Source organism: Dioscorea cayenensis, chromosome 13 (genome assembly GCF_009730915.1).
Source record: "Dioscorea cayenensis subsp. rotundata cultivar TDr96_F1 chromosome 13, TDr96_F1_v2_PseudoChromosome.rev07_lg8_w22 25.fasta, whole genome shotgun sequence".
NCBI classification, from domain to species: domain Eukaryota; kingdom Viridiplantae; phylum Streptophyta; class Magnoliopsida; order Dioscoreales; family Dioscoreaceae; genus Dioscorea; species Dioscorea cayenensis.
The window spans coordinates 6,142,807-6,214,228 of record NC_052483.1 but is presented as its reverse complement, the minus strand read 5'-3'; the positions used below and the strand labels follow the sequence as shown (position 1 = coordinate 6,214,228).

General features: G+C 36.0%; 5 protein-coding genes and 2 long non-coding RNA genes across 19 annotated transcripts; 5 read left to right on the top strand and 2 right to left on the bottom strand.

Annotated features, from left to right (window-relative positions):
* Window positions 1-13,061: 13,061 nt before the first annotated feature.
* On the top strand, window positions 13,062-18,670 carry LOC120274516. The gene is made up of 2 exons (XM_039281062.1): window positions 13,062-15,206; window positions 18,593-18,670. Exon 1 carries the CDS (start codon window positions 13,137-13,139, stop codon window positions 14,841-14,843), a length of 1,707 nt encoding a protein of 568 aa, XP_039136996.1. The 5' UTR covers window positions 13,062-13,136; the 3' UTR covers window positions 14,844-15,206; window positions 18,593-18,670.
* On the top strand, window positions 15,016-17,491 carry LOC120274643. Its single transcript, XM_039281180.1, has 3 exons — window positions 15,016-16,315; window positions 16,424-16,514; window positions 16,849-17,491. Exons 1-3 carry the CDS (start codon window positions 15,016-15,018, stop codon window positions 17,489-17,491), a joined length of 2,034 nt encoding a protein of 677 aa, XP_039137114.1.
* Window positions 18,671-20,629: 1,959 nt separating the features above from the next.
* LOC120274642 (probable disease resistance protein At1g61300) lies at window positions 20,630-24,581 on the top strand. Its single transcript, XM_039281178.1, has 3 exons — window positions 20,630-20,842; window positions 21,323-23,986; window positions 24,540-24,581. The coding sequence occupies exons 1-3, from the start codon at window positions 20,630-20,632 to the stop codon at window positions 24,579-24,581; spliced, it is 2,919 nt and encodes a 972-aa protein (XP_039137112.1).
* Window positions 24,582-26,493: 1,912 nt separating this feature from the next.
* Window positions 26,494-34,079, bottom strand: LOC120274993. 11 transcript variants are annotated; one of them, XM_039281519.1, is made up of 9 exons: window positions 33,993-34,079; window positions 33,445-33,622; window positions 33,049-33,203; window positions 31,206-31,275; window positions 30,704-30,747; window positions 30,557-30,616; window positions 27,878-27,921; window positions 27,724-27,773; window positions 26,801-27,166 (listed from the first exon to the last, which is right to left on the bottom strand). In XM_039281519.1, the coding sequence occupies exons 5-9, from the start codon at window positions 30,729-30,731 to the stop codon at window positions 27,043-27,045; spliced, it is 306 nt and encodes a 101-aa protein (XP_039137453.1). In that variant the 5' UTR covers window positions 30,732-30,747; window positions 31,206-31,275; window positions 33,049-33,203; window positions 33,445-33,622; window positions 33,993-34,079; the 3' UTR covers window positions 26,801-27,042. The 11 variants fall into 11 exon arrangements, 4 of the variants coding, with proteins under 4 accessions (XP_039137453.1, XP_039137454.1, XP_039137452.1 ...); XR_005541025.1 differs by lacking the exon at window positions 33,993-34,079 and having other exon boundaries at window positions 26,494-26,852; window positions 27,023-27,166; window positions 27,878-29,063; window positions 30,704-31,275; window positions 33,445-33,849; XR_005541021.1 differs by lacking the exon at window positions 33,993-34,079 and adding an exon at window positions 28,865-29,063 and having other exon boundaries at window positions 27,878-27,981; window positions 30,704-31,275; window positions 33,445-33,849.
* Window positions 34,080-46,608: 12,529 nt separating this feature from the next.
* On the top strand, window positions 46,609-48,795 carry LOC120274995. The gene is made up of 4 exons (XR_005541026.1): window positions 46,609-46,784; window positions 47,048-47,220; window positions 48,228-48,424; window positions 48,722-48,795. It is a non-coding gene; the product is annotated as an uncharacterized LOC120274995 (long non-coding RNA).
* Window positions 48,796-55,203: 6,408 nt separating this feature from the next.
* On the top strand, window positions 55,204-60,897 carry LOC120274641 (disease resistance protein SUMM2-like). Its single transcript, XM_039281177.1, has 5 exons — window positions 55,204-55,434; window positions 56,231-57,424; window positions 58,109-59,479; window positions 60,458-60,517; window positions 60,589-60,897. Exons 1-5 carry the CDS (start codon window positions 55,207-55,209, stop codon window positions 60,613-60,615), a joined length of 2,880 nt encoding a protein of 959 aa, XP_039137111.1. The 5' UTR covers window positions 55,204-55,206; the 3' UTR covers window positions 60,616-60,897.
* Window positions 60,898-64,291: 3,394 nt separating this feature from the next.
* Window positions 64,292-70,263, bottom strand: LOC120274996. Of its 3 annotated transcripts, XR_005541029.1 has the most exons (7): window positions 70,160-70,263; window positions 69,521-69,619; window positions 69,176-69,409; window positions 65,735-65,804; window positions 65,472-65,630; window positions 65,172-65,319; window positions 64,292-64,543 (listed from the first exon to the last, which is right to left on the bottom strand). It is a non-coding gene; the product is annotated as an uncharacterized LOC120274996 (long non-coding RNA). The 3 variants fall into 3 exon arrangements; XR_005541027.1 differs by having other exon boundaries at window positions 64,292-65,319; XR_005541028.1 differs by having other exon boundaries at window positions 64,292-65,319; window positions 65,581-65,630.
* Window positions 70,264-71,422: the final 1,159 nt, after the last annotated feature.

The window sequence follows — 71,422 nt, the reverse complement described above, 5'->3', positions numbered from 1 at the left end:
TAAACTTGAATGAAATTAGTTGTTGTATTCCTAGATATTAAAACATGGCTTCACGGGGTGGATCCTCTCGAGGAAAAAGCGTTGTTGGATTGGCTTCCACTCCCACACCACCTACTCAAGAAAGCAATCCATTTCAAGATTTTGAGAGCCCAATAGAACAATCGGCACCGGTTGATGTACCCTCACAAACCCGGACAAGCAACCAATTCCACGTAAATTACCCTCAAATCTAACATTTTTAAAACTCATTTTACAAAATTGTATAATAATGATGGCATTATAACACATGGTAAATGTAATTATTGTGGTTCCGAATTTAAACATTGTAAGGGTGGAGGGTATGGCACATTCAACAGACACTTGGAGAAGAAGCACTCGGACAAAGCTTGGACATGCCCGATCACGACCACAAATTTGATTCATCTGTGGATGAAGGTACGAGGTTCTCGATCATCTCTATTTACATTTTCGCAAGCAAAAATACGTGGGATAAAATTGCGGAGACAATTTCCGTCGAGCGCTTGCCGCTCAACTTCACGAACGGTGTCAAGTTCAAGAATGCATCAATGACACACTACAACCGGCATGCAAGAAGGTTTCACGAAGGACAATTCAAAGAACAATATTCAAACAATACAAGTTTGGTAGAGAACAACTTTGTGAGTATTTTCGTACTTTCAACTCTTCGGTTTCTTTATGTTCCGATGTTTGGACCGATGTTTTTCATGAAAATTATTTTATGGGTATTACTGCACATTGGGTTGATGACAAGTGGAACATCCTAAAGCGTGTTCTCGCTTTTAGGGTGTTCAACGAGTCTCATAGTGCCGATAATATTTATAGACTTATACGTGGAGTTAAAGAAGAATTTTGTTTAATGTTTAAAATTTTTTCAATTTCTTTTGATAATGCCTCCGCTAATACGGCCTCAATTACACCTCTAGAAGATTTTTTGAGGCCTTCATGTGGTGGCAAATATTTTCATATAAGATGTGTTTGTCATGTTTTAAACTTATGTGTGCAAAGTGGTTTGGAAGAGCTTAAAGAATTTGTACTCCCCGTTAGGGAGGTCGTAGCTTATATGGGAAAAAGCATGACTCTCATGAAACAATGGGCTCGCTATTGTAAAGCACATAACATGAGAGTAAAAAAATTCCCTAAAGATGTCAAAACAAGATGGAACTCAACTTATCGGCTTCTTAGTGCAACATTTCCCTATAGGACATTGTTGACTAAGTTTGTTAATGATTCCTTAGTTGGTTTTCGTTTATATGAGTATAACTGGGTAATTATCGCTCGTATTATTGATTTCCTTGCGGTTTTTAACACATGTACTAATTTATTTTCGCAAGTTTATTTTCCTACTTCACATTTATTTTTATATGGTGCTGTTGACGTGGTTGAACAATTTTGGAAGTTTAGATTAGATCCACAATTGTTTAGTGCGTTAATCACTATGAAAATTAAATGGTTGTCTTATTATAAAAATATACCTCCTATTGCTTTAGTTGCATTTGTTCTTGATCCAAGACAGAAGCTAGAAGGTTTGCAGGAATATTTGGACGCATATTACAAATTCTTAGGATTCAATGGAGGACAAGATTCCCAACCGGTTCCCATGAGCTTGCCCATGAGCGACGTGGATACTCAAGAATCGAACCCGGACTCCGGCGAAAGATTGTGGATGTCAATGAAATTGTTGTTGATACTAGGAGTCAACTTGTTGAATTATATGATAGGTATTGTATTAGATATAGTCATATAGTTCCACGGGTTAGTGCAGGAGGCGATGAGGGACAATCTAGCGAGTGGTGGAGGAGAATCATTCCGCAGAGGCAAGCAAAGAAGAAACCAAGGGGATCACAATATACGAGCTCGACTTGTACTTAAACACAACTTTCCGGTTCTCGAAGAAATCAACACGTATACTGACTTTCAACGTCCTCAATCGGTGGGAAGGTAATGAAAAATCGGTACCCCATTCTTTCACTAATGGTAAAGGATATTTTTTGCGTGTCCTATGTCTACGAGAGCTTGTGAGCGGACTTTTTAGCGCAGTGGAAACATGTCGATCTCGACACGCTCGCAATCGACCCCACAAAATATTGAAATTCAAGTTTGCACGGATGATCGAAACGTGCTCAAGTTCGAGCAACAAGAAGCGTAAGAAGGAAGTCCAGATGCTAGTGATTTCTTCTACATGATAACATGATGAGCACACTGCTCGACAGTCATCGAGTCCCGACCAAGACCTAGATGGTACCGATTAAGTAAGTGCGTGATCGATTATAATGTGTAATAGAACTACGTGGGCTTTGATTCCTCTTACACCCGTGAGGATACGTAGGCAACTTAATTCGGCATGTAAACGAATTAAGTCCAAGCCATTTATTTCCAAATTTAGTATAATTTCAATTTTTAGTGAAATTTAGTGTAATACGTGGACATCTCTTATTACTTTGAAACTCGTAGTCTTCATTTTTGGGGTCTTAATTAATTCATTTTTCTATGAAATTTTTTCTGAATTTTTTCTTGAATTTTCACAAATTTTCTCAATTTTTTTGAATTTTTTCTGAATTTTCTGTAATTTTTTTAAATTTTTAAAAAAAATTTTTGAGGTGGGCCACGACCCGGCCCGCCGGGCCCAAGCTGAGGGCCCAACCCGGCGGGTTGGCCTAGCCCGCCGGGCCAACTTGGGAGCCGGGCCGGTTCCGGGCCCGGCTTCATGTGACCCGGACCCGCCGGGTTCTAGACCCAACCGGGCCGAGTCCGGGTCAAGGTCGGTGATCGAACCCGGCAGGGTCGAGCCCGCACGGGCCCAGATTTACCCTGCCCGTGCCCACCTCTAGTTGGAGGGATTTATAAATTTGAATTTGGAAAACTTGTTTGATGCAATAATTAATACAAATTATAAAATATACCGTTTATTTTATATAAATATGAATTCAAATTTCAAATATTATGAGTAATTAATATAATTAATATATAGTTAATTTATTATAATAAAATATAATATATTAATTATTTATTAAATAATTAATATAATATAATATATCAATTATATACTGTATTACCAATATTAATTACACTATAATTATATTTTTATTTAATATTTTATAAAATATAATTATAGTCTAGTCAATATTATGAGTAATTAATATCATTAATATATACTTAACTTATCATAATAAAATATCATATATTAATTATTTATTAAAATAATTAATATAATATGTGTATTAAATTAATATATATAACTACCAAAAATATCATTTGTCAAATTAATTAATTAATTATTTATTTAATTTTATTTGTTTATAATCTAACTAAATTCTAGTTTTTTTAAAAAAAATAATTTTAATTAGAATTTCAAATATTGGATATGGAACTACATCCAATTTGGGTGTGGTTCCAAATCCACAAAAATTCAGCTCAAAAGGATTTGCAATTCCAGTTGCTTTTTTAAATCCACCTAGCCAAACAACTTACTTCAAGGAATCTTGTAATTCCAACTACAATGAGTTTTAAACACTATCAAACAAACACCCCTAAAACATGAATCTTTTTTGGGGGAAAGAGTTCAGAGAGAGCTAATTTTATTAAAATCAAGAAAAGGTTTACAAGAGTTTGGAAACTTACAAGTAAGAGAGGAAGGAGAAAGTTAAACAAGATACAAAAAATAATAAAGAACTAGTAGAAAATAGAAAGCAAGAAACTAAAAACAATCTAGAAAGTAAAACCAAAATCCAGGAATGTCTTCATCAACCATCTCAGAGATCCGGCTGAGCAGGAAGAGATTTAAGGTGTAATTGAAAGTGCTACGCCTAACGAGCAAGAGAGGAGGTCCATTCCAGCGACTAGGAATGACCACCAGAGAGGGATTACCAGCAACTTGGAGAAGGTGAGAAGTGTCCATAATAGCAGGAGCAGCTCGCCAGGTAACAGGGTTACTGGCATCTGATAAAAGTTGAGAAATGTCAGGGTTGCAGTGGAGAATGAGACGAATATTCAACTAACGATCAATGGTTGATCTAACGGCAATCGCCAAAGCCAAAATCCCAGCTTCACTGCATGTCGCAGCAGTAAACATACAGCAACCTGCATAAATCACAGCATTAGTATGGTTTGTGACAAAGAAGCCCAATTTACCTGTCTTAGTAAGGTCGTTCCAGTAATGAGCATAAAATAGAAAGATGCCATCTGCAATAGAGAAGTTATTCAGAAGTAAACGCTGGCCCAGGAGACCAGAATTCTCCTGAATAAAATCCTTAACATGGGCAACAGCTCGAAGAGCAATGTTAGAAAAGTTTGGTGCAATATTGTAAAAGATAGCATCACATCGAGCCTTCCAAATGTACCACACAGTAGCTGCAATAACAGCTCGAAAAGCAATGCTAGAAAAGTTTGGTGCAATATTGTAAAAGATAGCATCACATCGAGCCTTCCAAATGTACCACACAGTAGCTGCAATAACAGAGATTGTATGCATAGAGTAATTGTACTCAGTAATCCAAAAGCCAGCAGAAATGAAATCAGGAAAAGATACATTGATGTTAAGGATACGGTTTATGGAACTCCAGCACATATGGGCATAGCAACAATCCTTGAATAAATGCTCAATAGATTCAGAGTCAATACTGCAGAAAACACACAAAGTTCTAGGACCAAGATTAATGCTGCTGAGAAAATCAGTAGTAGAAATTCTGCCATGTAACATAAGCCAAATGAAATGCTTAACACGAGGGGCAACCTGAAGTTTCCACAGCTTAATCCAACCATCCCAAACTAAGTTCGGATCAGAATTGTGATTAAGATGGTTATATATAGCTGAAAAGATCTTTAAGTTAGAAGACTGAGGATGCTAGACCCAGTAATTACAATCAACAAAGTCAAAAGTACAGAAATTGGGGATTAGAGAGCTTAAGTAATCACCAAACAAAAGTAAAAGCAGCTCATGATTCCAATGACCATCAGCATAAAGATCCGAAAGATAGACCTCATGAAACTCAGCATCAACATTAAAAAAAGTTGGCTTGAAAGCAATAGGAACTTCAAAAAGCCAAGGGTCCGTCAAGAAAGAAGTTCTTAAAGGGTTAACAATTTTAATCCAAAGATTTGGTTTTAAAATACCCGCAGCACGGCAAATACCTCAAAAAATCCAGGAACATTTAGAAGGTATAGAATTAGTCCAGAAATTAATGCAACCATACTTGAGTCGAGCAATATCAACCCAGTAAACGTGATCAGAATTTAGATATTTAAAGACATTTTTGGTCATCAGGGAGTACTTGGAATGAAGGAGGTTCCGAAGCCCCAAGCCTCCCTCAGATTTTTTATCAGTAACACTGCTCCAATTAACTGCATGGATGCCCTTTCCATTGCCGCCTTTAAACCAAAAGAAATCCCTGACAATACGGGTTATATCGTTAACAACAGAGTCAGGAACAGGGTAGGCTGAGAGGTAATAAGTTGGAATAGAAAGGAGGGAAGAGTTGATAATAGTAGCTTTGGTTGCAGAAGAGAGCTTATAGGTTTTCCATCGGGCACATACGTAAATCTAATCTTATCAATCATAGGCTTTGAAAGAATGAACACTAATTTGTTTTAGGAGAAATGAGGATACCCAAATAAGTCGTGAAAGGTAGCAGATTGAAGCCCAAAAATATGGCTAATGCTATCGGGCAACTCTACTATTAAACCAGAAGGAAGGAAGATTTGAGATTTGGCATGATTAGGATCACGCCGCTTAAGCGGGAATAAATATTCAAACAGAGGTTGATATTTCGCGTCATCGATCGGTGGCACGAGTAATCAAAATGATATCGTCAGCAAACATTAGATGATTGAAATTCAAGTGAAGATTGTGATCAAAACCAGGAATCATGCCCAACATCATAGCGCGATTCAAAATAGCAGAAAGATTGTGAGCAACAAGAATGAACAAATACGAGGATAAAGGATCGCCCTGATGGATACCTCTAGAGGAGGAAAACCAGGGGGAAGGAACACCATTAATAAGGATAGAGAAAGAGGAAGCCGATAGACTGGCCCGAATCCAAGAAACCCAAGTGTCAGGGAAGTTCATTTTGGTCAAGGTTGCAAGAATTGCAGTCCAACTGAGCGTATCATAAGCCTTCTCAATGTCTAATTTAATCATTATCCTAGGGGGGCAGATACGATCAAATTCGAGAGAGTGAGCCACCTCCTGAACTGTTATAGCATTATCAAAAGCTCCCCTATCCGAAATAAACCCCGCTTGCTCTCTACCTACCAACGTAGGGAGAACAGGCTTGAGTCTATTCGAGAGGATTTTTAAAATGATTTTATAACAGACATTGCACAGAGAAATAGGGCGAAAAATCCGAGACCAGCCGGGGATTAGTCTTTTTAGGGATCAAAGTAATAAAGGTTCTACCCCAAGAGGTGGGAAGGTGAGACGTGTGAAAAAAATAATTAATAGCATCAACAATACGGTCACCGATATCATTCCAAAAAAAGCGATAAAATTCAACGTTAAAGCTATCCGGGCCAGGGGATTTACCAGTGGGGAGATCAAGGAGAGCAGAGTAGATCTCCTCCCTAGTAACCTCACGAATGAGATTCTGACCGGAATCAAAAGAAAGTCTGGGAAGATCGTTAGGCAAAGCATAAATAAAATCATTGAGGTCAATAAGACCAGAGTCGCAGGAACCAGACCAAAGATTAGAATAAAAATTCATAAAGGCATGTTCAATGCTAGAATGGTCAGAATAGGTGTTACCCGTGGCATCCAAGATGAAAGAGATATGGTTATGGTGAGCTCGAATGCGGGCCGAGGTATGAAAGAAACTGGTATTCTTGTCACCATCACAAACCCAGAGAAGCTTAGCCCGTTGAGCCCATTTTATAGAAATTTGTCTTTGAATTGCAGCAAGCTTGGCATATTTGACAGTAAGGCCCATCTGCGAATCAAAAGACTCATCCAAACTTTCAAGATTAAGGATATCAGCTTCAGTACGAATAAGAGCAGAATCTAATGAAGAGATACCATTAGACTTCCAATTAGCGAGCTTAAATCTGATACGAGATAGTAGATGAGTGAGAATATGAAGAGGATTACCATGAGAAGGGGAGCGCAAAGCTTCTCTAACAGTGTCATGACAACTTGTGAAATCTAGCCAAAAATTATCAAATTTAAAAATATAACGATTAATGCTAATGTGGTCGGAGATAGATAAAATGAGGGGAGAATGGTCCGAAAAATTGCGAGAAAGATGTTTGAGAGAAAAATTTCGAAAACAGGAAATCTAATTTAAATTAACAATACAGCGATCCAAACAGGCCAAGCGGCGAGAAAGCCCGCGCTGGTTGTTGCACCAAGTGAAGGGAGAGCCCGAAAAATTAAGATCGAAAAGATTATTAGAATCGACGAAATTCCGAAAAAAATACGCTTTGCGAGAATAGTAGTAATAACGACCACCTTTATGTTCATTTCTGAACAAAATGGAGTTGAAATCACCGATAATAAGCCAAGGGATAGGAATAGACGAGATTTTGGAAAGCTCATGCCAAACCGCACATTGAGAAGAGAAGCGATTGGAATTATAAATGACAGAGATGATGGCTTCGTTAAAGTAACAGGAAGAGATCACAAGATGGAGAACTCGGCGAGAAGAGGCGATGGGGCTTACTTGGCCAATACCTTTTTTCCAGAAGACAAGAATACCGCCAAAGAAACCCTCAGCAAGAATGGACGCCCAATCCCAAAGCCTGGAAAGTTTAGAGCAAAACTTACCAATCCGATCAGAGTTAGCTCTCGTTTCAACAAGACAGAAGATGGAGAGGTTATTCTGGCAAATAAGTCAAAAGATGCGAGCAAGGGTATTCCGGGAGGAAAGGCCCCTGCAATTCCAGCAACCTATAGTTTTAGCACTCATCATAAGACAAAGTGAGAAGGTAATAGTGACTCCCTGCTAAGAGGAAGCAGGAAAAGAAACAAAGACAGGAGTGGCTGGCCTCTCCCACTTCTAATCTTCCCTTTTTCTGGGTTTCGACATCTAAGATAGATCCCTTCCGAATTAGCGCAACTCACCGTGCTTCTTCTTGATATTGATCTAACGTCATGAGGTCATCCGGTTCATCTTCTTCTTCAGACATTTGGTCATCCGAATCCTCAGAAGCAGAACCATCTGGGTCACTATCCTCATCCATAGAGCCCTCTTCCAGAACACCAGATACTTGACCCACAAGCTTCAGATGATCCGAGATAGGGTTTGCAGGATTGAGAGATGGGTTTTCTCCAATAGAAGACAAAAGGACAGGAGGAGGGGAGCTGTTCCGAGAAATCAACGGTCCATTTTTCTCGGGATAAGGAGGATGGAGTTGAGTGGGAGACGGGTTAGCGCCCAACAAGACGTTTGAAGTGACAGGAAATGGGGTGTCAGAAGAAACAGTGGAGTCCCTATGCTCATTGGGAGGGCGCGAACCAGAGTCCCAAGAGACATTTACCAGAGTAACGGGTGGGGCAATAGGTACAGAACCAACAGTAGGAACACTGATGTCAGGGCACGGGGAGTCGTGCGAGGAGACGTGAGAGCCGTGCCGCCGCCCACTAGCCCCTCCTCGCAGACCGCCACATGTACTGTAGACAGAGGGACCCCTAGCCACTTGGCTCTCGTTCTGCGGTACGGCTGCCGATCCCTCAGCCGCAGTGGGTGCACGGGCACTGCCACCGCGGGAACGGGAAGGGCCTCGCCGGCGGGAGACGAGAAGCCAAGGCCCGAAATCCTGGTCTAGCTCAACGGACGAAGGCTCCAAAGGGTCAGTGCTTGCAAGAACAGGGGGAAAAAAATAGTACCTGCATCAAGCCCAACCACCGAGGGAGAAGGCTCCTATCTGACCTCCTTCCCTCGCGGAGGACGAGGGGGCTGCGAGACAGTAGCCTTCCCGGTTGCTTGAACCCGCTACAGGAATTAGAGCCGTGACCAATTACCCCACATGAGTAGCAGAAAGTCGGAAGTCGCTCATAGAGGACAACAGTGAAGATCCGATGAGAATCATCGCCGAGCCAGAAACCCTTACACAGAGATTTGGATAGATCAAGTTCAATACAAACTCTAGCATATTTAGTACGAGATAGTGAAAGAGTAAGCTCATCAATTTTCAAAAGCTTGCCCAGGTGGTTTGTAATGGTTTCAAGAGTGTCACCACTCCAGAACTCGATCGGAAGGTTGTGGAGTTGAATCCAAATTGCTGCGGTGGTGAGTTTAGTAAAACTTGGTTCAAAGTATGGTTTCCAAGGAGACAACTGGAGGATGATGCCATTAATGGTCCATGGACCATCAGATAGCAAGCATTGCAAGATGGTTTGAGAAGAGCAACGGATGAGGAGAAAGCCGTTAGGAAAATCCGAAATAAGAATTTCTCCAAAGTTTTCCCACTTTTTCAAAAGGATCAGTTTCACTTGCTCGAAAGAGAGAGGCTTACCAACCCGAAGAGAGAGTGCTGAAAACGCATGCGTGCCCGGTTCAGAGTGTCTGCATCAAGTTTAATGAAATTAGAAGTAGTTTCCTTAAGCTTATTGAGGACTGAGGGATTATGGAGTGGAGAGAGTTCTTGGGTTGAAGTGAATTTGGAGGCAATCTAGGCCCAAGTGGATGTGGGAGAGCGCTGGGAAGTTGCGGTGGGAGCTTGTCCCCCACTTGCCATGGCAAGAGGGGGAGAGGGACGGAGAGAGGAGAAGAGGTTCAGGTTCACGGAGAAGAGTTATGCTTTAATTGATGAGCATCCAAATGTTGAGCATCATTTGATCTTTATAATTGTCTGTTCTAAAACATGAATCTTGCTCTCTCAACCATCTAGGGCTTTCCAAACCACAGTGAAATAAGGAGAGAGAAACTAAGTGAATGTCATGCCCGGCCAAAGAAGAAGCCAACCAATCCATGCCAATGGAATTAAAACAAATATAGCCCATGCGAAGAGCAATTGGTGGAGTTCAGTAATTAATTGACGAGTTTGCCATGAAAGCACTACCTATCCATCAATAACCTTCTGGAGATCATGACAACTGATAAAAAAACACTAATAATTTTATATACTATCACTATTCTTCCAAAGATGTCTACACATTCATAGCCAACTCTAGTTTCCACCGGAGAATCATTAAAAGTTGATTAGGAAAATATTAAGTGGGTACAAATTAAAAAAAAAAAACTTATTTAAAGTTGAATTCTTTGATAGGTAATTCATGAACCTTAGATTAAATTAATAATAAATGTCGGCACTAACTAACACAAATCAAAATTTCAAATATTTTATTAGTTTTCCTTGGATCACAAGCAAAGTTAAAAAAAAAAAAAAATTGATAAGTCACAAATTAAAGAGTAAAATTATTTAAATAAAAAACTCAAATAAAATAGTCCTTTGATGTGGACAAGTCACGCATTAATTAGGAGTAAAACACTCATTAATTAGGAGTAAAATTATTTTAAAACAACTAGCAAAGTCTTTCATGGTGTATGTGTTTTTTAAGGTATGCTCTTGTTGGGTTTCAGCCCATTTGGTGGGCTACCAACAAAGAAAAATAAATCTTGAACTTGGTCTAAATTAAAAATGAAAAAAAAAAATGAAGCTATGTCAATAATGAAGAAGTGAAGGGCTAAGATAATTTCGCACACTAAAAATCTCTCATTGATTGTGAATGAGAAAGAGTCCTTCTTGGGGGAGTGTGTGGGGGGTGACTGTGCAACATGTGAGAGAGAAAGAAGAGAGAGAAAGAGCTACCACCAAGAACCAAAAAGAGGAGAGAAAGGGAAGAGAGTTAGGGCAAGGAGATAGGACTGTCAAACATCGTCGGATCTCACTCAAACTCTGGGAAAAGATTCCTTGCAAGAAACCCTACCTATTGATTAGGTTTGATCTTTCCTTTACCTCTATTTGTTGTTTGTTATCCATCCTTGGCGATGATAATGGTGGTAATGTCATAAAAAACCCTCTCTTATGAATGTTATTGCTCTCATGCATGTAACCTCTAGTTAGCTAGAGAGGAACCATTGTAACCCATTGTTGACATAGTGGATGCATGTTTAAGAGGCTCTAAGGAGTTCCGTGATTTTTCCGTCGATTCGAAGGGTTTTTCACGCTAAAATTGTGCTCTTGCATTGTTGTATGTTTGTTCATCTCATTCTAACAAGAATTGAGGAATTTGGTAGTGTTTTATGCTTGGTTTGAAGCAATGATACATTGTAGAAGCTTTGAGAATACCTTTGAAGCCTCAAGGAAGCTTCACAAGGTTGTTTGCAGCTTATGCGGGGCAGCATACGGGCTGCACAAGATTGGCAGTGAAGTTCACGAGTGATTTGCGGCGGCATGAGCTTCGCACATGAACAGTGATTTGCTACATTGCAATGAGTAGTATTCCTCATGCAGTAACTTTGCTACAGTAGTGGTAGATAGAAAGGCTCACAGATAAGCTTGCGCCTGCATAAAGTAGACAGAGGTTTACGGTCAAGCTTGCGCCCCGTATAAAGGCCACATGTGAACATTGAAATTGCTACAGTGACTTCCGTAGTCTTTTTCACTGTTACATTATCGGCAAACCCCCAACAGTTCTTTCAGAAGATGTCTCACCATTCTATTATTAAAAAATAATTAATTAGGTAATTAATTTAACTATTCAACTATATATATATTATTTCTTGAAAAGTTATATTATTATTATTATTATTATTATTATTATTATGAAAAACAAGCCCACCTCAATGAGACCCAGAACATACCTCATCACAAGCCAAGTATTGCTTGGAGTTAAACTCTTGACCTAAGCCTTTTGTCTCATTTGAAGTGAGTGCCTCTCACCAATAATCCGCAGATCAATTGGTGAGAGGCCCTTTTTTGTAAGATATCGGCCCACCTTAGTGAGACACATAACAAAACTCTGTATAAGTCAGTTATTGTTTTGCTTAGTCGGGTATTTCACACTCCCTCAAAGTCTAACTCGTGACCTAAACATTTTGTCTCACTTGAAGTAAGCGCCTTTCACCATTGATTAGCGGTTCCAAACCGAGCAGGGCATAAAGTCGGCCCATTCCCCACTCTAGTTTCACCCTCCGAGGTTGTAGAGTGGGAAAATTATTTTAGAAGGTCTATAAGTTACCGTAACTGGTGCATGTCCATATCTATTTGTCCATTTGATAATTTTTTTAAATGGAAAGTACTTGTCACCTATAGTTAAAAAATTAATTAAAAGAAAAACTCAAAATCTTCATATGATGTGGACGAGTAAAGTTTTCGATGGTATATGTTTTTTTTTTACGGTAGGTTCTTTTAGCAGATGCGTCTCACGTCTTTATTATTAAAAAATAATTAATTAGGTAATTATTTCAACTATACCCATTCTTCTTTGAATTGTTCTTTTAAGTTATCCTTTTATCATCATTAATTAGCTAACTAATTCAACTATATATATATATATATATATAATTTTTTGAAATGGTTATATAATTATTATTATTATGTTGAAACATGACCAATCATTGATCATGTTGTATTACAACATGACTATTTACTTTGAACGTTTATTTAGATGTGATGGCGATTAATTATTTGGTAATAAATGTATTATGTACCCAATGTATATCTTAATAATGCATATTACTTAGTATCAAGTCAAACATCATTGATTATGGAAATTTTAATAATAAATGAAATAAACTTAAGTTTATGTCTGCTTTCCCAAAAGACATAAAATTCAGTTTTATAAAATATTCTGTTACTATAAATTATATTTAATTAACAAAAAATTGAAAGGGATATATATATATATATATATAAGCTACATATCCTGATCAAAACAAGAATCCATGAAAAATGAAAACTAACCACTCCAATTTGATTTGTTGTAAATGATTGACTAACTTCATGAAATAAAAATCACCAATTTGATGCCAATCTTCTAATTTATTAGTATTTTAAAAAAAAATATGTTCCTTTAAATGTTGAAACAACATTAGTATCCACTGATAAATAATAATATATGTCACTACGTTTAGTTCATTTTCATCTTTGCTAAAAATCCAATTCTATAAACAGTGACCCTCGTTTCTTCTCCCCTCTGATTTTCCCCCTCCTGAGAGTCTCGTTTCTTCTCCCCTCTTGCCATGGCAAGCGGGGGACCAAATTCCTCTTCTCCCCCTTCTTGGGCGGAGATAGTTGCTGCTGTTAAGAACCGTCCAAATCAAACTCCTTCTCCGTTGGTGGAAGGACCAGTGCTGAGAAAACTCAAGGCTTCAACATCTGAATTTATCCGCCTAGATGGGGATGCTATGGCCAGAGCTCGTCTTCGCATTCAACATTCTTTGCTTGGCAAATTCTTTGGCAAGCCACCCCCGTTCGATCAAGTTAAATCTATCCTTCAGTCCAAGTGGAATGATATTGGTGAAATCAGTATTTCTGATCTACCGAATGGTTATCTTTTGTTTAGATGTGAATCTTTTGAAATTTCTCAAAAAATTCTGTTTGATGGTCCATGGGCTGTCAATGGAGCTATTCTTCAACTTGCGCCATGGAAGCCTTTCTTTGAACCAGCTTTCACCAAACTTTCCTCTGCGGTCATTTGGGTTCAATTACATAATTTACCAGTGGAATTCTGGGATGGGGAGACCCTTGAAACCATTTCCTCCTCTTTAGGGCGTTTGTTGAAGATAGACGAGTTCACTCTTTCCATGTCCAGGTCAAGATATGCCCGCGTTTGCTTGGAGATAGATCTTTCCAAGCCTTTGAAGCAAGGTTTTTGGCTTGGGGATGACGAGAACAGGGTGTTCGTGGTTGTTCTGTACGAAAAGCTCCCTACTTTCTGCTACCATTGTGGTATGGTTGGTCATGGCTCGAATCTCTGCAGCCGCCGAAGTTCTAGGAATCTAAATCGTCCCTTGTCACCCCCGTCTCATGTTCAAGGCGAACCCAACGGGATGGAGATAAGGGAGGATTCTGTATCCCAGAACAATGGCATGGAGGCAAGGGACGGTGCTATGCCTCCACTCCATGATGATAGTCTGTCTGAGAGTGCTGATACTGATTTCGGTCCTTGGATGTTAGTTTCTCGACGAAGAGGGAGAGGTGGTGGCCGCGGTGGCGCCGGTGGTGGTGCTGGGAACCCAGCATCACGTGAGGCGCATGTGAGACCCACTGTCGATGATCCCAAAGTTTGGCCTCGTTTTGGGAACTCTCGCTCGCCACGTGGAGGATTTTCCTCTCGCGGCAGAGGTGGCTTTTCTGGAGAACGATCCAATGCTTTTACTCACATCCCTGTTCAGGAGGCGGGCATTACTGCTGACTTGACTCCTGTTCCTGTTCTCGATATGGACTTGTCCATGGCTCTAGTTCCAACTGAAAAAAGAGACGTTGGTTCTCTAAACAATCCTGACCCAGTGCCTTGTCCCAATCCCTCTGTGAGTTCCAAGAAGAAAATGAAGCAGCCTTGTCAGACCCACTCTCTTCCTCCTATCCTTCGGACTTCAGATGACCCACCAGCTAGGTCCAACCTTGCCCCTCCCCCTCCTTCTCATGCTTTAGCCATTGTGCAAGTCACTGGAGCTTTGAATCCCTCTCCTTTGCTAGAAAACTCTGATCTCTCTATGAGTGATTCTGGGGAAGAAGAGACTGATGAAGATGATAGTGACTGTGCCATGTCAGAATATGATGATCCTGAAGAACCAGATGACTCTATGACATTGGTTCAGTATACGAATGGTCTACGAAAAGAAGCTCTAGATCGACATGATCCGCAATCTTCCTCTTCTCTGCACAAGAAGGGAAGACTTGATATTGATGGTGCGGCTACTCAGGGGCAGGGCCCTTCTCTTTAAGGGAAGTCCTTTGTTGATTGAAGTCTATCCTTTTTCGGCTCTGATTGAATTTCTTTCTACTTTTACTCTACTAATACCATTGTTTCCCATGATAGACAAAATCACTAAACTTGTGTGTTGGAATTGTAGGGGAGTCTCTGGCCGGGATACCTCTGCTCGTATTAAACATATGATGAAAAGTATCAATCCTATTTTCTTTTGTATTGTGGAAACTCGTGCGAACTCCGCTCGGCTTGATTCTTTCAGTGCTAAATTAGATCGCAACTGGGCCTGGGCTGCTATTGAGGCCGATGGATACTCTGGTGGAATCATCGTCACTTGGCAAAGGGATATCGGTATGGTTACCCCGATTGTTAAATCCAGGTATGCCTTGCACCTAGTGATTACTAATTCTAAAAACGAGTCTTGGATTCTTTCTACAATCTATAACCCTTCTCGTATCCAAAACCAGTACTCCGTTTGGCAAGAGCTCTCTGATTTAGCTTCTATTAATCTTCCCTGGATTCTGATAGGGGATTTTAATTCTATTGTTTCTTTAAATGAATTACGGGGTGGCTCTCATCTCTATTACCGCCGTAAAGCTCGTGTTTTCTCGGATTTTATTATTGCTAATAACCTTCTTGAGGTTAATTTTTCTGGTAGTAAATTTACCTGGTGTAATAACCAAGCTGGTACTGCCAGGAAATGGGCTCTCTTAGACAGGTGTTTGCTTAATCCTTGCTGCTCTGCCTTGTTTGAAACATATTTCATAAAACATCTTCCCCGCCTCTTTTCTGACCATGCCCCTCTCCTTCTCACCCTCTCTCCCCGTATTTTTAACCGTAAGAAAATTTTCAGATTTGACAACTTCTGGTTAGATTATATTGATTGCCACTCTGCGGTCCGACATGCTTGGAACTTTCTTCCTCACTCCAACCCTATGCATGCTTTTTCGCATCTTATTTCTCGTACCAGAGCCAAGCTTATTTCTTGGAAGAAAATTGGTCTGTGTCCTATTGATGCCTCTATCAACAATCTTGAATTGGAGATTTTGGAGGCTGAGGCCCGGGATCAGTTAAATGGTAGCATTGATAATTCGTCTGATAATCTTTATTCTCTTTATAACAAACTCGCTGCTCTTCATCGGCAAAATTACTCCAAATGGGCCCAAAGAGCTCGGTTGCTTTGGGTACATTGTGGTGATTTAAATACCAATTTTTTTCATAATTCCATCAGGATTCGTAATCATCATAATTCTATTTCCCTTATCAATGATCCCAATGGTGTTTGTTTCACTGATCGTATGGACATTGATAAGATTTTCTGTGATTTTTTCTCTAATCTTTGGACTGATTCTTCGAACAATACTATTGTAGATATTTTTCATGCTTTACCCAATGATCTCCCTTTGGTTTCGTCTGTTGAATGTGAGTCTTTGATTAAGGAAGTTACCAAGGTGGAAGTCCTCCATGCTCTCCAATCCCTCCCGTCTGGTAAGAGTCCCGGTCCCGATGGCTTTAATACTGAGTTTTATTGCTTCTTCTGGGATGTGATTGGGGATTCTTTATTTGAAGCTGTTAGTCACTTTTTTAAAAATTCAGTTATTCCAAATGCTTGGGGCCGCACGTTTATTGCTCTTATTCCTAAAGTGCCTACTCCTAAATTGGTTACTGATTTCCGTCCTATCTCCTTGTGTAATGTTTGTTATAAAATTGTTTCTAAAATTTTAGCTAATCGTCTCAAAATGATTCTTCCGCGTATTATTGGTCGTGAATAATGTGGCTTTATAGCTAATCGCAGTCCTTCGGACAACATTATTGCCTTACAAGAAGTGGTTCACACAATGGATAGAGATTCTTTGAACCCCCCCGAGGATGATTGTTAAGATAGACATTGAAAAAGCCTATGATACCATGAGTTGGAATGCTATTCTTGCCACCTTATACCGGATGAATTTTCCTAGCAAATGGATCTCGTGGATTAGGGTCTGTATTAGTTCTGCTTCTTATTCATTATTAATTAATAGACAACCATCCTCATGGATAAAGCCTTCTAGGGGTCTTCGTCAGGGAGATCCTTTGTCACCTTATCTTTTTATCCTTGTTGCCCAGAACTTGTCAGCTATTTTAAATTTTGCAATGCATAACCAAATGATTCCTGGTTTCAATCCTTCTCTCAGAAACAATTTCAACCATCTTATGTATGCTGACGATCTTATTCTTATCACTCAGGCGACCAGGAAATCTGCTCGTAACATTAATTTATGCTTTTCCATATATGAGAGTTTAACTGGTCAGCGTGCGAATAAATCCAAATCTAGCATATATTTTCCTTCTCATTTCAATAGAAGACTCAATAACAGTATATGTAGCATTCTTGGTTTTAACGCTGGTTCATTCCCGTTTACCTATCTGGGGATGATTATCTCTCCTAGACGCTTAGCTATGTCCTTGTTTTCCAACTTGATTGCTAAAACTGAGAAATCTGTGTCTTGTTGGAAACACTCTAAAATCTCTATGGCTGGGAAAAAAATTCTAATTAATTCTGTCCTTATGTCTTTCCCTGTTTACTATCTCTCAGTCTATCCTGTCCCTGACACTATCTTGGATGGCATCTCTAAATTGCTAGGACATTTTTCTGGTCTAAAGATGGCAATAGAAAAGGCATGAACTCAGTTAAATGGACAGATATTACACTTGCTCAATCTGAGGGGGGTCTCTCTATTCGAAATTTGCGTGTAACCAAAACTTCTATTATGGCTAAAAATGTGTTTAGTTACCTTAATCACCAAAATTCCATTTGGGTTGACATCTTACTTGACAAGTATGGTTCTGTCAATTTCTGGTCTGACTCCATTCCTGCAAATTGTTCGTGGTTCTTCCGAGGTCTGTGGCTAAATGCAAATATTATCAAGCCCAATTTGTGGTTGCAACATTTTCACCCTGTTCAAACTGATTTTTTGAAGGACCCTTGGTATTTTGAAATTCCGCTGGCTTTTAAACCTACATATTTCAATATGGATTTCAATTATCAACTGATTAGCTTGTCGGATCTTTATGTTAATGGTTGCTGGAACCTGTCCTTGTTACATGAGGTGTTTGGTGAATTTTTGAATTTGGAATATCTGGGTAACAATCGTATCAGTTCTTCTTTTGTAAATAAATGGGTATGGTATCCTAAATCAAAGCAAAACAAGCTCACTGCTATGGTGTATTCTCATTTCAACAAATCTGTTGATAGCCGGGACAATTGGGATGGTTGGGAAAATGTTTGGCGTCTCAAAATAGCTCCCAGACCCAAACATTTTCTTTGGTTGTTGTTTCATAATGGCATTAAAACCTATGATTACCTCTATAGACTGAATCTTGGCCCTCAAACTATGTGTGGGTTTTGCAGTTTGGATTTTGAAACCACTGAACATTTGTTCAATTCTTGTCCTAAAGCTCAATTTATCTGGAGGTCTATTAGTTCAGCCATTGGTAAACATGTTCGCTTTAATTATGGTTTCACTGATGGTTCTTGGATCTGCCCGTCCAATCCTGATCTTGATATATATGCCCAATCGGTCATTGCTGTTGCTGTTTGGTTACTTTGGAAAGCAAGGTGTGATTTAGTGTTTAGAAATAAAGTTCCAGATTTCCCCTCTATACCATGCCGCGCTATACATCATGTCAGGGAATACTCTTCTTCTCAAACCTATCTGTCTGGAAAAAAGTTAATCATCAATAATTTTTCAGTATTTAACAGCCCTTTCCTTTTTGTATCTGCAGTTTGTAATTGTGAGTCTTTGAATGCTGGTGCCGGTTTTTACATCGCTGACTCTTCTTCAAAATTTATCAGTGCGGGCTGGTGTAACAATTCTGCAGATTCAGCATTAGAAGCTGAGGCTCTTGCTTTGATTGCTGCTTTGGGGAGCATATTGGATTCAAATATTCACATTCGAACTATTTTCATTGCAAACAGCGATCTTCACAGAGCTATTTTGTCTGAAAATGCCTTCATTTCTTGGCGCATTCAACCACTGATATCCAACATCTCTGATTTTCTCTCTTGTTTTGGAAATCCTCAGATTCACATAGTGCCTAGATCTTGGTTGAATGTTGCCGATATTTTGGCCTATCGTGGGCTAAATTCTCATGCTCTAACTCTCTTTCATCATGGCAGGGAGCTCCCATTTTGGTTGATGAAGCATCTTAATAGAAGTGGAATTTTCATGTAGCTTCTTCTTTGTAATCTGTATTTGTCTTGTTTGTTCCTTTGTGTTCTCTTTTCAGCTTTGTAGGTTTTTGCTAGTGTGTTTAGTTTCTCTTGCTATGTTTTTTTCTTTTGTGTATATTTGGTCCTTTGTTTTTTGAATAAATAGCTGAATCAGCTCTTCTTCCCCAAAAAAAAAAAAAATCCAATTCTATAGGAAAAAGATTTCATCCATAGAAAAGAACCCTCACTCAACCGATCTTGACATTTAAAAAGGTAAATGTCTGTCCTTTGCTGTTGATATATCATATAACGCACCAATCAATATTATATTATATTATATTATATTATACATCTAAATGATGAATAATAACAATAATCAATGGTTATATGTATTTTAAATATAGCCGGAGAAGCAGTTGTTGTTTCTTAAATATTAAACGGTCTGCGCTAACCCATCTTTTTCATTAACTCATAGCATCATCTTGTGTTTAATTAGAGTCTCTACCAGCGACATGTTTGATCTAATGAAGCTATGTGTTTTATACCAAAGAGAAACTTGATAGATTAGAAAGTGCCATGAAAGATCTCATGGCCAAGAAGCATGGTATTGAGAGAGACAGAGAGCTTAATATTCCTCAAAACAGAGGAAAACAACCCACTGATTAGCTTCAGAATTGGGTTCATAAGGTAAAGCTATGAATAATTAAAAATGCACATGACATGTATATGAATAATTAAAAATGTACGTTTGCACATCCAACTTGTTGTTTGTTCTCATCAAAAGAAGAATCCATATAAAATGGAAGCTAACTTCTTTGATTTAATTTGTTATGAATGATTGACTAATTTTATGAACTAAACATTTATCAATTTGAGGACAATCCTTTCTTTAAAAAACATTTTTCTCTTGAATCCAGTATTCTGTGTACTTCAGTTTTTACCATTCCGGTTAAGTCTTCCTCCACGTCTGCTGTATATTTTCATTTGTCTTGAGAATTTGTGATTGATTAACATTGTTTTTTTTTTTAGTTTTTAGAAATGTGAAAAACTGTTCAGAGGGAAAAGAGACTCAAACTTTGAACTGCTGATGAGAGGAAGCATCAGCTTGCTGCTTGCCATGTTTTGTAATTAATTAAGTGAATTAACAGTGATATATTCAAAATTATTTAAAAATATATTTGATTTATTGTAAACTGTTGCATTAAAAAAGACATCAAGAGTACTAAAATGAATCCCAAGCATCTTGACATTGTTGCATGAAGCTGCACGTCCATGTTGACCTTGCAGGATGCCAGGAACATGTCATTAATTAGCTGTGATTTAATTCATTGTTTATCGGTAAGACAACCAACGAGTGTCATATTTTAAAGTGATATAAGAGCGGAGCAAGCACGTGAGTATACTATTTTATAATTTTAAAATGATGAGACTGAAGGAACTGTTAATTACCTAAGTTACTTTAGTTTTAAATTGCAAGGACATGTCTGAATCTCATTTAAAAGGAAATCTCAGAAACCATAACAGTGCCTTGTGAGAGAGCTTGAATCTGTATATTTCGTTTGAGAGAGCTTGAATCTGTGTTTTCAATCTTTGCATTAATTTTGAGATACATGGATCTGGTGAAGGGCTGCCTTTCTTGCTTGCAAAGCCCTGCTGTGCTTCAGCACATGAGCTTTGTGTTCCACCCCAAAGAGAAAGTTGATGATTTGAACAACGCCATGAAAGATCTCATGGCCAAGAAGAGGGATATTCAGAGAGAGCTTGATAATCCTCAAAACAGGGGGAAACTATGTAGCAATCAACTTGAACGCTGGCTTCTCAAGGTAAAAGCTTCTACTACCATCCTGAGACAATTTTTTTTTTCTTATCTTTTTTTTTTTGCTAAATAAAGATATATATGTATTTGTATATGCATATGCATATATTAATTACGAGAGATGATCCCACGGAATCGGTTCCGTGATAGTTATTATACAACCGAGATGTGGCTTGACCTCAGCCATTAGATTGCCTCGATTTAATAACTTCTAAAGTAAAAAAAAACATGGATTCTAAAAAGTAATTACCAATTTATCCTTAAATTATATAATAAAAAACAATAAAATTTATAAACACATGGCTAAGAATGAACCACGCCTTGGTTTCATGGTAGTTACCACGGAACCGAGTCTACCGGATCAAAATTCATTAATTACATCATAGAATTTATGCTTTGGTTAGTAATTTGAATTTGTTATAATATAGAAAAGTAAGTTATGTTCTCACAAAGATTTTTGACCATTATATGAATCGGTTTTGATCAGGCTGGTAAAACGGAAGAAAAGGTAAATCAATTATTGGAGGAATATAGCAAAGGTAATTGTGATACAGGCTCTTGGTTTCAAAATTGTTATTCAAGGTATAACATTGGCAGTGAAGCTTTCAAATTAAAAGAGGAGATAACTCAGTTGACAGAAGATCAGCCAGAAATCAAATTTACCGACATACCACAGCCTGAACCAGTCTCTGAATCAAATAAAATAGTGGGGGAAAAAATCGTCTCCAACCTTAATGTTGCTTGCAGTTACCTGGCAGAGAAAACAAACGATATAATTGGCATATGGGGCATGGGGGGTGTGGGCAAGACCACACTCTTGAAAAAAATCAATCAATCATTGTCAGATGATGATGCAAACATGGGATTTGATCATGTGCTATTTATCCAAGCTTCACAAAATGCTCAGTTGAAAGAACTTCGGGAAGAGATTGCTAAAAAGTTGCATTTGCCCTCTTCTGCTGGTCAACAAGACATCTTCAATGCCCTGAAAACTAAGAAAATTGTATTGCTCTTGGATAATATATGGGAGCCAGTAGACCTTGTTGGTCTTGGAATTATCAATCCTTATGTGTGCAATAATGGTTCTAGCAAAGCATACAAATATAAAGTGATGTTCACTACTCGATCAGAAGATGTGTGTGCCCGGATGGAGGCAAGCAAAAGAATTAAAGTGGAATGCATGGAACCAGATGAAGCATGGGCTCTTTTCAAGCACAATGTTAATCAAGAAGTTATTGAGTCAGATGAAAAGTTGAAAGAAAAAGCTTGGCAAGTGATGAACAAGTGTGGTGGTTTGCCACTTGCTCTGCAAGTGGTCGGTAAGGCCATGTCTAACAGAAATACTGTCCAAGAGTGGGATGATATTTTGAGCTCGCTAAAAATTTCAGGTATTGAAGGTGGGCAGAAATCAGTACTTCCGATTTTGAAATTAAGTTATGATAATCTACCTAGAGATATTCAGGAGTGTTTCTTGTGTGCGTCCATTTTGCGATTGTCATTATCTACAGATGGTTTGTTGAGATTATGGATGGGTTTAGACCTGATCGGTGATTTTGACAATTTACAACAAGCTTATGGCAAAGCAAGACATATCTTTAAGAAGCTAGAGGAATCATGTTTATTGTGTTCTTCTGATGGTGATTCTGTGAGCTTACATGATGTAATTTATGAGATGGCAGTGTGGATAGCATCAGACTGTGGGATGAACATGAATAAATGGATAGTTAAAATTGATGGGGGGATGAACATGTATAAATGGATATTTAAAAATGATGGGCCCATCGTTGAAATATCATCAATCAATGCAGAGAACTGGAGTTTCGCAAACCGAGTGTTTATAAGTGGGGAGGTGGAGCATTTGCCAATTTTGTCTCATCTGTGTTCTGATTTGTTGTGTTTAATAATACGATTTAATTTTTGTTTCAAAAATATTCCTGAAGGATTTTTCAAACAGATGCCAAATTTGACATATTTGAATCTTCAAGACACTGGTATCAAAGAGCTTCCAAAGGACATCAAATGTTTAGTTAATTTACAGTACCTAAACATTTCAGGCACAGAGATCTCATCACTTCCAAATGAGTTGGTATATTTGAAGAAATTGCAATATCTGATATGCACATATTTGGAAGGGCTTGGCAACGTAAAGGAAAATCTCATATCAAGATTACAGAAGTTGAAGGTCATTGATGTATTTCCATCAGGGTGGGTAGACTTGGAACAGTTACAGAAATTGAAGAAACATGTCAAAGCCATAGGAATGCGAGTAGTATCACAAGAGGTTTTCCAACAACTCTCATGTTTGCCAATTACTAAGCTTTGTCTATACAATTTGGATATCATCTCTCTTTCATTTGACACTTTAAGTTGCAAAAATCATGGATTCTTGCAGAAACTAAAAATTGAATCATGCCCACAGCTTGAGCAGATTGTGATGAATGGAAGGAAGACTCATCTCAATAAGCTTGAAATATTTAATGTTGAAAAACTGCAGAACATTATTTGGACAGATCTATCTCCTCCAGAATTTTTTCATGTGTTGAAGTCATTATATGTCTCAGGATGTAATTTGGATAATTTAGCTTGGCTCCTGCATCTCCCATGTCTATCTTCTTTACATATACAAGATTGTGCGGAGATCGAAACGTTGTTTTACATCAAGGAGGAGAGAGAAATCCAACAACAAGAAGTCTCTGAACATCACCAAACATTCCCTGCTCTGGAATATTTATATTTAAAAAACCTACCAAAATTTGTGAGCGTAAGCAATTTTGAATTGGATTTCCCTCTACTTTTATACCTTGATGTACATGATTGTTTGGAGATAGAAACATTGTTTTACATCGAGGAGGAGAGAGAAATCCAACAACAAGAAGTCTCAGAACACAGCCCAACATTCCCTGTATTGAAATCTGCATTTATAACAAAGCTACCAAAATTAGTGAGCATTAGCAATTTTGCGTGGGAATTCCCTCAACTTGAAAATCTAGCAGTGCGTCAATGTTTTAATCTAAAGAAGTTACCATTCAAGAGTGGCATTAACGACAACAATCAAAGAATGATATTGATTGATTGTAAGAGAGAATGGTGGGAAAGCTTAGAGTGGGATGATGCCACCATCCCATCTGACCTTTGGCCAAATTTCTACCCGGTAAGTTTCATGGTTTTCTTTTATTATTTCCAACTTCTTCACATGTACTGTGGATTCATGAATGTTAAAATAAGTTGGTTATTAATATAATTTTCTATTCATTAATCAGCTATAAACATAAGGATTTTTTATATAATTATAGAATTCATTTTTGCTATTCATACTGAGTTCTTTTAATATATATATATATATATATATATAAGGAGCTTTAAAATTCATTATATATGTATTATTAACTCGATAAAATCTCACTTTAGAAGGGGTGTATATATATATATATATAATTAACTCGATAAGATCTCTCTTTGGAAGGGGCATTTATTAATTTGGCATATGTATGCCTCTTTCTCTACTTTATTATCATGTTTGAATTTTAGTTTATATATAGTTTATCAATATGCACCCATTATAACACCAATAATAATTGGATTATTATTATTAAATGCGTGGACAATGTTGGAAGCATGGAAGAATATGTACAAGTTTGTAATTAAAACTAGCAACATTAACTTATTAAGAATGATTAATTTGCTAAATAATTTTGTCTTTACAGGATGAGTACTCTGATGAATGCACGACTAGTGGAAGTGAATGAAAGGTCTTTGAGTTTTCTCTGTTTTTGTCTATACAAGTTAGAGATCATCTCATGCTCAAACCAAGTAAGATCAACATTTATTAGGAGAAAATGTTCTTTTTCTTTTCTTATCTTTCTTCAGATTCAATGTGCAAACTTATAACTTTGAGAAAATCATGTCATCCATTTGATGTGTCTTTAATTTCCTAGGTTTTCACATCTCCAAAAAGCTTCTCGAACTACAAACTTTCTTGCGATTAATCGCTGATCTACCAAAGTTACTCGTGGCACTATGCTCCGGATTGCTTGTGTTGTTTCGGGTTTTCTTCTCGAAATCTGAACACTTTGATTGGTTTTATTTGCTGTGGTGAAGACCTATTATTATTTGGTTTCCCAAGTTTGAGATCTGCTTACCATTATTATCTTTTGTATTTTTCTAAGTTAAGTCCGGCTTGAAAGTTGATCGATTGAAGACATTAAGCCGCTGAGTTGTATCTTTTCATTCAAACTATATTTTCAAGTAAGTTGTGCTTTGTTAGCATGTTGGAAGCTATATATATATATATATATATATATATATATATATATGTGAAATATTGTTTATTTGATATTTTCACTTGCATATTGCTAAGGATTAATTGTGGACTTTGTCAAACTTTGAAAGCCTTAGTTTTGTTAATGTGCATAATGGTCTAAATGAAGGGCTTTCAAACCTAACTTTGTTTTTGGTGTTACTATTGTGCTTTTTTTTGTGTATTTTTTCTCTTTTTCTTTTGGCAGGTTAAAGAGCAAAACAAAGGCAAAAGAAGGTGTTAATTGATAAATGTGTTGCTACAGTTGGTAAAGCTATTTATGGAAAAGGAGGCTTTGGCACTTCAAAAAAGAGTTTTCATTGAGATCAAGATGCGTGGAGATTCTTTATCTATTCGGTAGTGATAGCAAGATTCTACTCATCAAGCCAAGGCAAACTTGTTCGAGGATCAAAAGTTTAATACCAGAATACTAAAGAAGCATTGGGTCTTTTGTTACAACAGTTTATGATAAGGTGATGTTTCTATCACAATTTTGTGTTGTTTTGTTTATTTAGAGTTGAATTATTTTGCTTAGATATTCATGACATATTTCTAATAAGTGTGATATGATATATTATTTATTTATTTTTCCTACTTTATTTATTTATTTATTTACTTTTTCTGCAGGTGTGGACAAATGTGTTGTTAGCGTGCTGATGGGAATGAAGTGCATGGAGCTTCCTTGAGTATAGCAAGTATTCGACAACTTGAGGAAAATGAGAACCAGATCATCAATCTCTTTGAAGATCCAACAATCTGATGATCAATCAAAGCTTTGATTTCGCAATGCTACTGAAGAGCATTAACAAATTCTCAAGTTGAATCCAGATTAGGGAACAAGAGAGGATAAGTTTGGCAAGGCATAATTTTGATCGAGCGAACAATTCGATGAGGCAAAATTTGGACAGCTGAAAGATTATGTCATATTCATCAATATTTATTATATGATTGAATTGCTCATCACACATTGAGCAGTTTTTTCTTAAACAGAATTCATCACTTATCCAATCATTAAAGACTGATGTATCCCTATTATCAAATGTCACCTCTACATTCTCCAAATCTTTATTTAACCATTTTGCCTGGTGTTTTTTATTTGTAACATTCTCAATTTTTTTTATTTTGGAAAGATGATAAATTTACAAGACCTTTCCAATGCTTGGCAGATTTTCCTGTTTTTAATTTCCCTTGAAGACCTGAAGGTACAAACATTTTGATAAAACACAACAATGAAAACAGAGTAGACAACGCATAAGTTCGCATGGAGCTTAATGGTTTACCATCGTCAGATGAAAATATTCACAAATCAAATGGCACAGCAAGAACATCCAATGTTTCATATATAAATTTAATTCCAGCAACAGTACTGCAGGCACCAATATAACAATGTCATATTCTCTTTTTCATTTCCTCCATTCATTCATTCATTCATTCATTCAATCAGGAAATGGAATCTAGTTCTTAAAGATTCCTGAGACCACATTCTTCAATAACTCAAAGTATCATCACTATTATTTACACAACTTAATTACACTCAACCCGGGCGCACTCCCTTCCGTCAGAATCAGCCATAGGGTCCTCCCATTTTCGTCTATATAATGTCCCTGGTTTTCAATTGGGTACAAAGCACCGAAAACACCCTAAGAAACTCCTACAAGCCTCTGCAAGTTCTCCGGACTTGTGAGTGCCAATATATACTGAATAGCCATAAAGAGCATTCCTATACAATCTCCACAAGGAAAAAATAAACACAGGCCAAGTGGGCATTAATTTTTGCTCTTGCCCAAAAGGCAAACTAAACTAGCATTTCACTTCACATCTCCTGATTTAAGGGCACTACTAAGCACTACAAAAAGTAATAAACAGGATGGATACTCTTAGCTTATTTACCGTTGTTCAAGGCATTGTGTTTACTGGTATTTCTTGTGCCAAAGGTGGGTTTTGCGCATCCTGATAAGCAGAGGGACAACAAGCCGTTGTAAAGACTTGAGAGCTGTTGTGAGATCCGCAAAGGAAGGCCGCAAGTTTGGATCTCTACATGTTCATTTCACAAAAAGCAAAGGTTGAGAACAAATCAGAATTAATACAATTCTACAATACATATATATAAAAAACTTAAATGTTATGTATGCATAGTTCATATCATTATTAATATTGCCAGCACTGCCAGATTATTTTGGCTACGAGAGGATCAACCTCTTTTGGAATCTCCAGATGGTGATCCTAGAAGCCAACAACACCCACCACCTGCATTAGGTTCCTACCAAACCAAGGGATCCTCAGAGCATCACGAGGGAACGGCTCAAGTTAACAAACACATCAAAGAATGCCAAATGTCTAGGAAATAATAAGGTTCTTAAGTGTAACTATAGATAAGCATATCTATAGATAACTATAGATAACTATAGATATAGCATAGATAATATAACAGAAGTAAATTATAGATAATTCTTTTTTAATTTATCATATGTTGCGGTTAACTTGTTCATCCTTCATTAGTTTACTGCTGTGTTGTTTTTGTCTTATTAGTTGTTGTGACATCTCTGTAGCCAAAAAAAAAAAAAAAGAGGGTTTTAATATAGGAAACTCACTTCTCATTTGATGGTTCATTGTGCAACACCCCTGGCGCCATCCATTCAGGCTAAAACAAAATAAAGCTAGAGATTTAGAGATTTAAATGTGAGAAGTTAGACAGACTAGAAATAATAATTTTCTAAATGTAGTAGAGCAAAGACTAGATCTCACCATTCCAACGGTTGACTTTGATGATAAAATGGCTGTGCTCCAACCTCGAGAGACCAAAATCACAGACTTGCATTACACTGATATCAGAATTCTATCAATGCGAACTATTAAAGTATCAGTTGATCAAGAAAATTAACATTTATTATTCTATTGCAACACTTAAAAAGAGGTTACCTTTCCCAAACATACACGTAAATAAATTTGTTTGGCATGGATGTCTGTAACATTAGATCATATCTATTGGCTTCCCAAATAGATCACAATACATAAAGGTAAACTAAGGGTGATGCTATGGCCAAAAGGTACAACTTGAACTTGCCCGATATTTTGACCAGTCTTCATAGGAAAGGGCTATACTGATAATTTAGAAGGACCTCTTAGCTCTAACTGGAATCATAACCGATGAACAAACACAAGTAACCAATCCCAGTCAAGAAGTCCACATAGTGACAACACTAACGAAAACTACAAAGAAAAGCATGCATATACACATAAGCACTAGACAAACTAAGTTTTAGAATGAGAACAAGAGCATGGATATCCTACGAGTGTAATTATTCAAGCTTGTGCATATAGCAACACATTTAAATACATTTTTGAAACAAGGCAGGACTAGTTTCGATTGGGCCCAAGAGGTATGACAATGATTGAAAGAGTTAAGTTAATCTATGATCGAAAAAGTTAAGGTAAACTCACTTTTAACATAGGTTTTACTGACATCTAATGAGACTGGAAAGACACACACATATTTGAAAAAAAAAAGAAAAACTATTAATGGCAAGATACAGGTCAGCAAATAATGAACACCTGAAACAACTAAATGAGTGATGTAAACCAAATGATTAATATTTAATATAATCATGATTATAGACTGAGTGACATAAGAATTGTTGGCCTAAACAGCATATTTTCTACAAGTATGGGATATATAAAACTTCATGATGCCAGATCCATGTAGAGGTTCAGATGCCTTAGTAGGAAACTTACAAATAATGTCTTCCAAAACAAGTTAATATCTGTTCAAATTCGAGGACTTCAATACATCCCAGATATTGGGATGCCAAAGCAGTCAAACTCCACCTCTCAATCTGCCACTATAATAGAAAGCTATAATCCTTCCAAATTTTCCACATAAACACCAGTTTCCCTTGCTATAATTTCAACAAAAACCCACCAAGTCCACTTTCTGCAGGCCAAAACATTACCAGCAATCAATTTAAGATGACACAATAAACAAACATCCTACACAAATCCAAGGAGAACTGCTACCAAAAAGGTAATAGGAACACAAGTGATGGAAATTATCATCTTTTTTCTTTTAATTATTCTACCAACTAAGGATGAAAGTGCATAACTCAATTAGTTTCAGATAAAGTTTTAATTTTGACAAGGAAAGTTCTGCTATAAATTTCTGAATTACATTAGCACCTGCCTCATCAATAATTGATGGGAAGACAATTAAAGTAAGCAATGGCGCATTCATCATGCTTTTCACACTTTAATTATTTTCCACAAACTCTTCATTAAGCTCCTAACCAATGTTCTTAAGTCAATGTAAAATGGAACCATTTCTGTTCAATTCTACCATCAATTCATTTTAAATATGATAAGCGATTGGGAGGTTATCACTAACTAGAGTAGGAAATTTAATATATATATATATATATAGGTTTAATTCCAAAATAATAAAAAAGGATCAGGGATTGAATAGGCGAGGCATATATATACTGACAAAGAAAAAGATTTTCAAGATGGCACATGCAATATATACTACAAGAAACTTGACTAATTTCTACGGTAAACATTCGTAGGGAAATATATTACAATCGTAGGTAAACATTATTATCTACGAAAAACAATCATAGAGCTAAACGTAGAGAACACCCCCGTAGGTAATAGGATTTAGCTATGATTTCCTATTTTCGTAGCCGAAATTGGAACTTTTCTCTACATTAATTTCGTAGAGAAATGTAAACAAAATTTGTGGCTAAATTTAAAAAATCGTTGAGGGAAAAGATGATTGGCTACGAATAAAATTGTAGGCAATGGCTTCCTTAATTCTCTACGAAATTTAGTTACGAAAAATTTTGTTGAGAATAGTGGATTTGTGTTGTTCCATTAGGCTTTATCTACGATAATTTTCTTAGAGAATTGTGGGATTTGTCTACAATTTTATATCCGTAGTGACTTTATCTTATTTTATCATACTTTAGCTACAATTATTTTTGCAGTCAATGCCTAACAAATCGTAGGCAATGGTTTAAATTTTCATTGCAATATTAATATAAAAAATCGTACTAATAATTCATTGTTAATATAAATATTGAATTCAAAGGTATCCATTCCAAATATTAATTTGCTAACATTGAATCCAAAAATAAAATGTTCAATATAACCATTTGTCTACAATCATTCCAAAACCTAAGTTACCATCCAAATACAAAAGCATCAAAAGACCAAAGTACCATAAAAAAAATAATCTATGAGAATTTATGTCCCACTCCTTTGGCAAAACATATTAACTTCCTGCAGTAAATTATAAAATAAAATTACTATATATAATACATACTATTTCATCAAAAAACAAAAAAAATCAAATCTTAAATTTTTATTTAAGAGTTACTCTTAGAATATGTTTGTTATCCAAGCAAAAAGAAGTAAATGTCAAAGATACCACACCTGAAAAAATTACAACCACCATATAGTGATCAAACTTGGTGATCACCTTGTCCATCTCCACTGCAAAAAAAAAATAAAAAATAAAAAATGTCAAATAAAAACTTTATTAAGTTGCATCATAATGTAATAAACATAATCATATAATACCTTTGACTATTTGCTTCATGCTCATCATATTTTGCTCCTAATATCTGCCATTTAATTTGACGGAAACACATACTTGAAAATTATCACATGCTACAATTTAATTTGATGGAAACATGCACTTGAAAATTATCTCACTTCAATTTTCAACAGATATATATATATATATATTTATGTATATCAACAGTAACATAGAGAAATAAAGAAAACAATAGAACAAATAAACAACATTTATTTACTCACAAAGAGCTTAACCATTAGCACCTGCAGCCTATGATTACAATATTAACATCTGCTATGATTTGATTTGATGAAAACAAGAAATTGAATAATTTCCCACTTGGATTTTTAACAGATAGAAGTATATCAACAGTCGTCATAGAAAATGAAAACAAAAGAACACATAAACAAACATTCAGATTTTTTTAGTTCAGAAAGACTAGAAGTAAACAAACACAAAGAATGTTGCTGAATGGGACCAAACATTTAGTATATATTGGCTTGCCTTCGATGCTATGAGTTCCTGGCCTGCCTTCGATGCTCTCGGGATGCAGAGATATGATGGATGAGTAGTTCTGCAGGTAGTAAACACATTATGCACAATTTTATATTTGGATTTATTGTTTTAATCAAATACTGAGTGGAGAAACTAATTCAATTCACACAAATCCTAGCTTTGTACTTAATAAATTTACTTATCATCTGGTGATAGTTGTTGTCCGTGCAATTGCAACAGTTGAATTAATTCAAAATGGAACATTGAACAGAGCTAAACCTAGGAGAGTTGCATTTCATTTCTCTCCTGTCAAAGATTGAGGTTTCAATCCATGGAAAAATAAAATAAAATAAAATCCTAGGAGGGCATCAATGTTTTGATTGGTTCAAATTTTGACCAAAGTACATGTAAGAGATTCATCCAATTCTCACAAATCCTGGCATTGTATTTGATGAATCCATGCATTTGCAAGTAGGAATTAATTCAGAATGGCGCATTAAACATAGCAAAAACTTCATAGAGATTCCTAGGAAAAATAAATACAATCTATGAAAAAGACATTATTCATTCCAAGATGCTATTCCACAAAGGCAACCTGATTGCCAGTCTACAGCTTAATTCTCATTGCAATTTGTTTTGTGGCTTTAAAAATAAATAATCAGCATTTCAAACAATATTGCATCTTCTTCGAGTTCAGTTTGAACTTCAGTTTAATTCTTCGTCGCAATTCGGTTTGCATTGCCAAAAATAAATAATCAGCATGACAAACAATGTTATATCTTCTTGAGTTTATAATCTTTTCATGTTGTGTTCTGTGGTGGGACAAAGAACTATAATCTTCCTTTCTAATGAATTATGGTGGTTTATTCATGTTATTAAAAAAATGTTATTTATAAGAAGAATAAAAGTTACATGTAATATAATAATGTTTTTAATGCTGGACGCCACTCCTCACATGCGCTCAAGAAAAAAAAAATGTTTCTCACATGCTAAATTGAATCATTTCCCATGTAAACCCCATAGCCTATAACTCATGACAATGTTATTTAATTACTAATAATTGATGCTTTAACCTTCCTCTAATTCACAGAATAGAACAAAACCTTTTTTTTTAAAAAAAAAAAAACCTTCATTTAGGTACTTATCATACATTTAACTGGAGAAATTTCTTTACTACTTCCGGAGATGGAGTAGAATTCAATGCAAAACACAATAAAATATATGAAAATTTTCATCAAAAACCAGAAAAGCAATCCCAAAATTGGAAGGATTTCTAACAAGAAGAAGTTTGCTAATCAGAAAACCCAAAAAAAAACACCAAACAATTACCAACATAGAAACAATAATGCACAGAAGATATATACACTATGAAAATCCGCAAAGAGAAATGACGAAGCAGTACCAAAATTCAAAGCGCCAAGTGTACCATCAACAGCTACAAACTAAGAATGGGATCAAATATTTAGTATTAAGAGCTTTTCTCTTTCATGTCACTAATAATCCTCCAAAGAGCTTCTCTTTCTTCCCAGAAAAAAGTAACATGTCATAAAACACTGGCATCCCTAAGTTCGTCTCATGTATATAATTTTGGACAGTCATATAATGCCTATGGTACAATCTCTTTGTTGCAATACTTGCTAAATTCATATTTGCTAACACAAGATCTCAACAAGTTTCTTCAAACTTTTGTGAACTAAAACAAATTTAGGATCTCACAGCCAGCAGTCCAGTGTATTTATTGATTACCAAGGATTATATAAGGATGGCAAAAATAATGCCAAAATTAGTCCACAATTCTTACAATAAACCAGAAATAAAGTGAATGCTAATTGCTCAGATGTAGTAAACTTACCTAATTTAGTGCCAACAAGAACCACTGGTACTCCAGGAGCATAATGTTGTTAAGCACATTCTCATAGCTTGCCCAACTCACCAATGAGAAAGCAAACACAAACACATCTGCTGCTCTATAACTCAAAGGCCTCAATCTATTATAATCCTCTTGCCCTATTCAGAACCAAAAGAATTTAAAAAAATAGCTTAATTCACCACAATAAGAATGAACACACGAAAGAAAAAAACCAGAAACCTGTTAGATACATGTATATATGTGTATGTATATCATGAGTATAGATCATGTACACTATACGTATTTGTACACTTCATCATCTATTTATACATGAGCTTGTCCATTGAGATTAATGGTTCAAGCATTTCTCCCTTCCTCTCACTCTCTAACAAAACCAACCAGCAGTGTCCCATAGGCCTAAATTTACAGTAGTCCCTTCCACAACAACATTAGCACTAAAATTATCAAACACAATAGGTATATAATCCTGCAGACAAGATATTCAACCAAAATCTTAGCAGAAATCAGCCAGCGAAACGCACAAATCCAAGAAACTGAATCAAGTCCATGATGTACTCTGTAAAAACCAAGCAGAAATCAGCAATGCAAACAATCAAATCCAACAAAACATACTGAAGCTCACAAACCATTCAACAAAAAATCCAAGCAAAACAAGAAACAGAAACAAGAAAAAAGAAAGAAACCAACAAAACAAAGTCAAATCCACAAGCCACTGGAAGAAAATCCAAGCAGAAATCATCAAACAAAACAACACAAGCTACCAATAACAAAAATTAACAAGGATAAAAACCAGTAGATCTCAATTTCTCCCAGACTTCTCTCTCGCAAACACCACAAGCTACCACAAACACCACAATGTGGGAGATGAAATCGGTTCCGATTTTGGGATAAAACAAGGAAAAAAATTTATGATTGAAGTCACTCACCAGTAAGAGAGATGCAATGCTCTACTTTATATCTTAATGTCCAAAGAAAAAACGCTAGCTTTTGGAGAGGAAGAGCAGCAAGTAGATATGAGAGAAAGAAAGAGGGGTAAAATCTTAAAAGGAAACATATTTATTTTAACTAATTATTTATAAAAATAAAATTTGAAGACAAAAAAGGATTTTTATTTTAGATAAAAATTAATGCACATCAGTTTTACACATACATATATATATATATATATATATATATATATACTCAATTATATACATATATGTGTGTGTAGCCCTAAAAGAGGACCAAAAACGGAGTCACAGTAGATATTTTTTTTTTTTAAAAAGGACCAATATATATATATATATATATATATATATTTTAAATGGAGTCACAGTAGATATATAAATAGTTATAAATGCTTATTATATAAATATTCAAAATATGAAATCAATTTATAAATACTTATAGCTTACAATAGATTGGTACTCAATGATGTACAATTTGAATTCCAAATTAATACTTCTTTTCTCTATGATATGTTTTGTGACAAATAAAATCGATGTCTTACCTATAAAAAAAAATTTAGCAACTAGAAATCATTCAAAAGATTTGGTTCTCCATCAGGTGGGACATTTTTGGCCCCTTAAAGCATTTCTTTTCCTCTACGAAAGTTTGGTTCGTAGACAAAGTTTCGATTGTTTCCTCATCTTTTCCCTACGACATAATTTGTAGACCAAAAGAAAGGCTCTCTTTTACCTACAAAACAAATCTTGAATTAAAAAAATCATTTGTAGACCTTGGTCTTCCTGCGGGTGGGAAATCTTTGGCGCCTCAAATTATTCATTTTTCTGTACAAAATATATAAATCATAGATAATTCAACATGTTTAGCTACGAAATTTATTATGTAGATCTATAAAACATAGGGAATATCCACATTTCTTGTAGTTAACGTTAATTTTATAGTATATATGCAATAACTAAAGGGCATGTGGCCTAGCGGTACCTCGAGCCTCGTTTGAGAGAGATGCGAGTTTGATTCCCCATGACCATGTTTCCCAGTTTAAAGAGAGTGAGGACGCGTGGCAAGTCCCCCGCTCGCGTACACCCCTAAGGGTCGGTGCTTGTCAACCTACCTCAAAAAAAAAAAAACTTAAATAAAAAAATATGAATCCAATGGACACCCTTTATCTATATATTTTTTTATTCATTAATTATCAATGTATTTTGCGTAGAGACAGATGAGTATGCAAGAGATTAATACCTTGATGTTTAAGAAGAAAATAAGTCATTGCATTGACCTACTCATATATTGAATATCCATATACATACAACTGTCAACTGTTGAATTAGTCAGCAAATTCAACATATTCATATATTTAATTGAACTAATTAAAAGGCAATGAGATTTTTAATGGAGATAACTAAGTTGGAAGGAGAACAACCAGAAATCTCACTCATGGAGGTACAACCCCCTAAACCAGCCCCAGTTTCTTATAGAACAATGATAAAATGAATTTGGCTTCAACTTTGATATATAACAACAGACAGAGCAATTAGAATGATGGGCATATGTGACATGGAAGGTTCCAGTAAGACCACATGACATCCGAACATGAGTGAGATTTCTAGCTGCAAGTTTCTACTTTCACAAAAGAGAGAGTGAAAAAAAAAAAAGCAACTTTCATATTTCTCTGGGAAAGACATAAAGGTGAAACATGCATGTTTCATTTGATGATTTTATAAGATAAATGGTAAATATATTTTAACATTTCTAGGACCACCGACCAATCAGAAGATAGAGTTATCATCACCCTCTTTTAGACAATGAAAATTTTTTCAATCCAATATGAAATTATTAAAATGGACAATAAGATAAGCCTAACCTACATCAAAAGGGTATTATAGATAGTATTCAAACAAAGCAGAACTATAACTAGTCAATTCTGTTTCAACTGTTAATATGAAGTTGAAAGAGATATGGTTGCATTATAACATCCTTCTTCACAAAAAAGTTTTTTGAAAAAAAGCTCCATTTAAAATCAACCATGAATCGAACAAAAATGTAAATAGCTAGACCTAAGCAATTGGTTTTATGTGTGTATCCAAGGTGTATAAATGAAAACACTTGAAGAGAAACTAAATTACAAGAAAGATATAACCAAATCAGTGAAGCAATTTTAAATAAAATAGGATTCCAACCTATTTCTTAGAAAGAATTGCATTGAACTTATTTATCTAGCAAAAAATGTGAAAAACTCTTATTAGACACAGACTCTGTTTTCCTAATTAGTTAGATAAATCTATCCTTTTATAAGCCAACTTATTTCTTCATACCTAATCAAGTAAGTGAATATAACAAAAATTGACCTATAACATTATAGATCTTAAACCCATAGTTCTAATTAATCAGGTTCCTATTCCATCAATATATAGGTTTCATTCATGGTGTCAGAATCAGTAATTGAAATACTCATGATCTCAAAATATTAATGCTCTTAGAAATCAGTAATAGAATGTCCAATAAAAGATTGCCATTAAAAACATCACTATTTGAATTTGAGATCCATCAACAATAACAACTGACCAAATTCATCTAATGACTTTTGTTCTATTGGTCATTTGGTTGATCAGTTGATAGAAAAATTTGAGTAGATGCAACTAGCAGATCTAAAAAAGTTTTGTCATTCCTGATCCCTGTATAAAACTTGCAAGCATTCTCTTGATTTATGTATTTGTTTGAATTGTTGTTGGGCATCATAACAAAATGGTTATCACATATAAGCAACCAATGAAAGGAATGAGGTAGCACCAAATTCAAGAAGATCATACCTAAGATGAAAATCACAGTTATCGATAACACTCCCAATGGAAGAAAAGGATATGCATTGGTTGGTAAAACAACACAACAAAAATAAAATTTAATAATTGAAACGTGATTTATATGCATGGGCCATTATTAAATGCCATAAGTAGAACATTAACTTAAGTCTTTTTGCCTAGTTTAATGCAACATGTATTAATCAAAGCATATGCATAAGAGCTACAAATTACTTCAAGGAATACAATTCACTCTAAATTTTGTCCAATAAGTGGCACGCATTCACCATTTGGAAGCAACATGCTTATAAAATGCTTGAAGCTGCAACATGCTCTGCAATCTTACCAATTGGGTAATTGGAATTTTATGATTATTGGGTCAGCCCTGGATCCAAAACTACCCATATAATTTTTCATTTAGTGCAAATAAGTCAAGAGGTCATAAAATTGGAGAACCTAACCTGTTATTCCTATAGTTTGGCGTCTAAATCCTCCAAGGTTTTTGTGTAATAGTCCTGTGTATAGCGAAACAGAAAATGAAATACATCAATGACAATATAAGAGTAATTTCCCTGATGAATACCTTTTCTCTTCAAATTTTGCTGCAACTCAAAGTTTTGCTTGTTGAAGGAGCTCCAACGTTTGTCATTATATAATTCATAAATGATATTAAGATGGTATAGGATGAAATTGCAGCGTTTCTTCAACCTAAATAAGATACATGAAAATATGCCCATAAAAAAAATTTAAAAAATAAACACATCTTGAAGGATTGAACAGTTTAGAAGAGCCATGAGTTCCTCAAAATTGCTCTTATGTATCTTCTTCGAGGCCTTATTGGACTAATCCTTATTACTGCCCCCCTCTTTATGGCAAGACTGACCACTTGCCAAGAAAAAAAAGGTAACCAAGTCTAACAGCTCTACTGGCTTGCTGGATAAAAATTATGTCAGCTTAATGTAGTTCAATTAGTCACTTTCTTGATAAAGGAGGGATTTTCTTCCATTTAAGACTACAATCCAAATAGAACTGCTACTCTAGAAGGATCTTATGCAAGTATATATATGATTTCATAGAATACGAGATAAGTTTCTATGGAAATCCGATTATGCATTGACTTTAGATAAAGCCAGGCAATTGATCTAAAAGTACACTTGCTCCGGTGACACTAGTCTAACTAATAAATGAATTAGACTGCGAAAAACAATAACACAAATAAGAAAAGCAATATATGAGGCAACAAATCTAAGGCAAATGTACGGGTAAATTTTTCATGTAGTCACTGTGTTATGGCGGATTTCCACTTTGATCATCGTGTTTCAATTTGTTTCTTTTTGGTCATTAGTTATCAATTTGTTTTCACCGGTTGGTCACTTGGGGCTTTCCGGCTAATTTGAATAGCGTGGCACTGGAAATGCCACGTCATTATTTTTTAATATTTCTCTCATCCCGTGGAGAGAGGATGCTGACTCGGCTAACATAACCCCAGTCAGGATGCTGACTCAGCTCATTTAATCCTAGTCAGCATCCAACTAATCTTCTCCTTTCCCATTCTATGCTAGGGTTCATCCTTCCAAACCGAGAGAGAAAGGGGAATTCGATCCGAGAGAGAAAGGGGAGACACTCACTCGAAGCACACAGTTTTTTCTCCATCAGTGCTGAAGCGAGAAGAGGAAGAAGAAGTCCTGAATTTCTGACGACTAAAGTTAGGGCTAACCGGTGACGACCATAGTTGGTCATAATGCCGAACTGTTGGAATATAAGAGACGTGGAAGGCGCAGCACCAGAATATGGTAAGTTATTCTTGTCCATTTTCAATTTATTTTCCTTTCCACGTTAATTTACTTCTTCAATCTTTCTTGATTCTTACCATTTTGTCCTTATCTTAATCTGTAGTTCTTATTGGGACCCAGTTGTTATCCTCTCCATAACCTGCAAAAACTAGCCCAAATATGATGTATATTCAACTGAGTTTAGCATGCTTGAAATGTGATGTTCCTTTATATACTCTTGATAGTTGTTCATGTTTTGTTAATTGCTTGGTTGTCCTGGCTGTGTTTGTATGGCATACTTGTATGTATTGTATGTATGATGTACTGGTTGTAATTTATATATGTTTTATTATTTCTTATAATAATTTCCATTGTTTTCATCCAGTGCCCTTTGCCGATTTTTTTACAATACAAATGCACTATGGGATGGATGACATTGCAAATTGGAGTGATTATAGGATGGCAGGCTTTGTAGATTTTTGTGATGCTGATTTCATATCTAGATTGGAGATTTTAGATATGGCCAGAGATTTGAAGATTCATGTAGATGGGTGCAGCTTATGGTGGAATGAGAAGAGTAGTCAAGTAGCAAGATTGAAAGAATTAAAAATCGACTCGGGATGTCATCCCGATGGCTTCAAGTGTGGGGAGGCGGAGCAGGGATTGCAAGTGTTTATGTGAAGGTTGTTACGATGGATGATCCCATTGGTCCCGAACAATTCAGGAAATGTTGCAAGTGTAGGCAATTACGTGAAGGCGCTGAGGCTAATGTAGAAGATGAACTAGATGAAGTTGAGGAAGAGCTCATAGATGCTGGGGATGAAGACCTTGATGGTGGTGAAGAACATGTATATGGTAAAAGTTTGGAGGATGATGAATTGCAAGAAGAAGCTGGAGATGAAGATCTTGATGCTGCTGAAGAACATTTGGGCTCTGAAAGTGGGACGGGGGAAGAGATCCTCGAAGATCATGTGATCAATAAAGGTGTACTGGGGATAATGAAGGGCAAGAGGTCGAGGGAGATGGGCAGGGAAAGTGATGCAGAGTGATATTCATGACTCGAGTATAGTCTTAGATGTGAAGGCGCGAGGCGATGAAGGCGATGTCGAGGGTGAAGGTGATGAAGGGGATGAAAGGAATTACTGCGCTAATCAAGGATATGATGCTCATGTGAATGTTGGCGGGTGGTAGATGATGGCCAGCGGGATGTCTGAGGGCCCGACTATGCTTGATTCGATGAGTGCAATCATGTTCTTCAAGCGATGAAGAATGTATCAAGATTCCAAAGCCCAAATATTCTGAATTTAGAGAACAGGCAGATATGAAAGATCCTCATTTTAAAATAGGGATGAAGTTTAGAAGTTTTTGCACGAGTTCAAGCAAGCGTTGAAAAAAACTATGGGATAAAGAAACGAGGTTGTTATGAACTTCAAACCAAACAGTAAAGTCAGGTGTAGGGCATATTGTAAAAAAGGATGTCCATTTTACCTGTGGGCTTCACCAATGATGCATGATAAGAACACAATTCAGATCAAGGCTGGCCATCTCAAGCATGAATGTACACGTGACCATAATATAAGGCATGTCAGTGCGAAGTGGATAGCAGAAGAATACCTGGAGCAGTTCAGAGCAGACCCATCTTGGAAGCTTTCAGGTATAATACAAGCTGTGAGGACCAACCAGCAAACAAACATAAGCAGATTAAAAGCTTGGAGGGCCAAAAATATTGCAATAAGGTACATCAGCAAGTATATCTTACTTTTTGAAATTGTTTGCTTAATATTTTCTTAGATGGATCAATAATATTATTTACCTGATCTTTCTTTTATATACTTGTTGGGAATTAGAATGCTTGATGGGGATGAGCACACACAAATGTGTAGGTTGTATGATTATAGATTGGAATTGCTTAGGACACACCCTCAGTCCACAATCAAGTTTAGATGCAATGAGGGTGTGTTTTCAGCAATGTATGTGTGCTTATCCCCACTCAGAGCAGGATTCCTAGCAGGTTGTAGGCAAGTTATATCTGTCGATGGTTGTTTCTTGAAGGGATACTATGGGGGTCAGCTACTTACAGCCGTTGGCATAGATGCAAATGATTGCATCTATCCAATAGCATGGGCAGTGGTGGACAGGGAAAACTTCGATAATTGGGTGTGGTTTCTGGAATTGTTGGCTGAAGATTTAGAGATTAGCAACTCTCATCACTGGTGTTTCATGAGTGACAGGCAGAAGGTAAAGAAAATATTACTAAGTTTAGTTTGTTTATTATCTTTTAAATCATAGTATGTTTCTATGTGCTGATTTAATTATCCTTTGAATCATAGTATGCTCTATGTGCTGACTGGATTTTAATTAGAATGGGCTGTATGTTTCTATATGTTGAATCATAGTATGTTTAGATGTGCTGAATTTTACTTTGAATGGGCTGTATGTTGCTATGTGTTGAATTAATTATCCTTTGAATCATAGTATGCTCTATGTGCTAACTAATCACCAATTTGAAGCATAGTATGTTATATGCTCTGAATTTTACTTTGCATGGGTTGTATGTTTGTATGTGCTGAATTAATTTTCATTTGACTCATAGTATGCTATATGTGCTGAATTTTAATTTGAATCATAGTATGTTTCTATGTGTTGAATTTTAATTTTTGTACCTTGTCCTGTGAATGTTTGCTGGTGAATGGATCTTCCATTAGGGCCTTCTAAATGCAATTGAGGAAATCTTCCCTCACAGTGAACATCGATTCTGTGTGAGACATATACATACAAACTTTAGGAAAAAATTTAGAGGTAAAGGTCTTAAGGACCATTTATGGGCTTGTGCTAGGAGTAGTTACATCCCTGCATTTAACATGGCAATGGAAGCACTCAAAGATAAGTCAGTAGCAGCCTACAATTTCATGAAAAATATTGACCCTGTCCATTGGAGCAGGTCGCACTTCAAATCAAAATTTAAGTGTGACATGTTGCTTAACAATTTATGCGAATGCTTTAACAGCCAAATACTTGAAGCCAGGACAAAAGGGATAGTTAGTCTTAATGAGATGATCCGAACACAGCTAATGGTTAGGATCCAAAAGAGAAGAGATTTAATGAATAAATGCACCACACAGCATTGTCCTAAAATTGTTAACAAGCTAGAAAAGGGCAAACAATTAAGTTGGTCATGCAAGACAACTTGGTCAGGTGGTGACAAGTACCAAGTTGCATGTTTAGATGGGCAATTTATTGTTGACTGCAAGGAAATGTGTTGCACATGTAGGAAGTGGCAACTGACAGGTATTCCCTGTTGCCATGCAATATCAGCCTTGTATTACAACAAAAAAAACCCCGAAGATTACATAGATGAGTGTTATAAAGTTAGTACTTTCCTGGCCACATATAACCATATATTAAACCCAACACAAGATGCAAACTGTTGGCCAAAGAGTCCACAAGCTCCAATCATACCCCCAGAACCAGCAAACAAGAACAGGGGCAGGAAACCAATGATGAGGAGAAAGGATCCTCTTGAAGAACCCACTGGATTCACTAAAGGGAAGGTCAGTAGGAAAGGCCACAGCAAGACTTGCAGTGTTTGTGGAGCTATTGGGCATAACAGGAGGTACCATGGCCAGCAGGTGAGCATTTTATGATTTTATTAAACATTTTAGCTGCTTTCTGTTTATCATTACTCTAACAATGTGATACTCACAGGGACAAGGACAGAGGCACAACACAGCTGAAGAGGCACATAATCAACAAGTACAATCAGAACAAATTTAACTATAATATATCTTTTCAAATATGCCAATAGTTTTATTTGTTTTGATGCAGGGTGATAGAACTGACATAGATCCTATGGACACAATTGATCCACATGTTCTTCAGGATCACTTCACCAATGTTATGGAGGTATGTTTACTGATTTTTGGAAAGGCATGCGCAGGACAAAACATGTTCATATAATATGCACAAAACTTATCTGTTTTAATGTAGATGAGTAACATTCCTCAACATGGGCTGATCATATATACCCAGGAAATTACAACTGCAGAACATGATATGCAGAGGCCTCCAGCAAGTGGAAGCCAGGCAGCTTCACCTAATATACAGGTAGTTGATTTAATTAACAAAATTGTTTTACAGCAGATTTATGATGAAAAATTGTTTATATGAAATTCTTAGGCAGTTGGAGGTGGAAACATAAATGTGGGAAAATTGCCCTCAAGGGGAATGGAAAAACAACTTCTGTCCAAAGGGCAAGCAAGGAAGCAGTTACCTAGGAAAATATCTCCTCAGGTTATCTTCAGCACTCCTACAACAATTGGGACTCAGGCAGATGCAAAAGTGCCACAGGTATCTTTTTTTAATACTTGAGGAGATGTGCAAGATATATTTGATGAAGCATTTAATTATATAAAAATTGCAGGTAGGAGTAACCACTGAGCAAACCACCCCCGCAAGTGGAAGCCAGGCAGCTTCACCTAACATACAGGTAGTTGATTTATTTTACAAAATTGTTTTGCAACAGATTTATGATGAAAAATTGTTTCTATGAAATTATCAGGTAGGTCAAACCACTAATCAAACAACAACCGTGAAAGCATTTGGAGGTGGAAACATAAATGTGGGAAAATTGCCCTCAAGGGGAGTGAAAAAACAACTTCTGTTCAAAGGGCAAGCAAGGAAGCAGTTACCTAGGAAAATATCTCCTCAGGTTATCTTCAGCACTCCTACAACAATTGGGACTCAGGCAGATGCACAAGTGCCACAGGTATCTTTTTAATACTTGCGGAGATGTGCAACATATATTTGATGAAGCATTTAATTCTCTGAAAATTGCAGGTAGGAGTAACTACTGAGCAAACCTATCCCGCAACAACAGTTGGAGATGGAGATGGAAGCTTGGAGAGGAACATTTTGCCTACACTGGTGATACAAGACCAACTCCTCTCCAAAAGCCAAGCGAGAAAGCATTTTCCAGCAAGACCAACACCAATCAACAATCAAGGGGTGGACAGAAATTTAGAAGCGAAAACCAAACCAACTCAAACTGGGAAAAAAAAGGAAAGTTTGGCTTCCACCAGGGCTTGGAGGGAACAATGCATCTGGGAGACCATAAAGAACTGTAATAAAAGGGGGTGCTATGCAGAAGAGCATGTGCTTGTTTTAAAATTTTTTGCATGGATCAGAATAGTGGTCTTGGGGAACTGTCAGCTGTGTTTTGTGGTTGTCAAAATGGTATTAAAAAAATACAGCTCTACTGCATTTAATTCTTTTAAAATTTTGCAGGGACCACAACTGTCAGCTTTGTTTTGTGGTTGTAAAAATGGTATTCAAAAACTACAGCAGTGTTTTGTGTGTTTTTAAATTTTAGTCTTGGAATTCTAGCGACAATTACGATCGACCAATTACATCTTTGGAATTCTAGCGAAAATAGTATTCGACCAATTTTGTACTTTCGAATTCCGAGAATCAATTGTATATTTATTTTGATTGTATGAAAGGCAATTGTATTTAGTCGATGTTCTATTCTACATTACCAGGATTCATTCTTATTAATTTTTATTCAGTTTTTGACCTCAATTCTGTAGAAAAACTGAAAACAGAAAAGTTAATGTTCTCTTGTATTCAGCCAATTTTGTACTGGAATTCCCAGGAATCAATTGTATATCAATTGTATATTTATTATGATTGTATGAAGACAATTGTATTCAGCTGATGTTCTCTTCTACATTCCCAGGATTCATTCTTATTAATTTTTATTCAGATTCTGACTTCAATTTTGTAGGAAAACTATAAACAGACAAGTTATTTCTCATCTGACATATATTGCAAATACTAAATCCCTTCACAAGTTATTGCTCATCTTAGATGTCCTGCAAAATACTAAATCAATTGAGAAGTCTCAGATGTCCTTGTGAGTAAGAATGACAAGTCTCAGATGACCTTCCGAGTAAGAATCAATCCATTTAACTGCATAAATGAAATCAATACAACCACTACGAATCTTTTCTCAATGACTGCCAAAGCTCGATCATTAAAACAACCATTTGCCGTTCCAGAAAAATATATTTACATGAGAAGTGAACCATTTGCCAGTCCACAAAAAAATAGTTACATGAAAATTATAAACAAAAAAAAGAACTTCAGGCACACATGAACAAATTTCTACACTGTCCTCGGATTCCCGATTGAGGTTGTACACTCTACTCAGCTACCACGATAACATGTGGTTCCTCTCCTCGCTTCAGCATTGATGGAGAAAAAACCGCGTGTCTCCTCTCCTCGCTTCAGCACTAATGGAGAAAAAACAGCGTGGTTACTCTCTCGGATCGGATGTCTCCCCTTTCTCTCTCGGATCGAATTCCCCTTTCTCTCTCGGTTTGGAAGGATGAACCCTAGCATAGAATGGGAAAGGAGAAGATTAGTTGGATGCTGACTAGGATTAAATGAGTTGAGTCAGCATCCTGACTGGGGTTATGTTAGCCGAGTCAGCATCCTCTCTCCAGCTGGGATGAGAGAAATATTAAAAAAATAATGACGTGGCATTTCCGGCGGCCACGTCATTCAAATTGGGCCGGAAAGCCCCAAGTGACCAACCGGTGAAAACAAATTGATAACTAATGACCAAAAAGAAACAAATTGAAACACGATGATCAAAGTGGAAATCCGCCATAACACAGTGACTACATGAAAAATTTTACCCGCAAATGTACACTAAGAATCAAGCAATGTCCACTTCCCTTGTTGTAGCACAAGCAAAACTCTTCTAAATATTAGCATTATCAAAATCATGCAAGAAATAAAGGTGAAGTCTGATGCAACCTGGGAAAGAAAGGTAAACTCTTCTAAACATGCTCTGTCCAATTGGTAAGCTTACAAAGCATGTTGCAGCTTCAAGCATTTTATAATTTTTGTATTTGCACACATTCAATGCTAAACAATGCATACGTTAAGCAACTAAGACGATGCCTTCGATGAGGATGAGAAATCCAAAACCCAGCCAGGTGAGAATAAAAGCTCCCTTAACCATGGAAGTCAGGGGCGGACCCACATGGGTGGCAGCCAGGGCTGAAGCCCGGGCTGGCCGACAGGAAAACCTTAGAAGAACTGTGTCCAATAAATTTTTTTATACAAATATTAATGTTTAATAATATTTTATTTGTATCTAGCTAACAAGTAATGGACATGGGCTTGAGTGGTTTGTGAGAGTTGAATGATGTGAGCCCACCCTGGTTCAAATCCTAGAGGTTACCATATTAAGTTTTTAATAATTTTAGTAATTAAAACAAGTTTTTTTTTTCAAAAAAATTGTGAAAATTTTAAAAATTATAAAAAAAACAATGTTCTAAACTTTATAATTTTTTTTAATAATTAAGAAAAAAATAAATTGATAATGTGGCATGACAAATGTAAAAAATTCAGTAATGAAAATTTTTTTCTTATTTAAAATTACTAAAATTTTTAAGTTTTAATAAAATTCATGGCTCATTCATAACATCCATCATAATGACAGTAATTGACTTTAACACCCCTTCATGGAGTGAGTTTTGGTTACGCCACTTTGGTCGTAGTTGAACTAAGGAGAGCACATGGTTGAGTAATCTTAGAAAAATTAAAAGGGTGATCGAATATGAGAATATTAAACTTTTATTTAGCGTCTGAGCTAAATTCCAGGTCCGCCATGCGATGAAAGTCATTGATCAGCATCAAATGAAAAAGGGAAAAGGTTAACCAAAAGAAAATAAATACCCCCTATTTAAGCCCTTCGATGACCATCGCCACCACCTCCACCACCGACGAGGTCGAAGAGCATCTTGGATTCTAAGAAACCGTAATCCTAGCCCCAGACCTAACCCTAATTGCAAGGGGATGAAGATGTTATTTGGCCATATAAAACCTAACATTAACTATTTCTACTGCCACTACATTATTTTTAATTTTTAGAAGAGCATGTTTAGAGGGGTTTTTAAAAAACCACCTCGATAATCGAATATTTTTTTTATACTAATACATAACCGGTTTAACAAAACCCCTCTAAAAAAATCTCTCCCTCTTTGTGTCTGCGAACCCAAGTCTCTATAAACGCAAACGCCGCTCGAGGTTTCCCAAATTCAAAGATAAACAAAAGAGCAAAAAAAAAAAATTTCGGATTAGGGCTTCGATTCTCCCGATTCGAATCGGGAGTTCATCTGCGCGCTCACTCCGCTTGGTAAACCCTTTGTTTTTGTCTCTGTGATTTAAATTTTGTGTGTTTTTTGGTAGATTTTGATGTGAATTCAAGGTGGGAGCACTTTGGTTCCTTTTTTGAGTTGAATTTTGGTAATTTTTTTGAATTAATTTGAAGCATGCTGTATTGGATGGGATGTTTGGGTTGGGTTCTTGATTTTGAATTTTATTCTTCGATCTAGGTTTTGGAAAATTGGTTTTTGATTTGATTTGTATGTGATTGCTTGCGAATTTGCTTTCGTGTAGAGGATTCGTGGAGATCAGAGACAATGTTTGGTCATTCATCAAGGAGGAGTAATAATACCAAGTATTATGAGATTCTTGGCGTCTCGCAGAATGCGAGCCAAGATGAGTTGAAAAAAGCTTATAAGAAGGCCGCCATCAAGAATCATCTGGACAAGGGTAATGACCCAGAGAAGGTGAGTCTGTTTCCTTTCGTGTAGTTTCCGTAACTCCTGCTTATTCTAGTTCTCATATCTTTGGGAGGGTGAATTTATAGTTCCTTATTTTGTGCATATTCTACTATCATTATTGAATTAGAGTCCATTTTATTCATTTTTCTTGTGATATATGAGTTGGAGTCCATGTAGCTAGCTCATTGCATTTACCTTCATTAGTATTCATTGTTGACCACGATATCATTTTATTTACTATTATATGGTAAGTACATTTTAAGCTTTGATTCTTGAACTGGTACATTGCTAGTCCAGCCCCTGCTGTGGATCTTTAAATTGTTCATGTAGCCAGGCAATGCCCTGGATTGAGTTCTTTTGCCTAGCATGTGATGGACCAATATTTTTTCATGATGCATGTGTCCTGATTTAAATGTTTAAATCAATGAAATATATGCCTGAGTTTAAGTTCATGGGTGTGAAAATTTTTCTTATTCAAAATGATGGAGTTAGATTAGGATTAAAAGTGGTTATCACATTTTTCCTTAATTCATCTTTCTCTCAAGGAATTGCTGTTATTACAAGGAGATGTGATTGCATTGAGTTGTATGAAATTCAATAACCTTTCATTCAATAGGGCATGCATGTCATAAATATGCCATGTCACCTGGAGATTCTGTAGACGTCACTTCTGAACAAAATTTAAATCAGAATCTGAAGTCACACTACAATTTTGATGTAATATTTCATTTCTTTGCTGGAAGATGGTTATCTTATTTGCCTTTCTTTGTTTCCGTTGGAATTTGTATGGAGCATGAAAGTCATGTTGATTCTTGGCCTTGGTAATTTGTATGGAGCATGAAAGTCATGTTGATTCTTGGCCTTGGTAATACCTATAGATGGAAGAATATGATATCATTGTCAATAGCCTGTTACAACACTATTTTATTATTGCTTACTCTACTGATGATTTTGGTCATACTAGTTGCTTCCGTTTGTGGACAGCTTCTAATTTCCTGAATGAATGATTGTAGGTTGTTTCTCGATGCTCCCTGCCACAGTTAGTTCCTAGTGATGTTGTTGAAGTTGAGGTATGATGATATGGCTTTTGGCGTGTAAGTGTTCTATTATATCAAGTTCGGATTTGACCTTTTATAAAATGGTTGGTTGCAAAGTTCCTGCTGATATGAGAATGATTGAAATTCTGAGTAACCAGTTGCGTGTTGATCAGGTGATTCTTACTGGTACCTATCTCTTTAATTTGATTTGAATATCTTATCTCTTTTTTTATGAGATGCTGGTTCACAAATTGTCATTCTGAAGGACCTGAAACTGTTACAACATTACAAACTGAACAGCAAGATTGCTAAATTGTAGATATGATAACTAGAACTTCAAAAATGTACATGCTCGAAAGACCAGAACATTACAAACTAAAAGTCATCAATGAACTTGACTAGGTAGAGAATAAAATCAATCAAGCATAAAAATCCCACGCAGGCATAAAACACTTTCTTTTCTTGTTCAGAAACCATATGCAATCAAGTCAAGCACTTCCATTAGAATACATTGGCAAGCACTGGGAAAGACAAAAAAAAAAAACCAAAAAAAATTACTTCAGAAGGAACAGAAAACCTTTATGCCAAAGTAAGGAGCAGCCGCACGTTCAAGAGAGAAGAATGCAGGTACCCCAAAAGAAGATGTCACGGGGTAATGCTGTTTGTAGATTTATCAACAACACTGAGAAATGTTAGCATAGAACAATTTAAAAACAAAGGTTTACTTTGTATTAAAAACTACAAAAACATATAATGAAGTGACAACGAATACCTCACTGCTGATACCTGGAATCAATTCTCTCAAGCATTTGATGACACCCGCAACCGCTCTCGTCCTCTCTCCTGGCGTTGAGAGAGACTCATGAAGAGTGACATGGCCATCATCAAAGCGATGGTCACCATTACCCAACAAACACGTAAAAACACCGGGAAACTCTTTCAAATGATCCACAAACCTGCATAAGATCAACAACATGGAATCCATTTTGAAAGATCTTTCTTTTCTGAGAAAACTATGAAAGCTGATAAATAAAGATTTACCAACGACCTGATCCTCGATTACAAATGGCACAAACTCGATCGGTCTTCGATTCCTGCTTGCGCTCCTCCAATCGAAGGAGAAACCATGAGACAAGGAAAACAAACTGAAAACTAAGACTGGTAAGCAAAAAGGGAGACGTACATGTTCAGGATCGCACTGTCAAAATTCAGTACCCAAAAGGATACAGTTTCAGTAACCAGAAAGATACAAAGTTAAAAGGTGGAGCTGTTTTTCAGAGAGAATATTTTGCCCATACTTCCTATTGGGCTAAACCAAATCTATTAAAAGCTTTCAAAAAAGTTCTTCATCATGACTTTAGAGTTCTAATACAAAACAACGTTAATTAAAACCTAGTACTAGAAAAGCCATAAAGGTTACATTAAACTAAGCTCTCATTGGCTGCAGTGACGGTGAGAGATCTCCCAGCTACTTTAATGCTGAGTGGAGGTCCTTCAATCCTATTAGTTGGTTGACAAGTCAATCCATCTTTTGCTTCTTTACATTGCATCCCTTGTGCTGCTGACAAGTCAATCCATCTTTTGTTTCTTTATTTGATAATGTTTGTATACTTATGTAGGAGAATTAATGGTTAAAAATGGTTAAAGATCGTGAGGGTTGAAGATTAAGAGGATACAAGAAGTTTTTTACTTTAAGTAATTAAGCAAAAAAATATTTTGTAATAAATATAGACAAATAGTGTAAAACTCTTTATATTTTGTTATTAATCAAAATACATTGCATTTGAGCTCATTACTTGTCAATTAAAGTTTCTAAAAATTTAATTTAGAATACTTTTTAAATATATTGAAAAGATTCATGTTTTTATTTACAAGTTAAAACAAATTTATTTATTATTAGTAGAAAAAAATAAATTAAAAATTTAATTCAACTAAAGAATAAATTTAGAGGTGATTATAATCTGGTTTTTATAAGTATGAACATGTTAGAAAAAAATAATAGTTTTTAGAGGCGGTTATAACTACCTCTAAATCAATTGAAAAGAATAAGAAATTATTAGGGTACAAAGGCCGTTACAACCATAAGAAATTATTAACCACCTCTAAATCAATTGAGTAGGATAAGAAATTATTTGGTGTAAAGGCGTTTATAACCACTTCTACACTTGTTATTTTAGCTATGGAAGCAGTTAAAACTTTGAAAACTGCCTCAAAACCCCTCATTTGGTGTAGTGTTCATTATTGTAGTTAGAGGTGGGCACTGGCCGTCCGACAACCCGGCCCGGAACCGGCCCGTCATGGAGACGAGCCGGTTACGGGTTGGACTTGCCCCAACCTATGGGCCAGTGGGCCTACCCACCGGCCCTAACTCGTTTTTGAATTTTCTGATTTTTTTTCCTATTTTTTCTGAATTTTCTGAATTTTTTAGAATTTTTTAATGTTTTTAATCGGGTGGGCCAACTCGGCCCGCCCCGCCGGGTCAACATGGAAGCCGGGCCGGTTCCGGGCCCGGCTTCCTGTGACCCATACCCGCCGTGTTCAATGGGCCAACCTGGCCTAGCGGGTTCTACACCCAGCCGAGTCGGGTCCGGGTCAGTGGGCCGGTGAACCACAACCCGATGGGTCAGGCCCGCCGGGCCGGTTAATGAGCCCGTGCCCACCTCTAGTTGTAGTTGTCATAATAATAATAATAATAATAATAATAATAATAATAATATAAAGATTATTTTTAACTATATATATGTCTACTAGTCTAAGTGTTTTTTTTTCATTTGGACTAGTATGTATTTGTGTACTTTATTTTAAATATTTATTTGTTTTATGAATTTGTAATTGATTTAGTTTTTTTTGTTTTGGTTTTTAACAATATAAACAAGCTGTTGGAGGGAAAAGAGATTCAAATCCTTAATTTTTTTTTTTATAAGCATGTCAAACAGTGTTTGTGTTTGATACATTTCTCTTTGAAAGCTAAAGACATTTAATTCGTTAAGCATTTGACAAAACAAATAAAATATAATCTGGAGGGTTATATAACCCCAAACATGAAGGCCAGACAAGCAATGTGACGCCCTCGCTAGCGAATGAGCAACACAGTTCACCAACCTCTATATGAACGGATTAATTTTTTGATAGGTCACTAAGTTTTTGAACTCCTGCTACCAAGCTTTTTAATTTAGTATCATAAAGGTTCATCAAGTTTGATTTCGTTTCTTCGGAGTACTTCATGAGTGACCACATCCATGCTCGCCGACGTGGATGCTCGAAAAACACAATCAAGACAACTCCGCCACGCCCCGGGTCGAGATGGAATTCCACGTTAGTCGGCTCGTCCACATCGCGAGACTTGTCCACGTCAGCAGAGTTGGTAACCGTTTTGATACTAATTGAAAACTTAATGACCGAAATCAAATAACAAAGTGTTAGGGTTGGGGTTTGGCTAGCCGACCTGCTGACGTGGACAAGTTCTGTCGACGTGGACGTGCCTACCGACGTGGAGGCTCCATGTCGGGATCGAGGACACGAGCTAACTATCGCTGACGAGTGTTTTTCCAGGGCGTCCATCGCCAAGAAGACGTGGATGTGGTCACTCGCAGGTAACCTCCCAGTGAAACAAAATCAAACTTAAGTAACATTTACGATACAAATTAAAACTTGGTAGCCGGAAAGAAAAAAGTTCAAAACTTAGTGACCTATCAAAGAATTAATCCCCACAACTCTAACTTGAGATAAAAATATTAAGTTTATCTTTCAATCATGTGCCAACAATCCAATACAAGTAGGGAGCTCTTTTGTAGCATGAATAAGCTGCACTACTGAAGAAGAATCACTCTCCACAATTACAAGATTGTATCCTCTCTCTCTCTCTCTTTAATCCAAGTGAGTACCTCTCTTAATTATCTCCATCAACTCCAATGAATTAGGCCAAGTGATCCCATGAAAAACTTGAGAATGACCATCCATAAATCTCCCAAACCAATCCAGAACAACAAATGCAATAGCACCCTTTTTTGAAAAAATTACTGCATCAAGATTAATTTTTTTTCGCACCATTGTTCAAGTTTACGGCACTTGTGGACCTACTGTTCTGCATGCATTCATGGAGGTAGCATGAGATTTGCCTTTTGTATGATCTAGCCATATTGTTTTCAAAGGCCCCAGCCCAGCACTGACAACTTACATATCATTTGAATCTTCTTTTATTCCAAATCAGCTTGTTATGGCGACGCCAAAGACTCCAACAAATGGCCACTAATTCTGCCCATCTTTACCCCAAACACCCAAGCCATAAACACACCCACATATAGACTTAGCAAAAACACAAGTGACAAGGCTATGTAAAGTGGTCTCTTCGCATTGAGAAAATCAGAATTTTTGTAATACCAAGCCTTGATTGACGTGGCCTTCAAGCAATTTGGCTGAGTATTTAATTAATCGCCACACTTTGTTTCCCCAAGAAATGCCGCATTAAAGAGGTGTTTGAATTGAGGGTTAGAATACTGTCTGAATGAGATTGATTATAAATATTAATATATAACTATGTTTGGGTACATTACTATTAACTTGGGAATGAGTATTGTTGGAATTATCATTATGCATAGTAAAAGTATTTCATTACCCTCAAAATGGGGGGCATAGAAGGGAATAAATACTATTGACAGTAAATTGACATTTTTTGCCCTAGTTAAGATTTAATTAAATAATAATAATTAATTATAATAATTAAAGTAAATTTTAATAAACATAAATTGAGTAATTTAAATATTATAATATTTAAAATAAATAATAACTGACATGAATTATTTAATAGACATATTACGGCTTTTTTTTAAATATTACAAAAAAAAATATTTACTAAATTACGAATGTTTGGGATTATTTACCAAAATACGCAGGTCGGTGAAAAACGGTAAAACTTTTCCCGTTTTCAATTTTTTATTTTTTTTAATTTAAAATATAGAAAATGGGAGAGTTTCTCCTGTTATAAATAGGAGCATATCTTCCTCAACCACATTAACAAGAATATAATAAAAAAACATGTAATAAATCACATAAACTAGAAAGATTTATTAAATTAAACAATCAAGATTCATAAATAATAATCGAGAGACCTAGACATACAATTCCCCTAGAATTGGGTTCTTATGGATCCTAAAATAAAGCATTAAAGCAAGAGAAAGCCATAAGACCAAAGAACAAATATGCGTTTAAAGAATTCTTAGCCTAACTTCCTCCAATAGGTCTCAGAAGGTTGGAGTAAGAGGATCCCAAGATTGACAAAACGGCTATGAATCTCTTCACGCGCCCTCCTCTAAGGATGATCGTTGAACTACCCTTGAGAAACTCGCCAAAATCTGCTAAAATATGCTTAAAAGTCGTCACTAGCCACTCAGATCTCTAGAACTCCAGCAGTTCTTCCTTATTCGGCAAAATAATTTTCCCTAATTTAGAGAAAACTAGGGTATTTATAGAATTGAGTCCGCCATGGTCTCACCACGAGCGTTGTGATGCTCGTGGTGAGTAAATTATTGCTTGGGCTAAAACTTCGCGTCCTAACATGGGTCTCTGGGCGTTGTGTGGCTTAATCATGATCGTGATGGGTTTTGACAACGACTGTTGTGGCTTCAGTGTTGCTTCCAGAGGTTCCACGCTACCACAGCTTGATAAAGGTAGCGGTGAGTGTAGACAACGTCCGTGGTCAGATGTCACCACGGGCATTGTAAGCCTTGGTGAAACTCTGATTCAGCAACTTAGCCTATTTTACTTCAAAACGCCCCTGAATTCACTTCTTTTTTTCCTAAAACAGAAATAAAGGCCGTGGTGAAAAAAAAATTTCGTACTAATTAAGTGATAGACATGTCAAATTCCATGTCGAATGTAGTGTAAATGATATAGAAAATATGAACTTTCTAGCACTTATCATGTTCCCGAGGAAAGAAGGGTCGTTTCCATAATTTTCTTTATATTTGAATGTGGGATAAGAATCAAGAGTAGACTGGTAATTTCTTAGGCCACTTAACAACATAATCTCCTCCGTTATTGCCATCATGGCTAAATTGAGAGGGATTTATTGGAGATAAGCAATCTTGGGATGAGTTAATAGTTACATCCCTATTATTATTATTATTATTATTATTATTATTATTATTATTATTATAGAGATGTTGAAATATGACCAATCATTGATCATGTTTTATTACAACATGAGTATTTACTTGAATGTTTATTTAGATGTGAAGGTGATCAATTATTTGGTAATAAAAATATAACCAATGTATGTCTTAATAATGCACATTATGTAGTATTGATTCAATCATCATTGATTATGAAATTTTAAAAATAAATGAAATACAATTTTGTTTATATCTGCTTCTCAAAAGGCACAGAATTGAGTTTTACAAAATATTCTGTTACTATAAATTATATTTAATTAGAAAACATTCAAAAGGGATATATAATGCTACATGTCTTTCTGCTCTATCAAAACAAAAATCCATGGAAAATGAAAGCTAATCCCTCCAGTTTGATTTGTTGTGAATGGTTGACTAACTTAATGAAATAAAAATCACCAATTTGATGCAAATCTTCAACTTTATTAGTATTTAAAAAAAATGTTCCTTTAAATGCTGAAACAACATTAAAAAGGTTAATCAGTATTATAGAAAAAAAAAATTTATCCAGGTTAATCAGTATTATAGAAAAAAAAAATTTATCCATAGAAAAGAATCCTCACGCAGCCAATCTTGACATTTAAAAAGGTAAATATGTATTCTTTGCTGTTGATACAATGATACATTACCTAACGCACTAATCAATATTATATGATATTATATTATATTGAGGGGTGGTTATTGCTTAAATATTAAATGGTTTTGCACTACTCTCATCTTCTTCAATTTTTCTCAGGGCATTGGTTTTTTGATTTATTAGACTCTTTTTCAAAGAAAAACTCAGCAACATGTTGGATGTGGTGAAGCTATGTCTTGCGCCTTGCTGTTCTTGCTTCCAGAGTCCAGTTGTACGTGAGGACATGAGCTATGTGTTTTGCACCAAAGAGAAACTTGATAGATTAGAAAGTGCCATGACAGATCTAAGAGCCAAGAAGGATGATATTGAGAGAGAGCTTAATCTCCCTCAACACAGAGGAAAACAACCCACTAATGAACTTCAACGCTGGGTTCACAAGGTAAAGCTAAATTCCATCCATGAGTTTTTCCTTTCTTATTTAATTTTTTTGTTCACTTTGTTTAAATGCGCTTTTTTTAATACTTTTATTTGGTCATTTTTATTCAAATTTTTGTTTCTATAATTTTTGAAATATTCGTTATGATGATTAATAATATCAGTTTTATTTTTATCATAATGTTGACTCAGTATACGATTTTTAATATATGATTGATTTTTTTGGTTGTTATTTTTATGCACCATATAATTTAGATGTGGTTGTGCATTGACCAAGTTTGATTGATTTTTGAGATGCCAACAACTAGCTACAGATTTTTATTAAACAATAATTTTTTTAAAATGTTATTTTTATAATTTTATTACATTGATGTGGACTAATATATATTTTGAATAATCCACTCCCATGAAAAAAACTAAAAAATAAAACTCTTGAACTTTAAATTGGCTAGTTTATACGGTTAGTTGTCACATAAAGAATAATTATCAACATATATAAAAACATTCTCCATGGGAGAAATGAACATTTTATTATGTAAGGGTTGTATTGAATTATTTTTGAAAAACGCGAGAAAAATAGATAATATAGTCAAACATAGATATAATAATAATAATAATAATAATAATAATAATAATAATAATAATATAGTCAAACATTTTATTTTAGTTGCTGAATCCAAGATGATTTTTTCTCATAATTATCTTATAGATTTTTGTATTTTGGTTTGTGTTTTGAATTTGGTATAATAAGCAATGTCAATGTGTATAGGTTTCAAAACATCTGAATTGATTTTAAACAGGTTGGAGAAACAGATGAGAAGGTAACACAATTGCTGGATGAATATAGCAAAAGAAGTTGTGTTACAGGCCCTTGTTGTCTGAATTGTATTTCAAGGTATAGCATTAGCAGAAGAGCAATCAATTTATTAAATGAAATAACTCAGTTAAAAGGAGAACAATCAAAAGTCTTGTTCATAGAGCAACACCCTCCTAAACCAGTCCCTGAATCACATAGAATAGTGGGGGAAAAAATCAGCTCCAACGTTGATATTGCTCGCAGTTATCTGGCAGATGAAAGAGTTGGTATAATTGGCATATGGGGCATGGGGGGTGTAGGCAAGACTACACTCTTGAAAAAAATCAGGCAGTCATTGTCAGGTGATGCAAACATGGGATTCAATCATGTGTTATTTATCGAAGCTTCAAAAGATATTCAGCCAGAAGAACTTCGAAAACAGATTGCTGAAAGGTTGAATTTGCAGCGTGCTGGTAAGGAAGACATCTTCAATGTTTTAAAAATTAGCAACTTTGTATTGCTCTTGGATAATATATGGGAAGAAGTGGATCTTATTGATCTTGGAATTCCCCATCCTTATAGCGACAATAATTCCACCAAGCAATATAAACACAAAGTGATTTTCACTACTCGATCTGAAGATGTGTGTGCCAAGATGGGTGCAGGAGAAAATACCATCAAAGTGGAATGCTTGGAATCAGATGAAGCATGGGATCTTTTCAAGGACAATGTAAATCTAGCTGTTATTGAGTCAGATGAAAAGTTTAAAGAAATAGCATGGCAGGTGATGGAGAAGTGTGGTGGTTTGCCACTTGCTCTGAAAGTGGTTGGTAAGGCCATATCAAACAAAAAATCTGTCCAAGGTTGGAAATTTACTTTGAACTCAATAAAGAGTTCAGGCACTGAAGTAGTTCAAGGTGTGCAGGAATCATTACTTCCGATTTTGAAATTCAGTTATGATAATCTAACTAATGATTTCAAGGAGTGTTTCTTATCTATTTGCATGTTGCGAGGACAACATAAACAGTATATTGCAGATTTTTTTATGGGATTAGGTTTGATTGGTGATTTTGACAATTGGCAAGAAGCTTGTGGCACAGGAGAAAATATCCTTAAGATTCTAGAGGAATCATGTTTATTGTATTTTTCTGATCATGGTTTTGTGAGGTTACATGTGTTACATATGGACCCACCACCCTAACTTCTCCATAACTGCAGTTAGAGGGAAGGATTAGCTTAGGATATATAAGGCTAGGGAGATTGGCTCTCACAGGCGATGTGGGACTATGGACCAGGTTAACCACTGCGTCCCAACACCCCCCCGGGCCCACAGCGGATGTGGGACCCAAGATCCTAGTCACGGCCGATCGGAACAGTAGCTCTGATACCATGTTAATACAGGGACCCACCACCCTAACTTCTCCATAACTGCAGTTGTGGGGAAGGTTTGGTAAGGGTATATGAAGCTAGAGAGAATTGGTCTCACAGGCGATGTGGGACTATGGACCTGAGCCACTACGTCCCAACACCCCCCCTGGGCCCACAGCGGATGTGGGACCCAAGATCCTAGCTCATCCAAGGCACAACCCGGCATCGACGTGGGACCCAGCTCTGATACCATGTTACATAGGGACCCACCACCCTAACTTCTCCATAACTGCAGTTGTGGGGAAGGTTTAGTAGAGTATATGAGCTTAGAGAATTGGTCTCATGGCGATGTGGGACTATGGACCTGAGCCACTACGTCCCAACACCCCCCCTAGGCCCACAGCGGATGTGGGACCCAAGATCCTAGCTCATCCAAGGCACAGCCCGGCATCGACGTGGGACCCAGCTCTGATACCATGTTACATATGGACCCACCACCCTAACTTCTCCATAACTGCAGTTAGAGGGAAGGATTAGCTTAGGATATATAAGACTAGGGAGATTGGCTCTCACAGGCGATGTGGGACTATGGACCAGGTTAACCACTGCGTCCCAACAACATGATGTAATTTATGAGATGGCAATGTGGATAGCAACAGACTGTGGGAGGAACATGAATAAATGGATAGTGAAAAGATATGATAGTTTCGCAGTTGAAATAGCATCAATCAATGCAGAGAATTGGAGATTCGCGAACCGAGTGATTATAGAAGGCAAGGTGGAGCTTTTGCCAATTTTGTCTCATCAATGTTCTGATTTGTTATGTTTAATGATAAATTCTAATTCTTGTTTAAAAAATATTCCTGAAGGATTTTTCAGACAGATGCCAAATTTGACATATTTGAATCTTGAAGGCACTGGTATCACAGAGCTTCCAAAGGTCATCAAATGTTTGGTTAATTTGCAATACCTAAACATTTCAGACACAAATATCTCATCACTTCCAAAGGAGTTGGTATATTTGAAGAAATTGCAATATCTGATATGCAGATATACAAGGCTGGGCAAGGTAGAGGATGGTCTTATGTCAAGATTACAGAAGTTGAAGGTCATTGCCATACATCCAACTGGGTGGGTAGAACCGGAAGAGTTAAAGCTATTGAAGAAACACATCAAAGCAATCGGGATGCGTGTAGTATCTCAAGAGGTTCTCCAACAACTCTCATGTTTGCCAACAGCTTGGCTTTGCCTATACAATTTGGATATCATCTCTCTTTCATTTGACACTTTAAGCTACAAAGATCATGGATTCTTGCAAACACTACAAATTGAATCATGCTCACAGCTTAAGGAGCTTGTGATGAATGGAAGTGGGAGTCATCTCAATTTTCTCATAATCTGTGATGTCAAAAAATTGCCGAACATTATTTGGACAGATCTATTGCCTCCAGAATTTTTCCATGTGTTGAAGGGGTTATCCATATCAAAATGTAATTTGGATAATTTAGCTTGGGTTCTACATCTCCCATGTCTAGTTTTTTTAGTTATTCATGATTGTTCAGAGATAGAAATGTTGTTTTACATCGAGGAGAGAGAAATCCGACAACAAGAAGTCTCAGAACACCGCCCAACATTCCCTGTATTGGAATATGTAATAATAAAAAAGCTACCAAAATTAGTGAGCATAAGCAATTTTGAATTGGATTTTTCTCGACTTAAATATCTGTCAGTGCGTCAATGTCTTAATTTGAAGAAGCTTCCATTCAAAGGTGCCATTGACAACAATCAAAGAATGATAGACATTCATTGTGAGAGAGAATGGTGGGAAAGCTTAGAGTGGCATGATGCCACCATCCCATCTCGCCTTCGGCCATATTTCAGCAGGGTAATTATATAAGTTTCAGGCTTTTCTTTTATTATTTCCAACTTCTTCACACGTACTGTAGATTCATGAATGTTAAAACATGTTATTAATATAATTTTCTACTCATTAATCAATCGCTATAATGTAAGGATTTTTTTTTTAATTATAGAATTCATTTTTACCATTCATGCTAAGTTCTATTAATATATATATATATATAAGGAGCTTTAAAATTCATTATATCTGTATTATTAACTCGATAAGATCTCTCCTTGGAAGGGGCATTTATTAGTTGGCCATATGTTTGAACGTGGGTTTAATTGCCGTATAGGTCTATGTAATTGTGGGCTTTCTGCCTTTTTGGTCCTTGTAATACTTTTAAGTACATTTAAGTCCTCATATTTGATCGAGTTGGACCTTTCTAGTCCGCGGCATAGATGGCATTAACTTTGTCGTTTCTTTTGCACTGACGTGACTTTTTTTATTATGGAATTAGGGGACTAAAAAGTCTCAAATCAATCAAATATGAGGACTTAATTGTACCTAACGGCGAATATGGTTTTTTTATTATGAAATAGGAGGACTAAAAAGTCCCAACTCGATCAAATATAAGGACTTAATTGTACCTAACAGTGAATATTTAAAGTCATAACAGCTCAAAAGAAACGGCGAAGATAACGCCATCTACGTCTCGGACTAAAAAGTCCCAACTCGATCAAATATGAGGATTTAAATGTACCTAAGTTTTACGAGGACTAAAAGGCAGAAAATATACAATTACAGGGACATGTATGGCAATTATACCTTGAATGTTAGTATATGTATATAGTTTATCAATATGCACCCATTATAAACCCAAGAATTGGAATATTATTAAATGCATGGACATTGTATTTTATTTTTTTTTTTTAAAGGAGCTTACAGGCTAATTTATTGAAACAAAGAAAGACATTAACTTATTAAGAATGATTAATTTGTTGAATATTCTTGTCTTTGCAGGATGAGAGTAATGTAGACTTAACATTGTTTCAAGCATGGAAGAAGTATATATATGTACAAGTATGTAACTAAAACTAATAACATTAACTTATTAAGAATGATTAATTTGTTGAATATTCTTGCCTTTGCAGGATGAGAGTTACAAAGACTCGGATTAGTTCAAGCCAAGTAAGATGCCCTTTTTTGCATTTGCTCAAGTTAGAAATCATCTTATGCTTATACCAAGTAAGATCATTTGGAGAAGATGTTCTTCTCCTCTTTGTTTTCAAATTCAATGTGTAACTTATAACATTGTGAAATCATGCTATCCCTTTGACATGACTTTAATTCCCTGGGTTTGCCATCTCCAAAAACTTCTTAGAACTACAACTTCTTTTTTCGATTATCAGTGATCTACCAAATTTACTATGGAATTATGCTCTAGATTGCTCTTGTGTTGTTTCTGGTTTTTCTTCTCAAATTTGAACACTTTGATTGGTTTTTTATTTATGCTAGTGTGAAGACGTATTATTATTTGGTTTCCAAGTTTGACTTATGTTTACCATTATTATCTTATGTATTTTCTAAGTCAAGTCTGGCTTGAATGTTGATAAATTGAAGACATTAATCGTTGGGTTGCATCTTTCATTCAAACTGTATTTTCAAGTAAGCTGTGCTTTGTTAGCATGGTGGATTTATTTGGAAGCATATATATATATATCTGTAAAATATTATTTATTTGTTATTTTCACTTAAATATTGTTAAGTGTTAGTGCAAAAATACTTTAATTAGCATGATTTGACACCAAGTCAAGGTGACGTGGCATAGATGATGATAGGAGAAGTGTAGCGGGGCTTTGCGACGTCCACCCTTGGCGCGGGTGTGACCGGGTCGCTTGGCCGAGAGGATGATCAAGGGACGATCATCAATAGCACGAATTGTACAGTCGGACACCACACTCGGTCATTAGCGGGTATGACATCCCACGCAACCTCACCTAGGGCATGATCGGGGCGTATCAGCAGGGCCGCGCGCAATGACCGAGCTGGGCGTGGTGATCTCGGTAATGCTAGGCGGTGGGAGGCCAAAAATATTCTAAGGCATGGGCCTTGAATATATAGCCATGACTTAGTGGTCATGGGCTGGTTACCTAGAGGTATGGCCGGATCGCTATCGGCATGGGAGGGTCGCTATCGGCATGACGCGCGCGCTCAGGGCGAGGCATGACGCTGGACAGGTCGGCAGGGCATGGCCTGTAACACTGTGCAGGGTGCAGGGTAAGGCTGGCGTAGGATCCTCGATATGGCGCGGCTGATCTAGATGATGCACGATCGGCCAATGAGGTCACCAGGCTGACTCAGGCTAACATCGGCGACATGGCCAAGGGCATGGCCTGCCACTCCCCAAGAGAGGTTAGTCTTGGGCATTTGCCTATAAATAGAGGCAAAGAGGGCTGTTGTGGCCCAAGTGAGATTGGAGAAGACCTTAGGTGAAGGTTGTACCCTCTTCCACTTCAAGAGAGTTATTTTTCTCTCTTTACACTTGGTGTCTCTTACATCTTTGCTAGTTCCTTAACCATATTCTAGGGCAAGGAGAGGAAGAGGTTGGGTAAGTGCGACTGAGCGTAGCCTATCGCTGCACGGTGCCGATCAAGCGGATTAGCTCCGTGATAGGAAGCATGGTGATGTGGCAAGGAATCTTGACTTGGAGGAAAATATCTTGGGAGATCTTGGTGGAGTTATTTTTGGTATGTGTTACAACTTGAAGGCAAGATTTTATCAAGACCATATTTAGGAGATTTGATTAAAGACTAAATATGGATGGATGCTAAAAGAAGAAATACCTATCAATGGTATGATTGGAGACTTACTTAATTGAAGACATACTTATTGTTAGTATGATTTTAATTAGCCATTGAAGGTATGATTTGAAGAACCTAATAAGTATGATTGAAGACTTTTAAAGGAATGATTGAAGACATGCCAATTTGGAGAGATACCTATTGTTGGTATGATTGACATGATTGATTGAAGATCTATTCTTGGGAAGATTTGAAGACCAAACTTAGTTGAATTGAAGATCAAGTTTGGAAAGTTTTTGCAAAGATGCACAAAGTCATACGCCTCTTGCGAGGAAACTGTGTGATGAGAAACGGAGGAGGTAGACTAGTTGCTGGTAGTCGGGATCAAGAGATCTAGCTGTATCGACTCAAACTAAGCATGACTGGGAGGTTGATGGGTCTTGAGGTTGCTTCGCCATGGAACTAGAACTCAGTCAAGTCAGCAGTCAGGGCCATGTTACAAGTTCATTTACAACAGGAGTTGCAACAGCTAATTTTCGAATGTTCTAAAGTTAGTAGCCGCGGAGATTCTAAAAGAGGTATGGGCTATATTTGGGACATTGAGGCGTCTATACAAGCAACCTTGCTTTGAGATTGTAGGTGTTGATGAGAGCTTGAGATAGTTTGGGCACTAGACAATCTAGAGAGGTTAGTGATCTTTATTTGTGTGTGTGAGTAACAAAGTATTTGTACTCATATATTTTCACCTCTTTTAGTAGATTTTTTATCTCCGGGCTTGGTCCCTAGACGTAAACAAGTTGATGCCGAACTGGGTTACTAATTTCGTATGTCTCTTTCTTTGGTTTGTGTGTGAGCTTTTTGAGAATGTTTGAGTGCTCTCTAAACCACAAACCACACTAGCGGAATTAATACTAAAGATTACTTGTGGACTTTGTCTAACTTTGAAAGCCTTAGTTTTGATAATCTGCAGAATGGTCTAAAATATGGGGCTTTCATACCAGACTTTGCATATGGTGCTACTATTGTGATTTCCTCTTATGTATTTTCTCTCTCTCTTCTTGTTTTGGAAGGTTAAAAAGCAAAACAAATGCAAAATCAGGTGTTGGTAGATGTGTTGTCGGTATATGTATATATGTGTGTAAAATATTGTTTATTTGTTATTTTCGCTTGCATATTGCTAAGGATTACTTGTGGACTTTGTCTAATTTTGAAAGCCTCAGTCTTGTTAATGTGCAGAATGGTCTAAAATGTGAGGCTTTCAAACTTGACTTTGTATTTGGTGCTACTATTGTGATTTTTGTTTTGGTTTTGGTTTTTGCTTGTGTATTTTTATTCTCTTCTTGTTATGGCAGGTTAAAGAGCAAAACAAAGGCAAAAGCAAGTGTTAATTGGTAAATGTGTTGTTGCAATTGGTAAAGCTATTTAAAGAAAAAGAGGCTTTGGCACTCAAAAAAGAGTTTTCATTGAGATCAAGATACATGGAGTTTTTTATGTATTCGGCAGTGATAGTAAGAATTTGATCATCAAGCCAAGGTGGACATGTTCGAGGATCAAAAGTTTAATATCGAAATGCTGAATAAGCATTGGGTTTTTGTTACAACAATTTATGATAAGGTAATGTTTCTATCACAATTTTGTGTTGTTTTGTCTAGTTAGAATTGAATTATTTTGTTTAAATATTCATGGCACATTTCTAATAAGGGTGTTATGATATATTATTTATTTATATTTCCTGTTATTTATTTATGTATTTTCTTTTTCTACAATTGTGGGCAAATGTGTTGCTAGCTTGCTAAATGGGAATGAAGTGCATGGAGCTTCCTTAAGAATAGCAAGTAACTTGAGGATAACGAGAACCAAGTCATCGGTCTCTCTAAAGATCCAACAACCTAATGATCAATCAAAGCTTTAATTTAGCAATGCTGTTGAATTCAGGTTAGGGAACAAGATAGGATAAGTTTAGCAAGGCACGACTTTGATCAAGTGAACATTCATAAGGAGAATTTTGGACAGCTGAAATGTCATACTCATCCATATTTATTATATGATTGAATCGCTCATCACATATTGAGTAGTTTTTCTTAAACAGTTCATCACTTGTCCAATCATTAAAGAATGATTTATTTAGTTACATAATCAAACAGCTCCATGTTGTCAAATGTGGCCTCCGTTCTCCAAATCTTTATTTAACCATTTACCTGGTGTTTTTCATTTGTAACACTGTCGCTTTTTTTGATAGATGATAAATTTACGAGACACTTCCATTGCTTGGCAGATTTTCCTGTTTCTAATTTTCCTTGAAGACCTGAAGGTACAAACATTTTGACAAAACACAACAATGAAAGAGTAGATAGTGCATAAGTTTGCATGGAGCTTAATAGAAACCATTGTTAGATGAAAATATTCACAAATCAAATGGCACAGCAAGAACATTAACACTTTCATATATATAGATATAATTCCAACAACTGTACTGCAGGCACCTATATAGCAATGTCATATTCTTTTTTTCATTTCCTCCATTCATTCATTCATTCAATCAGGAAATGGAATCTAGTTTTTAAAGATTCCTGAGACAAAACAAAGAAAACACATCTTAGTTACACTTAACCCGGGTGTCACTCCCTTTCCTCACAATCAGCCATAGGGTCTTCCCATTTTCGTCTATAAAACGTCCTTGGTTTTCAATTGGGCACAAAGCAAAGAAAACACCCTAAGAATCTCCTACAAGCTAATATATACTAAATAGACATAAAGAGCATTCCTGTATAGTCTCCAAAAGGAAAACATATGCACAGGCCAATTGGGCATTACTTTTTGCTCTTGCCCAAAAGCCAAACTAAACTAGCATTTCACTTCACATCTCCTGATTTAAGGGCACTAATAAACACTACAAAAAGCAATAAACGGATGAATACTCTTAGCTTGTTTACCATTTAGTATGTTCAAGGCATTGTGTTTACTTGTATTTCTTTGGCCAAAGGTGGGTTTTGTGTATCCTGATAAGCAGGGACAACAAGCCGCTATAAAGACTTGAGAGCTATTGTGAGATCCGCAGAGAAAGGCCGCAAGTTTGGATCTCTGCATGTTCATTTCACAAAAAGCAAAGGTTGAGAATAAAATAGAGTTAGCAAAATTCTACAATACCTATCTATAAATAAATATATCAAAAAAAAAAACTTAGGTGTTATGTATGAACAGTTCATATCATTATTAATATATAGTGCGCTTACTTTTGCCAGCACTGCCAGATTATTTTGGCAACCTCTCTTGGAATCTAAAGATGACGATACTGGAATCCAATAGCACCACCACCTACATTGGGTTCATACCAGACCTCACTTCTCATTTGATGGTTCATTGCACAACAACTCTGGTGCCATCCATTCCGGCTAAAACAGAATAATTACAGAGATTTAGAGAGTTGAATGAGAGAAGTTTGACAAACTAGAAATAATAATTTCCTAAATGTATTAGAGCAAAGACTAGATCTCACCGTTCCATCAGTTGACTTTGATGATTAAAAAAGTGATGTGCTCTAACATGGAGAGACCAAAATCACAGGCCTGCATTATATTGATATCAGAATGCTATCAATGTGAACTAATAGAGTAACAATTGATTAAGAAAATTAAGGATTATATCCATTTATTATTATATGCCAACATTTAAAGAGGTTACCTTTCCCAAACATACATGTAAATAAATTTGTTTGGCATGGATATCTGTATGTGACATTAGATTATATCTATTGGCTTCCTAAATAGATCACACAGCATAAAGGAAAACTAAGGATGATGTTATGGCCAAAAGGTACAACTTGAACTTGAGCAATATTTCGACCAGTATTCATACGAAAGGGCTGTACTAATAATTTAGAAGGGCCTCTTAACTCTAACTAGGAGCATATTCGATAAATCAACTCAAGTACCCAATCCCAATCAAGAAGGCAACACAGTGACAACACCTAAACTAGTCCCCGTTTCTTATAGAACAATGGTAAAATGAATTGGCTTCAACCTCGATATATTCTAGCAGACAAAGTAATCAAAATGATGTCCATTTATGACATGGAAGGTGCCAGTAAGACCACATGACATCCGAACATGAGTGAGATTTCTTGCTGCAAATTGCAACTTTTGCACCACAGAGAGTGAAAAAAAGCAACTTTCATATTTTGAAAACAAAAAACTTTGTATTTCTCTGGGATTATATATGGGATGAAAGAGATCATGGAGATCTTGGAATTCACAACCATAAGATGATTTTCACTACAAGGCCCGAAGATGCTTGTGCCCCGATGAAAACAATTGAAAATATTAAAATGGAATGCTTGAAAACAAATGAAACATGTTTCATTTGATGCTTTTATAAGATAAATGGAAATATATTTTAACATTTCTAAGTCCACCAACCAATCACAAGACAGAGCTATCATCACCCTCTTTTAGACAATGAAACTTTTCAATCCAATATCAAATTATTAAAATGGACAATAAGATAAGCCTAACCTACCAAGTAAAATCAAAAGGGTATTATAGATAGTATTCTAACAAAGCAGAACTATAAATAGTCAATTCTGTTTCAATTGTTAATATGAAGTTGAAAGAGACATGGTTAAATTATAACATCCTTCTTCACAAAAAAGTTCCCTGAAAAAAATGTTCCATTTAAAATCAACCATGAACTGAACAAAAATTTCAATAACTAGGCCCAAGCAATTGGTTTTAGGTGTATATCCAACATTTATAAATGAAAACACTTGAAGAGAAACTAAATTACAAGAAAGATATAACCAAATCAGTGAAGCATTTATGGATAAAATAGGATTTCAACTTATTTCTTAGAGAGCATTGCACTGTAATTATTTACTTAGCAAAAAATATGAAAAACTCTTATTAGACACAGACTCTTTTTTTTCCTAATTAGTTAGATAAATCTATCCTTTTATAAGCCAACTTATTTCTTCATACCTAATCAAGTAAGTGGATATAACAAAAATTAACCCATAACATTATAGATCTTAAACCAATTATTCAAATTAATCAGGTTCCTATTCCTTCAATATATAGGTTTCATTCCTGGTGTTAGAATCAATAATTGAAATACTCACGATCTCAAAATATTAATGTTCTTAAAGATCAGTAATAGAACATCCAATAAAAGATTACCATCCAAAACATCACGATTTGAATTTGAGATCCGTCAACAATAACAACTGAACAAATTCATCTAAAGACTATTATTCTATCAATCATTTGGTTGATCAGTTGATATAAAAATTTGAACCTTGTATAAAACTTGCAAGCATTATCTTGATGTATGTACTGTCTGAATTGTTGTTGGGCATCATAACAAAATGGTTATCACATATAAGCAACCAATGAAAGGAATGAGGTAGCATCACATTAAAGATGATCACACCTAAGCTGAAAATCACAGTTATCTATAACACTCTCAATGGAAGAAAATGATCTGCATTGGTAGGTAAAACAACACAAAAAAAAAATAATATTTAATAATTGAAATGTGATTTATATGCATGACCATTAATATTATAAAACACCATGAGTAGAACATTAAATTATGTCTTTTTGCCTACTTTAATGCAACATGTATTAATCAAAGCATATGCATGAAAGCTATAAATTAATATCTTCTTTTCCCTGATTTCCCTGATTTCCCTTATTTCCATTTGAGAATGTTTTGTCAAATAAGTGGCACACATTCACCATTTGGAAGCAATATGTTTATAAAATGGTTGAAGCTATAACATGCTCTTCAAGCTTACCTTGGGTAATTGAAATTTTATGATTATTGGGCCAGCCCTAGATCCAAAACTACCCATATAATTTTTCATGTAGTGCAAATAAGTCAAGAGGTCATAAAATTGGAGAACACCCTAACCTGTTGTTCCTATAGTTTGGTATCTAAATCCTCCAAGGTTTTTGTGTAATAGTCCTGTGTATAGCAGAAACAGAAAATGAAATACATCAATGACAATATAAGAGTTATTTCCCTGACTAATACCTTTTCTCTTCAAATTTTGCTGCAACGAAAAGTTTTGCTTGTTGAAGAATCTCCAACATCCGTCATTATATAATTCATAAATGATATTAAGATGGTATAGGATGAAATTCCAGCATTTCTTCAACCTAAATAAGATACATGAAAATAGGCCCATAAAAAATTTTAAAGTAAATGAAACACATCATGAAGGATTGAATAGGTAAGAAGAGGCATGAGTTCCTCAAAATTGCTCTTATGTATCTTCTTCAAGGCCTTACTGGACTAATTCTTATTACTGGCCCACTCTTTATGGCATGACTCACCACTTGTCAAGATAAAGAAGTAACAAGTCCAACAGCTCAACTGGCTTGCTAGATAAAAATTATGCCAGCTCAGTGTAGTTCAATTAGTCACTTTCCTGATAAAGGAGGGACTTTCTTCCACTTAAGACTAAAATCCAAATAGAACCGCCACTCAACAAGGATCTTATGCAAGTATATGTATGATTTCATATTTTAATAACCCCATAGAGTACGAGAGGTAAGTTTCTATGGTGATCCAATTATGAAATTGATCTAAAATTAAACTTTCTCCAGTGGCACTAGTCTAACTAATAAATGGATTGGACTGTGAAAAACAATAACACAAATAAGAAAAGCAATATATGAGTCAACAATTCTAAAACAAATGTACACTAAGAATCAAGCAGCGTCCGCTTCACTTGTTGCAACACAAGCAAAACTCTTCCAAATATTAGCATTATCAAAATCATGCAAGAAATAAAGGTAAAGTCTGATGCAACCCGGGAAAGAAAGGTAAACTCTTCTAAACATGCTCTGTCCAATTGGTAAGCTTACAGAGCATGTTGTAGCTTCAAGAATTTTATAACTTTTGTATTTGCACACATTCAATGCTAAACAATGTATACCTTAAGCAGCTAAGGTGATGCCTTCGATGAGGATGAGAAATCTAAAACCCTGCCAAGTGAAAATGAAAGCTCCCTCATTCACACTCACTCTAAGCTCCCTTTACCCTAATTGCAAGGGCATGAGATCTCAGCAAGTCTTCTAGTTAGTGATGGCTTTGATTTCGATGCAGAATCTGTAAGCATGGCTATTGTGTACTCCAAAAGAGCCATTTCCCAACCTTTACACCTCAATGGCTGCTTAGATATGATTAAAACAACATATGAGGATAAGTGAATAACCAAAACACTTTCCATTCCAGTGAGATCACAAGTGACAAATTCATACCAATAGACAAAGAAATTCACCTTTGTGTAACCTTGTAGAACATGATCAGCGATTTGGCTTGCATCATACCATGAATTGTGAATAGCTGGTATACCAAACTTATCGATAACCATTCTTACCTAAACAACAAATAAAACACTCAGTACCAAGTCAAACAAAAAGTATTACATGGCATGCACTACTAGAACTCATTAGACAATGCTAAGAGAATAACACTCACTTTTTTTCACATATGTTGCAGATAACAGAAAACTTACGAAAATACTAGTACAGAAAAATATATTGTCTGCATTCCAATCCAATACCACCAAAGCATTTAAAACATGGAAAATTTCACTAATATTAAGAACTAAGCATCACATGAGATGTCATGTATTATCTTTCTAGCATTACAGCCAAGCTTGACCGGAGTACAGCAGCCAAGACTTTGGCATAAACTAAGCGAACCATATCTCTCATTTCTTCTAACATTCTCACTGCCGCACCAACAATGAACATACACATCTTAAGCAAAGCTCTCCAAAAGTCAGCGATCAGCATCAAATGAAAAGGACAAAGGTCGAGGAGCATCTTGGATCCTAAGAAACCCTAATCCTAGCCCCAGACCTAACCCTAATTGCAAGGGAATAGAGATGTTATTTGGCGATGTAGAAGCATACCTGTATTTCTATTATGCCTGCTTCGGTGATGGATAGTGTTGTGCCGATGCAGACGAAGCTCAACGGTATGGCATGGAAGAAAATTTGTCTGCATATTTATCAAGGCAGTTTTTCAATGTTAATAAAAAATTGGCTGGTTCGTGAATTTGGTTTTTTTTAAAATAAATCAATTTCTGAAAAATAAAAAAATGGTAAAAATTAGAAGGAAATAAAAAATATTCCTTTTTTTATCTTCACCCAAATCAATGTCAATGTCAATTTTTTTATTGACAAACCATGAAAAGCATGTGAAACCCAAAATTACTCCTCTCATCTTCACCCAAATATTTTTTTTCGCTACAAGAGATATAAGGAATTATTTGTTTGCAAAGAGTGGAATGGGATTGGATTGTGTATGGGTCCAGTCCGTTGTTTAGTTGACAAGCATAGTAATGAAGAAAAAGTCTTTGAGAAATGAGATGAGGGGAAAACCTTGATTGGCATTCATCCAATTTTCTTAAAAATTGCCCAATTCGGATCTTGAAATGTCCATTTTTATCCCTAACTTCAATTGTTTTTCCATCATGTTTTGTCTTTTTCTTTGGTATGTGAGAGAAACCAATTTAAATATTTATTATTTATTATAAGGGTATAAGGGTGAAATAATACTAACTAATATTTATTATTTATTATAAAGGTGAAATAATAGGTTTTTTTAAAATATTATATTTTTTAATAATTTTTTAGATTTGTGGGTCCCACTTATTTTTTTAATATTAAACTTTTATTTTTTTAAGGATCCCATTATTTTTTAATATTAAATTTTTATTTTTTTTTAAAAAAGCGCAGGTCCCATTAGTATTTTAAATTAAAAAACAATTTTACATTCAAGCCTTTATAATTTCATAATATTTTCTTATAACTTGTTTTATTCCTATTTCTATTCTCTTATTTCTACTTTAATTAATTCTAACAGACTTTTAATAATTTACATAATTTTAATATTTTTTTCATAATAACAAAATACTGAACATTTAAAAAATTTAACATGTAAAAATTGCTCCCACAACTAAAACAAATTAGGACATACCTTGCGGCCTTTGGTCGGTGTTCCTCTCAACTAAGGTAGTCTCTTTCATTTGATTTGACAAGAATATGAAATTTACTAGTTTGAATGTAAAAAAAAATAACTTTGAAAGAAAATAAAGAAACTAGAATAACACAAGTTTTAGAGGAGAAGTTCTCTCTGTATTGATAATCTTTCTTACAACAATACTTGTATGT

What these genes read in the sequence shown, in the direction of transcription:
- LOC120274516 (XM_039281062.1), top strand. Translation starts at nt 13,137, where the DNA reads ATGGCAAGCGGGGGACCAAATTCCTCTTCTCCCCCTTCTTGGGCGGAG.
- LOC120274643 (XM_039281180.1), top strand. Translation starts at nt 15,016, where the DNA reads ATGAAAAGTATCAATCCTATTTTCTTTTGTATTGTGGAAACTCGTGCG. An exon ending in TCTCCAATCCCTCCCGTCTG is followed by an intron (nt 16,316 to 16,423) that starts GTAAGAGTCCCG and finishes TTAAAAATTCAG; the next exon opens with TTATTCCAAATGCTTGGGGC. An exon ending in GATTTCCGTCCTATCTCCTT is followed by an intron (nt 16,515 to 16,848) that starts GTGTAATGTTTG and finishes ATTAATTAATAG; the next exon opens with ACAACCATCCTCATGGATAA.
- LOC120274642 (XM_039281178.1), top strand. Translation starts at nt 20,630, where the DNA reads ATGGATCTGGTGAAGGGCTGCCTTTCTTGCTTGCAAAGCCCTGCTGTG. An exon ending in TTGAACGCTGGCTTCTCAAG is followed by an intron (nt 20,843 to 21,322) that starts GTAAAAGCTTCT and finishes GGTTTTGATCAG; the next exon opens with GCTGGTAAAACGGAAGAAAA. An exon ending in TTTGGCCAAATTTCTACCCG is followed by an intron (nt 23,987 to 24,539) that starts GTAAGTTTCATG and finishes TTGTCTTTACAG; the next exon opens with GATGAGTACTCTGATGAATG.
- LOC120274993 (XM_039281519.1), bottom strand. Translation starts at nt 30,731, where the DNA reads ATGATGAGCATGAAGCAAATAGTCAAAG. An exon ending in CATGAAGCAAATAGTCAAAG is followed by an intron (nt 30,617 to 30,703) that starts GTATTATATGAT and finishes TTTTTTTTGCAG; the next exon opens with TGGAGATGGACAAGGTGATC. An exon ending in AATGAACCATCAAATGAGAA is followed by an intron (nt 27,167 to 27,723) that starts GTGAGTTTCCTA and finishes ATGAACATGTAG; the next exon opens with AGATCCAAACTTGCGGCCTT.
- LOC120274641 (XM_039281177.1), top strand. Translation starts at nt 55,207, where the DNA reads ATGTTGGATGTGGTGAAGCTATGTCTTGCGCCTTGCTGTTCTTGCTTC. An exon ending in TTCGGCCATATTTCAGCAGG is followed by an intron (nt 59,480 to 60,457) that starts GTAATTATATAA and finishes TTGTCTTTGCAG; the next exon opens with GATGAGAGTAATGTAGACTT. An exon ending in AGAAGTATATATATGTACAA is followed by an intron (nt 60,518 to 60,588) that starts GTATGTAACTAA and finishes TTGCCTTTGCAG; the next exon opens with GATGAGAGTTACAAAGACTC.